Source organism: Cynocephalus volans, chromosome 8 (assembly GCF_027409185.1).
Source record: "Cynocephalus volans isolate mCynVol1 chromosome 8, mCynVol1.pri, whole genome shotgun sequence".
NCBI lineage: Eukaryota > Metazoa > Chordata > Mammalia > Dermoptera > Cynocephalidae > Cynocephalus > Cynocephalus volans.
In genome coordinates this window covers 32,116,227-32,187,690 of record NC_084467.1, presented here as the reverse complement: position 1 = coordinate 32,187,690, position 71,464 = coordinate 32,116,227, and the positions used below count along the sequence as shown (strand labels likewise).

At 42.1% G+C, this 71,464-nt stretch overlaps 2 protein-coding genes and 1 non-coding gene across 4 annotated transcripts; 2 read left to right on the top strand and 1 right to left on the bottom strand.

The window, feature by feature from the left end:
* The first annotated feature begins 13,569 nt into the window (after nucleotides 1-13,569).
* On the top strand, nucleotides 13,570-18,210 carry MYCL (MYCL proto-oncogene, bHLH transcription factor). The gene is made up of 3 exons (XM_063106944.1): nucleotides 13,570-13,650; nucleotides 13,999-14,503; nucleotides 17,484-18,210. The coding sequence occupies exons 1-3, from the start codon at nucleotides 13,570-13,572 to the stop codon at nucleotides 18,080-18,082; spliced, it is 1,185 nt and encodes a 394-aa protein (XP_062963014.1). The 3' UTR covers nucleotides 18,083-18,210.
* Nucleotides 18,211-29,270: 11,060 nt separating this feature from the next.
* On the top strand, nucleotides 29,271-68,142 carry TRIT1 (tRNA isopentenyltransferase 1). 2 transcript variants are annotated; one of them, XM_063105438.1, is made up of 12 exons: nucleotides 29,271-29,444; nucleotides 51,912-52,054; nucleotides 55,466-55,562; nucleotides 56,239-56,384; nucleotides 58,324-58,466; nucleotides 60,312-60,423; nucleotides 60,772-60,884; nucleotides 61,137-61,214; nucleotides 64,197-64,306; nucleotides 64,618-64,735; nucleotides 67,012-67,206; nucleotides 67,690-68,142. In XM_063105438.1, the coding sequence occupies exons 1-11, from the start codon at nucleotides 29,271-29,273 to the stop codon at nucleotides 67,179-67,181; spliced, it is 1,404 nt and encodes a 467-aa protein (XP_062961508.1). In that variant the 3' UTR covers nucleotides 67,182-67,206; nucleotides 67,690-68,142. The 2 variants fall into 2 exon arrangements, with proteins under 2 accessions (XP_062961508.1, XP_062961506.1); XM_063105436.1 differs by having other exon boundaries at nucleotides 67,012-68,142.
* A 65-nt stretch (nucleotides 68,143-68,207) lies between these two features.
* On the bottom strand, nucleotides 68,208-68,281 carry TRNAI-GAU (transfer RNA isoleucine (anticodon GAU)). The gene has a single exon. It is a non-coding gene; the product is annotated as a tRNA-Ile (tRNA).
* Nucleotides 68,282-71,464: the final 3,183 nt, after the last annotated feature.

Sequence of the window (71,464 nt, the reverse complement as noted above, 5' to 3'; positions counted from 1 at the left end):
AGATTGTGATAGGCAAAGTCAGTGGTGGGAACCAGGCCTGGAGGCAAGAAGGCCCAGCCCGGGGTTTGTTCAGAGGAGGGTGAGCAAGCATTGTGTTTGGCTAGAGTGCATGGCAGACCAGTGGAGCAGCGAGCATGAAGCTTCCGAGGATGGTGACAAGAACCCGTGGAATCTGGTGACCTGTTCAGGAATTTGAACTTTATCCAGAGGGCAATGGTATTAAGAAGGACAGTGACATGGTCAGACCTGTGTTTTAAAAGAGCCCTCTGGCTGCTGATGTGGAGGAGGGATGGGGGTGTGGGCGGCACAGGAGAACTGGAGGGCAGGGAGATCAAGGAGGAGTTGGATGTAATAGCCAGGGCAGGAGATCATGAAGCCCAAACTGGGAGAGTCACCCAGGAATGGAGAGATTGCTAGAGGGGTAGGATTGACAGTATTTGGTGAACATTTGGAGGTTGGGTGTAAGGGAGAGGGTGAAGGCTAGGAAGACACCCAGGATAGAGCCCAAGTGTCAGGGATGCTGAGAGGCTACTGCAGAAGTGGGGCTTCCCCAGGAAAAACCCAAGGGCCAGAGCCTGAGCTCCATGTTGTCCTCCCAACTATGCCTCTCACCAGCTGCATGTTCTTGCCATGTGACTTATGCTGTCTGAACCTCAGTTTCCTCTTTTGTAGAGTAAGGGAAATTGTATTTCCTCCATAGCATTTTCAGGAGGATTAGACAAAACATGTATGAGAATGTCTGGCATACAGTAAGAGTCAATGTGTCTTTCAAAGCTCAGCCCTGCCCCAGCCCGGATCTTGAGCTCCCAAGCAAGGTGCTGGCCTCTATCAATGATGATCTCAACACCTCCCAGCTGGAAGGAATGGAGCTCCCAAGCCTGGCCTGCAGCCAGCCTGCTATCCCACCAGGGACAGTCTGAGGAGCCGGTATGGCAGCCCTGGGCACTTTTGGCCTCCCAACTCCCCTACAGCTGAGAAGAATGTCCTAGGTGTCCTGTTTGCTTACTCTCCAGCCAGTGGGGCCCAGCAGGGCCCTTCCTCTGAACTCCCCTTCCCAACAGTGTTTCAGAGGCCCACCAAGTGGCCCTAGAAGGCAGGAAGGAGCCACCGAAGAACACTTAGGTGTCCCGAACTTGCCTGGTATCTTGCCCCACCTCACCCTTTGTCTGGCTATAGTGTGCTCCAGTCAAAATCCCTCTTCCCCATCTGTTATTCAGTCTACCTCTGCAGTGAGGTATTGGGGAAGGGAGGGTCTAGCCAGGTAGGGTATAGCCTAAGGCTCCCTGAGGAGGCAGCTAGGACTTTGCAGAGTCTTTCGGGCTCCTCTCCTGCTTTAACATCCTCCTACTCCCTTAAACATATTCCCTTAATCCTTTAAATGTAAATAAATCCTCACCCTCTGTCCTAAGCCTCTGGCTGTTTGCACACACTGCTAGGTGTGACTTTACTACTCCCCAGGCCCCATCTTACCAAAGGTGAATCTTAAGCCCAGCTCCATCTCGTGAGCACCAGAACCTGGTCCACCATTCTCTCCTCATGGCTGACCCAGACTTTCAGACCTCACATGGCTAAAAGCAAACCCATTCTCCTCCTCTGGACTTTCAGGCCAGTGAACGGGTCCACCTTCCATCCAATTGGCCAGGGCAGAAACCCAAAATTCAACCTTGTCTCCTCCCTCTCCCCCATACCCACATTCTGTCAATTCTAGCTTTTAAATACCTGACACCTGTCTGCTCCTTCTCTCCATCTCCACTCCACTTCTGTCTGAAAGCCCCACTTGCACCCAATCACTAACTTTCATCCAATCACTAACTTCTTCTAGCCTGTAGACCAGCTGTTCAAACTCAAAGGCATATGGATTTTTCCTTGGTTGGGGGCCTCCAATGGCATAAGCTGCCCCGTTCTGACATGTTTGAGAAATCTTTTATTAGAAGATGTCCCAGAAGGCAACATTTTAAAAATCAGGCAATCAAGAATCACAACTAAGTAAAATATCTGCCTTTCAAAATAAACTTGCCATTTAGACCCTTGCAACAGGGGAATTGCCCAAGAGTTTTTTCTTGTATAGCAACAATTAACACCACTTTGCAAAAGGTACACAAAAACACTTTATATAAAAAAGACTGCCTCTAGCCTAACACTCAACAGCAGCTTATAAAACACAAGCTTTCCAGATCTTCAATCTTTTCAATAGAAGTCAAAATCTGAGTTTTCGATGAAATTTCACAACTTTTAAATGTTGGCAATCGGTTTTTAAAATCTTTAAAACCACTGTTCAGACCTCCAGTTTGCAATTGTGGGCCCCTCTAAGTCCCTCGTGAAATGGTCTTTTGTAATAATAAAAATTAATTTTTAAAAAAATCCTACATTTAACAAATGCTTACTAGTTGCAGACATGATTCCAAGCGCTTCACACAGAATTCATTTAAACCAACCCTCCACCAGCTGAGGCCCAGAGTACATAGCTAGTCAGTGCAGGAGCCAGGATTCCATCCCAGCCACCTGACTGCACAGAGGTCCTTGGGATCATGGACTATGTTTTGTGCGCTAATTCCTATTACATCGCAATATTAACGGCTGGATGCATGAATGAGTGAATGCATGAATAAATGAATGAAAGCGCAGATCTAGTCCTCTCTGTTCAGTTAATACCTGCCTGAAAACCGCCGGCCCCAGCAGCGGACGCCAAGAACACGCACCGGGGGGTCGTGGCCGCTCAGCAGGGAGCGGGGCTCACACAATGCAGGTGCCGGCTGCTCCCTCCCTTCCGTCTCTTTGAGGCTCCAGGACAGCCCCGGCCGCTGCTTCCTGCGCGCAGCCCCGGGCCTGCAACGTCCGGCTGCCCCCCCTCCCGCCCCGCAAGCGCCAGGCCGAGGTGGGGGTGGGGTGGGGGAAGAGGCGCCCCTGGCCAGGCACCGAGCATTTGGTTGAGTCCTGGCCGGAGGGCTGGTGTCCTGTCTCCAGGTGTACTCCTGGCTGCGTGACTGTGGCACGTCTGCCAACTGTGCCGTCATGGGTTTGTTGTCTCCTAGTCCTTTCCCTCCCTGCCCCCCGACTCCCTACCTCTGGCCTTACCTTGAGACAATGTCAGGGTGGTCAGCCCTCAGAGCCCATTTAAATTCAGCACCTCCCCTGCCTCCACGAGTATGATGACAATAATAGCTTCTTCTCCATCATGGAACACCTTCTAGCTGATGGAAACACCTATCTGAGAGCTTTGCATGAATGATCCCATTTGACCCCCACAGCAGCCAGGCGTGATGAGTAGTATTCTCCCCACTTTACAAGGCTGGCAGACTGAAGATCAGATTGGTTAAGTGCCTTTCTTAAGTCGTACAGCTAGGGAGTGGCACAGCCCAGATCTGACTTGTGTCTTGCTTTGTTCCTACAGTGTTTTGTGTGGCTGCTGCAATAGTTAAGCCAAGAGACTTGAGACAGGCCTGGGGATAGAGGCCCACGTGGGTGCTTCCCTGGCCCTCAGGAAGCTCCCTTTCTGATGGGGGAAAACTTTCTAGTGCTGAATGATCTAGAAACTCACTTCATGGCTAGGCAGACAGAAAGGCATGCCAGAACACTTAAGCACAAACAGATTTCAGGTGGAGGGAACAGCTAGCTCAAAGCCTGAGACTGGGTGAGCCTCTTCAGGCCAAGTTCCTGCAACAGCACAATGCTGCCCCGTGGCACCCCCTCCAAAAGCCTCTGCCTGCTGAAATGGGAGGCTCCCTCCACAGAGACATCTCTAAGTGCGTCTGTGTTGGCAAGACCTCTGGAAAAGCCCATCTCCTCCCCACCACACCTGATGTGGGAAAGGCCTAGGCAATATGTCTTGGCAAATAAGTGTTTAAAAACCTGGGGGTAAGGGGATGGGCTGGAACCCTGATTTGCAACATTCGCAAGTTTCCATGGAGTAAATATTCTGCCATAGCCAATTTCAAGCTACCAAAGATGAAGTTGGACAGTAGCCCACCATTATATAGTACTTCCACCATAATAGATACAAACGGGTAGACAACAGTAAAACATAGTAAAATAATTAGGGAATGATGAGTTCGGAGGAGTCTTTTAACATAGTTGATTTAAGTGTGAGTTTATGTAACTTAATTTTTAATGACCGTGTTTAACAATTGCTCCCACAGTTCCTGAAGATGCAACAATTGGCTCTCACCCAGCTGACACAAGCCAGCGCCAGCCCAGCCCTGATCCTAGGTCACTCAGGTCCCAGGGCTGTCAGCTCCTTCCCCTTCCTCCAGCCCCAGGGTTCCCACACACAGGATTCCTATCTCTCTAGCCTGGGTTTCCCTCTAGTGGACAGAAAGAGTCATTTCCAGGTGATTCTCTTGCTCCACCTGTGGGCAGAGCTTAGTTAGCATCCAGAGGAGTGTGTGGATGAGATCTGTCATTGCTCATGGCAAGAATTTCTCAAGGAGGGGTCCATACAATTTCACAGCTGTCCTCAGGCACTAAGCATTTGATAATATGCCTCTGTGAGGGGCAGTGCCAGGAAGCCCCCCTGGACTGTGATCATTATCACAATCTCCAGAGCTTCACAGAAATCCTTTCTCATCCCCCATGTGGCAACTCAGGCCTTCAGGTTTGGGGAATAGCATCAGCCCTTCAGGTGTGGAGAACACCTCTCCCCCACCCCACAATCAGGTCTACCTCTAAGAAGGCAAACTGGGAGACCCAGTTTGTATTAGGAATTAAGCTCTCACATAATTCATAGCCCACTGAGGAAACACTGATGGAGACCATTCATGTGTTGGGCACATATGAAAAGATAGAGTCAATTAGATACAGAGCTGGGGCTTGAGACACCCCCTCCTGCATTACACCTGGACTCTTCCAGAAATGATCTTTCCAAAGCACAGTATGTCTGTGTTTCCTCTGTTCACAAACCTATGAGTCTCCATTGCTTTCAGCTTCAGTCCAAAATCATTAGCCAGGCATTCAGGGCCTTAGTTGGGACCCTGCCCAGATTGCTTACCTTAAATCTCCAAAGAAAGAAAGAAAAGAAAACTGACATTTTGGGGACTCTCCTCTGGGCCAGGCACTGTGCTAAACACTTTGCAGACAGTTTAATTTAACTCTCCAGTAATGCTGCTAGATAGGAATAACCACTTTACAGATGAGAAAACTGAAGGTCAGCACAAGCCTGCTAAGTGACACAGCTTGCAAACAGAAGTTTTCCATTCCATCCACTTCTCTTTGTTCTTGAAAACTGCTCTTGTCTCTCTAGGCCTGGGCCCTTCCCCAGGTTGGCTGCAGAGTGAGATGCAGTCTCCAGAGCTCCTTTCTCACTGTGCTAAAGGCAAGGCCACATTCCTTAGGGTTCTCAGGAATGGACTGCTTTGCAGTAAAAACCAAGCAGAAGTAACAGAGCCACAAATGTGGGATAAGAAACCAAATTTTAATCTGGTTAAATTCTTCTGGTGCTAGCCCCAGAACCCTTCCTCTCTCTTCCTTCCCCCTTCCTCCTCCCTAATTCACCTTCCTCATCATCTCCCACCGTCATTGCTTTACTGACACTGGAATGCTAGACATTTGTAAGGCTCGGGTCAAATTTCTCTTCTCCAGAAAGACCTCTCAGGCTACCTGGCTCAGGAATCTACCTAGTGAAAGTAAGAATTACTGCAATTTGAAAGGATGAACAGATTTCTGGCTAAATATAAGGATCAATCACATGTGAACCTTGGATTGAGTGTCCCCATAAAACTTAATCCCCATTGTAACTGTTAAGGGTGGAAAATCCTATTATGGTAATTGAAAAGTGGGGCCTTGAAGAGGTGATTAGATTGTGGGACTATGCCGTAGTGAATGGATTTATAATGGTGGTCAGTGGTGTGACTCTGAGGGCTTTAACAGGGGAACACAAAGAGTCTCTTGCTCTCTCTGCCTCCACCATCTTGCAATGTGAGAGGTCACTGTTGCCAGCACCAGATGCCTTGGACTTTGGACTTCCAAGCCTCCAAAACTGTAAGCAAGAAATTTCATTTTCTTTATAAATCACCCAGTTCCAGGTATTTTGTTATAAGGTATTTTGTTATAAGCAACAGAAATGGACTAATACATGTGTTTATCTCCACTCATTCCTGAAATTCTACTAAAATGACAGCAAATGGCTTAGAACAACAACAACAAATTTGAACTCACAAGGAAAGGAGAGAAGAAGTAAAGAGAGAAAGAGAAATTCGACCTTTACCTCACACCATATAAAAAAATTAACTCAAATAGATCAAAGACCTAAATGTAAGACAAAAATATAGTTGTAAATCTACACGACCTTAAATTTGGCAATGGATTCTTAGACTGACATCCAAAACCACAAGCAACAAAAGAAAAAAATAGATAAATTGGACTTCATCAAAATTAAAAACTTTTGTGCATCAAAGGATACTATCAAGAGAGTGAAAAGACAATCCACAGAATGGGATAAAATATTTGCAAATGATATATCTAATAAGGCTCTAGTATCTAGACTATATAATAAACTCTTACAACTCAACAACAAAAAGACAACCCAATGAAAAAATGGACAAAAGAATTTAATAGACATTTCTGAAAAGAGGATATATTAATGGCCAATAAGCACATCAATATTACCAGTTGTTAGAGAAATGCAAATCAAAACCACAGTGAGATACCACTCATATGCACTATAGATTGCTATAGTACTACTACTCCTACTACTACTAATAATAATAAACCTGAAAATAACAAATGTTGGTGAGGATGTGGAGAAAGTGGAATCCTAATACATTGCTTGTGGGAATGTAAAATGGTACAGCCACTGTGGAAAACACTTTGCCATATGACCAAGCAATTTCACTACTGGGTATATACCCAGGATAATTGAAGACATAATCAAACAAAAACTTACACACTAATGTTGACAGCAGCATTATTCATAATAGCCAAAAAGTGGAAACAATCCAAACGTCCATCAACCAATGAATATATAATATGTATATATCCATACAGTGGGATATTATTCAGCCATGAAGAGGAATGACATACTGATACATGCCACAACATGAATGAATCTTGAAAACATTATGCTTAGTGAAAGAAGCCAGACACAAAAAGCCATATATTGCATAATTCTATGTATGTAAAATATCTAAAATAGGTAAATTTATAGAGACAGAAAGCAGATTAGTAATTGCTAAGGGTTAGGAGGGAAAGGAAGTGACTACTTAATGAGTACCAAGTTTCTCTTTTGGGTGAGAAATGTTCTGGGTTTAGATAGTGGTGATGGTTGCACAATCTGATGAATATATTAGGAACTAATGAACTGCACACTTTTTAATTTTATTTTTTGGCGGCTGGCCAGTAAAGGGATCAGAACCTTTGGCTTGGTGCTATAACACCACACTCCAATCAACTGAGCTAACTGTGAATTGCATACTTTAAATGGTTAAAATGGTAAATGTTATGTTATGTAAATTTTACCTTAATTTAAAAAGAAAAAGAAAAAGAGGAGGTGAGACAGCAATTGAGAGAAGTCTACAAACCTGGTGAAGCTGGAAAGCAGACAGATAAGCAAAAGGCTGGAGAAAGCAGAAATTGTAACTACTTTTGGTGGGAGTCAGGAGGAGAGAGAAGTGTCAACAAAAAGCAAATCCATTAGTGCATCAGAATCCAAGAACAGCTCATAAATCGGAGGCTAGGACGTAGGATGGGACTACTAAAAAGGGGAGGATTGGGTAAAAATATAAGGAGTTAGACGCCTAAATCTCCTCCCGCAACCTCTGTAGCCAGGTGACTGCCCTCTTCCCACCTGGTGGGAGACAAGTTGAATTGAGTGGCTCTGGATTTGGGAACACCAGGCACAGCTGAGAATAGAAGTGATGACTACTGAAATCAGGAGGAATCTGCTGAAATGTAAGACCTCCTTTTCCCCTTCCCCCTCTTGGTTCCCAGAAGACTGGCAGCCAGGCTTATGAACTTGCCCTGGGAGAAGATTAGAGGACTTCTCTATGTGAAAATTGAGAGATGCACTTGTACACACAGTTGAGGAATCCCCAGTAAAACTGCTGGGTACCTGCTTAATAATCCTTTAGTGAAGCTCAATAATCAACACACTTCTCCCCACCCACCCCACGCACATATAGAGCTCTCAAACAGCTTTTAATGCCTCACTCTTTAATATAAATTAAAACTGACAACAATGATCAGCAGACATTTGATGAAAGAAAGCCTCTAATAAAAAACACAGAGAAAGTAAATGGGGGAAAATTCAGAGAAAATAGAGATAACATGGAGCAGAAAAAAACTTTTGAAATTTATAATTAATATAAAAATTATTATTAATAGCCTCAGAGGAAAAAAGAGGGAAAAAATTGTGTCTGTGGAAAAAGGACAGGAAGCTACAAAAAGGGAACATTTCAGGAACCAAAAAAAAAGGGCTCTTAAATATTAAAAACTATAATAGTCAAAAAATGTTTGTCAATAGAAGGAATGGAAGTTGAGAAACTCTCACAGAAAGTCAAACAAAGCACACAGAGGTAGAGGTGAGAGGAAAGATAAGAAAAGACTAGCAGAAGTTTCAGAAAGAGAGAAGGGAAAAATTAGAGAAGAGGAATTCTTCAAAGAAATAATTACAGAGTTAATGGATTTCCAGATTAAAAGGCTTACAGCAAAGAAAGCAAAAAGATGCTAAAATACAATTCTGCACTGACAATAACCAAACTTCACAAGTTAATGGCACATTTCTTCTCAAGACAGTACCCACTTCAGACACCAGCTGCAAGCTCAGGGTTTCCCAGGCCTCCCACAGTTTTGACAAACTGGTGACAAATTTGGGGGTTCCCACTACCCCTTCAGGTTTGATAATTCACTAGAAAACCTCAGGAAGGCACTATACTTATGGCTACAGTTTTATTACAGTAAAAATAATACAAATCAGGACCAGCCAAAAGAATAGACACATAGAGCAAGGTCTTGGAGGATCCCAAATGCAAAGCTTCCAGTGTCTTCTTCCCATAAAGTCAGGATGCATTCTCTTCCTGGTACATTAATGTGTAACAATATACACAGTATTATTAAACAAGGAAGCTCACTTGAGCATCAGTATCAGTGAACAGAGTTTTTATTGGGGGTTCATTACCTAACCAAGATTAACTGAATCATTGTCCATATGATTGAACTCAATATCCAGCCCCCTTTCCCTCCACAGAGATCAAACTAATATCACATGGCTCAGAGTCCCAACCCTCTAATCACATGGTTCGTCTTTCTGGCACAGCCAATCCCTATCACGAGTCATCTTAAGCCATCTATGGGTCCACCATGAGTCACCGTATTAGCATAAACTATCAGGGCCCACCATGAATAACAAAGACAGTCCTATTACTTGGGAAATTCCAAGGACTTAGAGGCTACCTCCCAGGAACTAGAGAAAAGGCCATTCAAATTCTTTATTACAACAGACCCACACCAAGGTGCATCATTGAAAAAATTCAGAATGCCAGGTACAAAGAGTATATTCTAAAAGCTTCCAGAAAGAGGAACAGGTCATATAAAAAGGTTTGTAGATCAAATGATACCAGTCTTTTCAATAACAACACTGGTTGCCAGGAAACAAAAAAAGCAATACCTTTAAAATTCTCAGGGGAAATGATTTCCAATCTAGCATTCTATACCCAACCAAACTATCAAACAAAGGTGGGGGTATAATAAAGACAATTTCAGAAATGCCAAGTCTCCAAATTTTTACTTCCTAAGTAGAAATTTTCCCAGGCAGCTGCTGGAGGATCTGCTCCACCAAAGGGTGGAAGTAAACCAAAAAAGAGGAAGAAATGAGCTCCAGAAAACAGGAGATTCAACACAGGAGAGAAACATAGGGAATTTCCAGGCTGATGGTAAAGGGAAGTCACAGAGTGACAATTGTGAAGCAGGCCAAGAGATCAATAATTTCAGATTGCAACAGGAAGACAAAGGGCTCCAAGAGGGATAATTCCAAGAAAAAACATAGAACTGATGGACTGATTACCTGGTGTGTTTGATCATATGAAGCAATCTTTGTCACTCTAGTAGAAATGTGTGAGGTTATATTCATAAAAGATACATAGAAATCTAAGGAAATTAAAAAAGAAGTTTGGTTTTTGGTTTTTTGTTTGTTTTTTCTTTTTCTTTTCGTTTTTTTAATAAAATGAGACAATTTAACTCTGCAAAAAATTATATAGGAAAGGAAAGATAGTTTTAGTACACCATACTCATATAGTTAAAATAATGTGAATACTGAATATTTATTTATTTTAAAATTGAGCTACAAAAAAAAATTAAACTATAATTCTATTGGGAGAATAAGGGAAGATCTAGTATGGGAAGGAGTGTTGGTAGAAGGGAAACATAAGAGCTACATCTAGTGTAGGATGTCAATAGGAATTTAAAAATCAGGGAAAAATAGATTATCTGTGTTGGTCAAAATATGGAAATAAATATTAGGAACAAAAAACAGCTACAAGAGGGCTGGCCCGTGGTTCACTTGGGAGAGCATGGTACTGACAACACTAAGTCAAGGGTAAAGATCCCCTTACTGGTCATCTTTAAAAAACAAAAAACAAAAGTTACAAGAGTAGTTGCCTTTGGGGAGTGGGAATCAGAGGTGCTGAGGACAGGGAAGAAGACTGCTTTTTTGTTGTTGTTACCTTGTTATATACCTAGTTGACATTTTTTTTTTAAAGACCAATCAAGGGCAGTAGTGAGCAGGTGAGGAAGGGTAGAACAAGGAGTTCGATCTGTAACGGTGAACTATCAACTGCGATAACCCATTACCTCTGGGCCAGCCCCTTGTTGATTCTATGTTACATGCCTTATTTTGATTAAAAATGCTTTCAAAAAAATAAAGGAAATAAAAAATTAAATGTCCCTAGGGTAGCATTTGTTACCCTGGTAAATTTTCATCACCATCCTGGGTTCAGACATTAACTCAGAAACCAGAGCTGTTAGCCCTAAAAGCAGCAACATTTCTACAGAACAGACATATTAACCGGGCTCATGAGACTGATATTTCAAATCACATGCCAATTCATTAATTTCTAAGGGAAGCAGGCCTTTGAAGCAGACTGGATCTTCCTGTTCGTTGATGAGTGCATTCTCTCCCTGTGGGCGGATCTACATGGGGAATGAAATGTTTTCAGAGGGTTGCTTGGTAATCCAGTGCATGAGCAAGGTGGGGGGTGAATTGGGTGGCTTCAAAGATTGATGCCTCTATCTCCCCTGTTCCTGAACCAGCATCTTTGTCCCCTGACAGTGCTAGAATGGACACTGCTAGTGAGTGCCTTGGCAACTCTCCTTGATTTCTGGCTTCCCTGGCTGCCCGGACCGTCCTGCCTGGCACCTTCTTTCTTCAGTTGCATTAATACCCTTAATCAGGTTACAGTTTAGACAGGTCCTGAGAATTATTGTCTCCATAAAGTAAGTTGGCACATCTCTATGTCAAAGCATTAGAGGTTTGTGTTCAGTCAAGCAGGCAATACATTTACTAAGCACCCATGACATGCCAGTTCTAAGCCCCGGAGTTCCAGCTGTGAACAAGACTGACACCTGTCCTTATTAAGCTTACAGTTTGGTAAGAAAGACACACATGAAACACTTAAAAGTATCCAAAGTAAAGGAGCAGGCTAACTCTCAGAAGGCAACTTAATTTCCTTGTTCCTACTTCTTGGGGGGGCACCTCCTGGTTGCCCCCAGATATCATCTACAACAGTGAAAACATGAGGAGGGACTGCTGAGTAGGTGCTCTAGTCTAGATAAAGAAGGCCCATTCTCTAAGTATAGATATCCAGCCTTCCCTGAATTCTATACCTCACATTCTTCAAATAAAATCATTTTCTCCTTAAATTTATCTAAGGCCAGTTTCTGTCATTTGTAGCCAAGAACCCCAACTCCTACAGCAACCAGCTCAGACATGTCTGGACCAGAGAACAAGTCACCAAAAGGCAGTCCAGTCCCTCTGCATCAGAGCTGCAACCAAACCAGGAACCTTTCTGATCTGTGTCTTCGGTTCAGCACAGAACAGGGCACACAGGCTGTCTCAATAAAATTTGGTTGGCTGAGTCACTCAGTAAATCAGTTCACAAACATCTGCCAGAATATCTCTGCTGTTCTGGGTGCTGAGATTACAAGGCAAGTAAGAGCTAGTTCTTGCCTTCAAGGACGTCCCACATGCACCTTAGACCTAACATATCCAAACCAAGGATGTCATCGGCCCTGCCTTCTCTCCCAATCCATATATCGACTCACACCTTGTGTCCCTTGCTCCACCCACACTGACCTGTGTGCCCTTCTCGCTTCCATCTGCTGGAATGCCAACAGTGAGTAGTTTGGTGTTCTTAGACCACAAGGACGGGAGAGAAAGAGAGAAACAGCAGGCAATCAAGCTAGGGTGACCAGACACCAGATCTTGATGCCAGGTGCAGGATCCTAGATGTATTGGCTGCTATTCCAAGTTACTTTCCTCGGGTCTAAATCTTGGACCGGCCGTATAGTTTAGTTTTTCCTATTTCATCTAAGGTAGTCTGCATAGATGGGGGTTATATGTCCATCATCTTGGCCAGAGTTGCAGGGCAAAGATTAAAACGACTTGGCCCCACAGCTAGCAAGTGGCAAAGCAAGGGCTTGAACGAAGTTTCATACTTCAAATCCTCATTCTCTTTCCTCTACCAGTACAGCTCTTACATGGTATTGGGGGGTGGGGGGGCCTGGTGAGGCAGGGGGGCGGGAGGGTGGCGGGGGTCGGATGCCCTGCTCACTACCAGCCCCGGGGACTGAGAAAGTTCTGCTTGCTTCTCCTGGACCAGTCCCCTTCCCTAGCTACTCTATCTTCTTAAATTCTCACAGCAACCTGGTGAGGGATGACTATCCCTTAGTTTTACAGATGAAACTGAGGCTCAGGAAGGTTAAGTTTCAGGCTCTAAAGCCCAGAATCCTCACCACTCCGCCTCGGATCTAAAGGAGAAGGTGATGAAGCGACGCCGGGACCAGCCCACTTCGGGGCTGAGGGCCGCCAGGTGGCGCGGTGGAGGTGCGGTTGCCGCCCCGCCGCGGGTCGGACGCACCTGAACAAGCGGGGCGCGGCCGGGGAAGGAGGCTCGCAGGGTGGGGCGGGGAGTAGCCCTACTCCCCAGCCTAGAGTGAGCAAGGAACGCGGCTTTAGTTCGGTCGGCTGCGGACCGCGGACGCCTAGCTAAAAAGTCACGCCTCCACCAGGCGCCCGCCGGATGCCTCAGCGCGCGCGCGCGCTGCTCCGAGCTGTCCTGCGTGCTATTTATTCCGGGGGCTGAGAGGGATAGCGAAGGGCAGGAGACCTCAGCCAGGAGGGCGGGCTGGCCCCACCTGTCGACCGCCGGGAGCGGGGCGGGTCAGGGGGCGGGGCTTGTCCCCACAGGGCCCGCCCCCCGTCCCGGGGCGCGCGACGAGATATAAGGCCGCTGGGAAACAATGCGCCTGCAGCTCGCGCTCCCGCGTCGATCCCGGGAGCGTCCGGGCCGCCGTGCGCGAGCGGGGGAGGGAGCGCGCGCGGGGGGGTCGCGCCCGTGAATGTGGAGCGCGCGCTCAGTGGCGCGCATGTGCGTGTGTGCTGGCTGCCGGGCAGCCGGGAGCCGGCGGGGAGCCGGTCCGCTCCAGGGGGCGGGCTGCGGGAGCGAGGTGAGGCTGCGGGTGGCCCGGGCGCGGGTCCCGGGGGACGGGACTGGCTGCTGGCTGCCTTCTGGGCGCAGCGCGCCCCCGCCCGGCCCGGCCGGGGCCCGGGAGCTGCGCTCCGGGCAGCGCTGGCAAAGTTTGCTTTGAACTCGCTCCCTGCAGCCTGGTCCGCGCTCCGTGAGCGACTTCCCTGGGCGCTGTGACTCACGGCCTGGCTTCCCAGGACGCGGGCTGCCAGCCGGTGGGGTTGGGGAGGGACGAGAGCCCGGCAGCCGGCTGTGCTCAGGGACGCGGGGACGCCTCCTTCTCTCGGCCCGCACCCCCAGTCAGCACATCCCCGCTTCCCTTCCGCAGGGAGCGGACATGGACTTCGACTCGTACCAGCACTATTTCTATGACTATGACTGCGGGGAGGATTTCTACCGCTCCACGGCGCCCAGCGAGGACATCTGGAAGAAATTCGAGCTGGTGCCGTCGCCCCCCACGTCGCCGCCCTGGGGCTCCGGTCCCAGCGCCGGGGACTCAGCCCCTGGAATTGGTCCCCCGGAGACGTGGCCCGGAGGGGGCGGCGGGGACGAGACGGAATCTCGGGGCCACTCGAAAGCTTGGGGTAGGAACTACGCCTCCATCATCCGCCGTGACTGCATGTGGAGCGGCTTCTCGGCCCGGGAACGGCTGGAGAGAGCCGTGAGCGACCGGCTCGCCGCTGGCGCACCCCGGGGGAACCCGCCCAAGGCGCCTGCCGCCCCGGACTGCACTCCCAGCCTAGAAGCCGGCAACCCGGCCCCCGCCGCCCCCTGTCAGCTGGGCGAGCCCAAGACCCAGGCCTGCTCGGGGTCCGAGAGCCCAAGCGACTCGGGTAAGGACCGTCCGGGCCATCCAAGCGGGGGGCACCCCATGGGTGACCAAAGCTCTACCGCTGTCTCAGGTCAGGCACTGGGCCTTTTCAAGCCTTTTGGCCACCTACCCCTTTCTCTGGCTGAAGCTGCTGGTGTAGCCCCCGGCAGTGTCTGTCTGGCACGTGGGTGTGTTGGTAAACAGTTTGGAGAAGTGGCGGGAGCCAGCGTCCCTTTGATGATGATTGGAGCCCCAGGGGACAAGAGAGACATGATTGGAGCCCCAGGGAACAAGGGAGACAGTGAGGGTTGGCGCTTAGAGAGGACAATTGTACTGTAGGGGATTTCTGTCCTCGGAAGCTGGAAGAGGTTCCTTAAGAGTCACTCCAAGCTTGAAGCTTTTTTTGTTGCTGCCTTTCCCTGGGAAACTCACACTCCCCTAGGGAGGAAAGAAGCTAAGGAGCCTTCTGTGCAAATCCAACGCCTTCATCTTTCAAAAATCTAGATCTCCAGCCTGCTTTACTTCAAAATGTCAAAAATGCTCTCCCCTTGCACCTTCCACCCCTTACCACTTGTGCATTCTCACATCACCCATGAGACAGGTAGGGGAGGAATGAATGTTCCCCATTAACAGATGGAAAAACTGAGACTTAGAAATAAGAAATCACTAGATGTGAGCCCCAGCTTCCTGCTCTCTAGCCAGCTTCTTTTCCTCAACCCTCCATCCCAACCAGGTACCTCTTCCTTGAAGTTTAGATGGTCTTCATGGTAGCGTATCTGAAAAGAGATACACCTGCCTTGTTGCTTTGGCCAAAGGTGGAAAGGTGTCCTTCTAGCTTCTTCCAATACATGTGCAGCCATCAGCTGCTTTCTTGCATTCAACAAATGTTCACTAGCCTCTACTTTGTGCCAACCTCTGGTCTAGGTGCTGGGTCAAGGCAATAGAGCTCCAGGTCCTCCTCCCCCATCCTTGATGCAATGCAAACCTTGCTGAGGGCAGACTGGAGCATCCTCTGCCAACAGACTATGTTGCTTTTAACTCCTTAGACCTGTGTACCCATGAGAAGTACTGGAGAGGGTGGTGCTTTTGTAGGACGCAGTTTGAGGCTAGCTTCACGTAAATCAGGACAGAGAAAACTCACTGTAGCTTTTAAGAATTAACTTTTACATGACCTTTTGAGAGGGAACTGGGGAAAGGGGTATGGAAGTTGTTATACACTTGATGGGAAAAATGAGGATAACAAGAAAAATTAAAAAAATTTTTTCGGTCCACTATATTAAGGTGGTTTCTAACCTGCTTGCTTTCTACACCAAGAACTTGTGTTTGTTTAATGGCTGGAATGGGAATCTTAAGGTCAAGAAACTAATAAAGATGTATCTCTACAAAGACTGGTGGAGTGGAAAGAGTATTGTTTTGGAAGTTTGGAAATCTTAGTTTGAGATCGAGAATGTTACAATTCTTGACTTGGCTGATCTGGGTCTCAGTTTCTCCCTTTGCACATGAGGAGGTTGGAGTTGATTGTCCTGCTAAGGACATTTCCTTGTCTGGGTAGAGTTAGACACTACTCTCTGAAAAGGAGAATGGTGTCTTAAATTATTTATTCCTTAGAGCTTTCCCCAGCTATGAGGTTTAACACTGAAAACTAAAGGTTTGGGGTGCAGGAAAGCCTCCTGAATCATTTCTGATGGGCAGCCTTTTAACCTGAACCTGTTCGTGGGCTCTTGGTTCACTCACAGGCCACATGGCCTAGAACAAAATGCAACAGATTGCAAACAATGAGGGGGGTGGTGGGGAGAGAGACTGACGGCAGAGCTCAGCCAATAGTGGTAGGGGCTGGGTAAAACAACATTCCAAACAGGGCTTAACCAGCCAATCACAGGCTTTGGGACCAGGAGGGCTGAATGGTCAGGTTTTATTAATGGGGAAATAATGCGATTGTCCGCACAATGGAAGCCTTCCTGACAATGGGGCCCAAGCTTCCTGATATGCAAAAGAAGCTAAGAATGGAGCTCTTCTGTTACTAGGCCGAAATGTACAAAGGTGGTCTTCTGTGTGGGGACTGCAAAATGTGTGGAGCGGGAGGGTTTTCTCCCAATCGCCCCTCTCCTGATTGGGTTAACCTGAGAGACCCTCGAGCTAGGGAATGACAGGGACATGTCCAGGTGTTTTGGCCCTTGCATCTGGGACATTGTCCTGCTGCTCAGTCTCTGCCTCTGGTGCAGGTAGCTTAGAAATGGTCACTTGCACCTTTGTGAAGTTCCTGTGGCTTTCACTGACTTGTGATTACAAATCCAACCCTTTTCTGGTCCAGATAAAGGGGTGGGGCGGGAGACCTATAGATGATGGATGACTTTAGAAACCCGTTGAACTCAGGAGCAAAATGCTCCTAAGGGAAACCCTTTCCCTCCTTTCTGTGGGTGAGGAGGGATGGGTTGTAGCCCTCCCTTTTTTAAATCTTCAGCTGAAAGGGATGGCAGAATAGAGAGGTGGGGGAATAATAGGATTTATAACTTGTGAAAAGTAACAATTCCCCAAGTGCAGGCTGTGCTGGGCAGGAACAAAGGGCAGCTCTGCCCACAGACCCCTCATTTACAATTCTGATGGGGCATGAAAGAGCCCGACTGGGGAAGATCTTTATAGCTCAACTTTGTCCCATGCCAGTAGCTCTTTCTCCCCATCCCCTCAGTGGGGGAGGGGAGAGCCTTTACAGACTGGGGGCTGTTGGCTTGGGTCTGCCTTTTGTTCTTATTTAAGCCTTGCTGTGCAAAAGGAAATCAGAGAATATTTTCCTTCTTGCTTAATTCCCCTCCTTTCCTTCACTCTGCCCTTACGCCATTACAAGTGAATCAGCTGTCTTTCTCCTCACTTCAGTTTGTTTATATCTAAACTGGGAAAATGTCACCTACCTTCCCAAGCCCCAGCACGGACAGCTAAAGCTGTAGAGTCTATATATCTGTTTCTCATGAGATGTGTTTCTTCCCTTGATCTCTTTTCTTGGACAGAGGGTGAAGAAATCGATGTTGTGACAGTAGAGAAGAGACAGTCTCTGGGTATACGGAAGCCGGTCACCATCACAGTGCGAGCAGACCCTCTGGACCCTTGCATGAAACACTTCCACATCTCCATCCATCAGCAACAGCACAACTATGCTGCCCGTTTTCCTCCAGAAAGCTGCTCACAAGAAGGGGCTTCAGAGAGGGGTCCCCAAGAAGAGGCTCTGGAGAGAGATGCTTCAGAGGAAAAGGAAGATGATGAGGATGAAGAGATAGTGAGTCCCCTGCCTATAGAAAATGAGGCTCCCCAGTCCTGCCACTCTAAACCTGTCAGTTCTGATACTGAGGATGTGACCAAGAGGAAGAACCACAACTTCCTGGAACGCAAAAGGCGGAATGACCTCCGTTCGCGATTCTTGGCACTGAGGGACCAGGTACCCACCCTAGCCAGCTGCTCTAAGGCCCCCAAAGTTGTGATCCTAAGCAAGGCCTTGGAATACTTGCAAGCCCTGGTGGGGGCCGAGAAGAGGATGGCTACGGAGAAAAGGCAGCTCCGATGCCGGCAACAGCAACTGCAGAAAAGAATTGCGTACCTCAGTGGCTACTAACTGACCAAAAAGCCTGACTGTTCTGTCTTACAAAGACACAGGTTTATTTTTTAACCTCCCTCTCTCCTTTAGTAATTTGCACAATTTACGGTGGGACAGTCTGGACAGTAGATCCCAGAATGCATTGCAGCCAGTGCACACACAGTAAGGGCTTGCATTCTTGGAAACCTTGAAACCCAGCTCTCCCTCTTCCCTGACTCATGGCGCCTTTGGCTTCCCAGCAGGCAGCTGACTGAGGAGCTTGGAGTTGCCTAGCTCACTAGCTTCGAAGAAAAGGCTGACAGATGCTATGCAACAGGTGGTGGACGTTGTCGGGGGGCTCCAGCCTGCCTGAAATCTCACACTCTGCGTGAGCTTTAGGGTAGAAAGGGATGCTCTGACTGGGTGTCCCTGGGGGTGATTCAAGGACAGCTGAGCCTGGATGCTCTCCCTGAGGCTCCTTTTTCCAGGAGACACCTGAGCTGTTTCGGGTGAAGACAAGCTCACAGACTAGATCAACATGGACCCTTACCTCACTGTCAGACACTTTACAATAGCTGAGGAGTTGGAAACCTTTAATATATATATAGTGATGTTAGAGGATGCCCCTCCTTCCACGCTCAATGCTGTGACCTTGAGAATGTTTAAAGAGCTTGGCCTCTAGATTCCTTGTCACAGAGCCCTTTGGGCCTCTTTTCTGAGGGAGGGACATTTCTGTCCTCATAAGGGACTTTTTTTTTGTTTCATTCTGCCTTTGTTATGCAATAGGCTCTACACCACCCTCTCTCGCAGACACAGGGAAATGGGTCTTAGCCTGGGGCCTAGGGAAGGCTTGGAGTCCTGGCAGTGAACTTGTTCCCTGCCCAGGTGTTTTCCAAGGGGCACTTGAGGCCATCTTGGAATCTTTTCCCAAGGCAGGTATAAGGCACCTCAGGAGGGAGAAATGTATCACTTCCTCTTTCCCACCTACCTGTCTTCTCAATCCTTGACTAATAAGTTTGAAATTCTACTGGAACGGTGCAAACCTGTCCTCCTGCAACTCAAAGGAGATTGCTGGCTCTGCAGCCACCCTTCAGCCCCCACCAACCTGCCATGAATTAGATCCCTTTTCAAGAATCTGGGCCTTACTGAAGTTCTGGGGAGAGCCATTGGGACTCATCCAGTGCTCCAGAAGGTGGACTTGCTTCCTGGTGGGTTTTAAAGGAGCCTCTAGAAGCTCTGCTTAGCCAACCATGATAAATTTTGCCCCAGCTGGACTCTGCAGCTCCAAGTGGAATCCAGGGGCAGCCTCCAATCTAAGAAAGTCACCCAACCCTGCAGGCATCATGTGGTCAACCTAAACCTGGCCTGGAAGAAGGATCAGCCCCTCCAGAACTCTGCCTGGACAGCTCTGGGTTTGGAAGTGGGGGAGGGGCAATGGTGAGCACTATATGTGGCTCTGGAAAACCAGCGGCTACTTCCAAATCTATTGTCCATAATGGTCTCTTTCTAAGGTTGCTTCCTGGCCTCAGAGAATCCCAGTGGAAGTTTGGAAATAGCTTTTCTACTTTCTGGAACATGATTTTCAGGAGCCAACTGATTCTGGAACTGTCTTTGGAGGACAGGTGGGATGTAGTTTACTGATGCCTCACCTGAAAAGCTGAAAAGCTTGTGTTTTATAAGCTGCTGTTGGGTATTATGCTGGGGGGAGTCTTTTTTTTTTTTTTTAATACTGTATTTTTGTATGCCTTTTGCAGAGTGGTGTTAACTGTTTTTGTATAAGAAAAAAACTCTTGGGCAATTCTCCTGTTGCAAGGATCTGATTTATTTTGAAAGGCAAGTTTACCTGAAATTTTGTATTTAGTTGTGATTATTGATTGTCCGATTTTAAAATGTTGCCTTCTGGGACATCTTCTAATAAAAGATATCTCAAACATGTCAAGAGTGGGGGCAACTTGTGCCATCTGAGTCCTCCTGAACCAAGGAAAACTATTTTGGGATAGCCACCAGTGATCCAGAGGGCTGCATTTCTCTAACCATGTTGCTAACCAGGTCATTCCACTCTGGGTTCCTGAAATGCCATTTCAGACATGTCTAAACAATGTAGGCTCAGTACTCAGTGAACACGAAATTCTCTTGTGAATTGTAAAGAGTTCTGAATTTGTACTTTAGAAAGCTTGAAATCCTGGCTCCACCACTTCTTTTAGCTTTACCTTTCTAAGTCCTGGTTTCCTTTTCTGTAAAATAGGGATAAATGCTACTTCACAGGGTCTTTGCAAGTATTAAATGAAGTAGTAGACTTTAACTGCTTTCTAAACTGTAAAGCCTTATATTTAGGATGATACTGTTCATATCTTAGCTGTATGATGACTTTTTGCAGGATGTCTTTTTAAAAATTTATCTGAGCATTGGTGATGTAAAGTGATTTTTTTCTTACAAAAAGGCCTTTTTTTTTTTTCCTCCCTAGATAATGAAATAGTTCTCATAAGCTTACTGTAAATGCAAGAGGGGAAAGTTTAATAGTAGCTGTTCCTGATAGAGAACTGCCTATGTCTAAGCACTCTACTTGCTCCTTCATGTTATACTACACCAACCATGTGCCTGGGCTACAGATAAGGAAACTGAGGTTGTAAGAGTAAACAAAACTACCCAAGAACATACAGCTAACCAGTAAATGAGTTGGGATTTGAAACCAGCTCTACCTGTCTCCAGAGCCAGGGGCCTTGAGCACCACATTATAATGATCAGCTTGGTTTATTAGCATGGGGTCCATGGAGGGGGTAAACATGGAATTCCATCATTTAACTGCTCTTTGGAACTGTCTCTCCTGGGAGCTAGTGCACCTGCCATTTATTGGGATGAAATAGGGCAAATGTTACTTGACCAATCAGTCACTCTGAAGCATCTGTGTGCTGGGTGAGATAGTCTTGTTCCAAAGAGCCCCCCTCTGAGACTGTGAAAAGAAAACAGTTGCTGTTCAGAAAGGCCATGGGCATCATGGTGGGAGAAGGCTGCTTTACCTCCACTAATCCTGCCTTACAGCTGGGACCTGGGTTGGTATTGCCTGCACTTCTACGGAGCCTGAATGGGGTCAAAAGGCTACACTTTTTTTCTTTTTCTTTTTTTTTTTTTTTAATGTGGCAGCTAGTCGGTATAGGGCTCAAACCCTGGACCTTGGTTTTATCAGCACCATGCTCAGGTAGCTACTGTTAATTCCTTACATTTACAAAGTGACACTCACCATAACCTGGTAAGTAAGCAATATCCGCCATATGGTACTGGAATCCAGAGAGCTTTCTTGCTCAAAGTCACATAGAAAAATCAGGATCCCAAGCCCAGTCTCTCTAGTCAGGTAAACTTTCCACTTAACCCCCACAGTCTCTAGGTCACATGTCCAGAACCAAAGTAGCTGTCTGCTAAAACAGACTTAGATTACTGGAGCTCTTTTCTTAAAACTCCCAGTGTATTCATCCTCATTTTTTTGAGGCCATTTGTCTAAAGACTCATCTGTAGGACTTCCCTCCCTTTAGTGGACCTTGAAAGAATTTGAGGGCACTCAATAAAATGGTAAGGACCCATGGGTACAGGCAAGTACAACTAGTCCTAGTTGTTTTGCATATCTTACTTTTCACAATAATCTGGAGAGCAGGGGGTATCAGTCCCATTTCACAGATAAGCAAACTGAAGCTTAGAGACATCTAAGTCATTAAGCCCCCACAGCTATACCTGCTGCCTGACTCCAAGCTTCAGCTCCTTTGAGTCAGCTCTGCTGAGAAAGGAGTGGGAATAAAGCCACTTCCTGGGGGAAGGGAGGGTGTTTCTGGAATGCAAAGTATTTTAAGCTCCTTCCTAGCTCCTTTCTACAGACACCTACCACTATCTTTGTCTGAAAATAGCCGGGAGTTTATTCCTGAATATCAGAGAACAATTTCTACAAATTAGGTTTGCCTCTGAATAGTACACCTAAGGGATTACACGCCGAACTCAGGGACGCAGACAAAGGGTGGCTGAGAACCCACACTTGGTGTAGAAAAGAGAGGTCATCCACCCCATTTGACAATAAACGGCTAAAGGGTGTGCATAACTCTTGCCCCTATTGGCAGTTATTTTGGGGAACTAAGACAGATTGAACTATCTTAGATGTGCTAAATTTGTCTAAAGTGCTCCTGAGGCAAGGATATTCCAGAATATTCTCTTTAGAAGGGGAATGGGGGATGGGGATGGCTTTGTTTATCTGTAAGGTGATAGGAGGAACTGAGAGAGAGGTTCCTTCCTAAAATAACCAGTTGGGAAGTAATTGATGACTGCGTGAGAGAAGGAAGAAAGGGGAGGTGTCTTAAATGTATCAGCTAAAGTTCCTATTGGTGTGGGGGGCATTTCTACTGTAAACCCAGTGGGCAGCTTTTGTTAATGTCTATTTATTTAGAGCTGCTCCCGCCAAAGGGATCAACTGGAAATGTAAATATGTCCTCAAAGTCTCTAATCAGGTGTGTTATTAAACGATTAGGCTAAGTGCCAGGGGTCTGGTAGGTGCCCAGTGAATACTGGATTGCCTTTAAACTTGTGAGAAGTAGTATGGATAAGTGGTCACCCACACCCAACGGATCTCAGTTCCAAATCTTGGCTCTGCATTTTCTAGCTGCCTCAACTTAGGCAAATTATTAACCTCTCCCAGACCCAGTTTCCTCATCCGTAAAACAGGTATAAATTGTAGCACCTGCTTCATTGGGTTGTTGTGAGCAATAGCAAGTGCTCAGTAAGTGATCAGTGTTATTTAAACCATGTTAACAAACCACACCTAGGGCCGGCCCCTGGCTCACGCGGGAGAGTGTGGTGCTGATAACACCTAAGGCCACAGGTTCGGATCCCTATATAGGGATGGCCGGTTAGCTAAGTGGGTGAGCGTGGTGCTGACTACACCAAGCCAAGGGTTAAGATCCCCTTACCGGTCATCTTTTAAAAACAAACAAACAAACAAACAAAAACCCACACCTAGAATACAGATTAGTCATATTTGAAAGATGATGGACAGAAGGAATTGGCAAAATAAGAAATCTTCCCAGCAGGAGTACTTAAAGTAATCTGGAATGTACATATTGATGCCTCAAGAGATGGTAAATCATCAGGGAAGGAGTAGCCAGGATTTGGGGAGGTTGGGATAAGCAGAGGAGGAAGGATGGGCAAAGATCCAAGCCTCTGACTGGTCCACATCATCCATGGGCCATGCCTGGCAGGGGCTGTGCATCTGTAAAACTGGTGCACGTACAGACCCCCATTTTTCCTCACTGGCCACTGTGGTGCCTTTAAATGGACCTGGAGTCGTTAAATACTCTAATACCTATGTCGTTAAAGCAGTGATTCTCAAACCTGAGTGTGTCTTAAGAATCTACCCACCCCCAAGACCCTGATGCAGTAGGTCTGGGCCAAGAATCTGCATTGCTAACAAGCAAACAGAGAGGTGGAATCCTGAGGCCACACTCAGAAAAACATTGATATAAGGGGTTGGAGCCCAGATTCTTTGAAGATACAATGTACTCACAGAAGATGGTATAAATGGTATAGTATATTGGTTAAGAACAAGGACTTGGGGTTACTACCTGTGTGATGTTGGGCAAATAACTCAACTTCTCTGAGTCCTAAAAGTCTCCTTCTTCTGTAAAATGGAGATAATAATGATACCTACATCATAGGACTGTTGTAAAGATCAAACAAGTTGTTACGTGCAAATATGATCACAAAATAAGGTAATATGTGTCTCAGTCAAGGGCTACAAGCCTCAGAAGGGGAAGAGAGAACTTTGGAGTCATCAAGAAACTTCTTGCTGGAGATTGTGACTTTAACTGGGACTAAAAGCACAGGTAGTATTTGGCTACGTGAAGAGAAGGAAGGTGTTTTGGGCTAAGGGAAGAGCGGTTGGAAAGGTTTTGTCAAATCTGGGGAGAGGGGAGGAATCTGATCTGATTTGCTGGCTGGGTAGTCTCATTTTAACAAAACAAGGAAGGTTGCACTAGATTTCTAAGTGGATCCTTTTAATAGCAAACATCCTCTTGTGATTCTTTGAAATACAGAAGTCAGAGGAAGAAACCAATTGTGGTTTGGGACACAATGAGATTGAGGAGATGGGGTCATCCAAAATGAAGTGCCCAACAGGAAGTTGGAAATATAACATTGAAGCTTAAGAAAAGGGTTTAAATGGAACATACAGGTTTGAGACTTACAAGGATATAAAGATTATTAAGGCCCAGAATGCCAAGCCAAGAAAAAGAGAAGGGCCAGAGAAGTAAAGGGGAGGGTCAAAATAGCCATGAGATTACAACTGGATAGGACCACTGCTGGCTCTGCATCTTTTCCTCTTTGCATCTCCCCCACCCTGAGTTTACTGCTTTCAGGGATCCCCTGTTGGTGTGCAGATTCTCTTAGAGGGCTGAGCAGGCTGGAAGTGAGCTCCTTCTGAGAACATTCTGGTATGCTCTGGAGCAAACCCTATAACTCAACTTTAGGTGTAACACAAACCCTATAACAAGGTGAGCTCTATTCTCTTCTTCCCCTCATATGTTTTGATCATATCTGATACACCCAAATTTGAATTGGCCAGCTACCAGTGAAAACAGTAATATAAACAGCAATTCATGGAATCAATATAAGGTGTTATGATTACTCATAGGCACTGTACTAGGGGGAATACTGTCCCCACCACCACTACCTCCAAAATTAAGGTTCTTTCAGAACCTGTGCATGTGACCTTATTTGGAAATAGGGTCTTTGCATCTTAATCAAGATAAGATGAGGTTATACTGGATTAGGATGAGCCCTAATCCAATGTCTGATGTTACAAAGGGAGGGAAATTTGGTCACAGACACACACAGAGGGAAAATAGCCATGTAAAGCCAGAAGCAGAGATTGAGGTTATGCTGCCACAAACCAAGGAACACAAGAATTGCCAGAAACCACCAGAAGCTAGAAGTAAAGAAGGATTCTTCCCCAGAGGGAAGTATAGGAGCATGGTCCTACCAATAACTTAAGACTTCTAGCCTCCAGAACCACAAGAGAATAAATTTCTGTTGTTTCCAGCCATCCAGTTTGTGGTAATTACTTATGGCAGTCCTAGGAATCTCATATAGGCACCGAGTTCACCATGAAATATCTCCCACAGGAAATATTTTTTGGGGGTATGTACTTAGCATGAGGATTGGGCTGCAAAGGCATCTCAGGTTGTACCAAAAAGCTAATGTTTGTCTTTGACCCAACTTTCTTCTCTTACCTTGGAGACAGATGCTTCGGGCCTCCCATGGAATATTCCTCTTTCTGTGCTCAATGTCACAGCATTCTCTAGAATTCCCTCTTGACCGCTTGGGCCTTCTGGATGATCCACTTTGAATAGCCCTTCTACTCTAATGGCTTCACTTTTTACCACCTCCCTATATGCTTCTTACTTTTTATAAAAATTTTAAAAATAAATTATTTAAAGTATAGAGAGGACGGAAAATAATACAATTAACCTTCATGGGCCATTACCCAAATTTTCCTCCCTACCATTCTTTACCTTTCCCTTTCTCATTTTCTGCGATCTTTCCATGCCTATCCTGCCCTAAGTACTGCTCTTAACTTACATTTTGTGTGTGTGTGTGTGTGTGGCTAGCTCAAACCCTGGACCTTGGTGTTATCAGCACCATGCTCTAACCAGCTGAGCTAACCAGCCAGACCTACTCTCAATTTCCTAAAGAAGGTGAGATAGGTGCAGAGATGCACAGCCTTACCATACACCTGCCCCTAGGGTACCCACACACACACTGGAGTGAGAGACTGTAGGCTTTTGGAAGGGCAGGCCTGGAATTACAACCCTCCAAGGATTTTGAGCATTCCTAGTACCTTCTTCATGCATTTTAGATATGCTCTTTCAGATGGAACCATCCTGGCATTTTTGCTTTTAAAGCTAAAATTTCTTTGCCCACAATAAGCTGTAATGTGTGGAGTATAAAGGAGATGGACCTCTGCATCCTTCACCTCTAGACTTATATTACACTTTAAATGAAAGACTCTCTTTCCTCTTGAGCCTCTTTCAGAACAGAAAGAGCTACTTCCCATCTGGCCTCATAGAAGGGGGTGAGAGTGTCAGGGCTGATACCTGGACATGAGTATAAATCATGAGCTTTCCTGATTCTTTTTTGCCTTCTTTTATCTCTTTATTGCCCTGCAAAGCTTTTCATTAGAGGGTTTTATGTTGTTTTTTAAAAAATACTTATTAACTCTTGGTCATAGACTTCAATTTCCCAATTTTCCCTTGAACTTAATGTCTCTAATTAGGATTTTAAATTACAGAATATCTTTCAGAAACTATTTTTAATATAATTTAGAGTTCAGAAGATTATTAGTGAGACAAATAGAACTACAAATAAAATAGCCTAAGGTGTTTTAGAAAATATGTTTCCATCCTTTTTTGGTAGGACTGGAAGAATTACAATGAATGAAAATGGTACTATGTTTTTCTCACATTCGTTTTGGGCCACAGGCTCCATTCTGATTTAGGAATCTTTTCCCACTCAGCATTTCAGTGATAATTCTCCCCATGGTCTACAGGATCCCTGTTCTTCTTGTTTCTATAGCAACAGTCCTGTGTTGCTTGGCTAGAAGCAATTTTCTGCTGCTGTGGTGAAGCTCCATTTTCTCATTCCTTTCTCCCCAGCTGCCTTGGTAACCAGCCTCTTCCTCTTCTGGTCTCTCGGTGGTAAATCCCGCCCCCCCCCCTTTTTTTCTCTCTCTAGTAACAATCACCTGGTCATGACTTGGACAGTGCTATTCCTTCTGTGAGTGTGCATACTCTGTCATGGTCAGATTGTTGTTATGAAATCAGCCTCCATTTCCTTTATTTGCATCATTTCTCCTCCCTGCCATCTTTCTGGTGGTTGTCATGGTAACTGTACCCTCTGAAAGTCTCCAGGCAAAGGTTCTACAGTTAACAACCATCATGTGAGAGTGTCTGCCAATATGTGGCTATGCATCTCCATTTTAAACCCAGCCCCAGGCAGGTACCACAAATTGGAGAGAACAGGGCTTTTGATCAAAGCAGGCTGGATTGAGAAAAGGAGGTACAGGGGACCCAGAACTAGGAACTGTTGTTCTCCAAACAATGTGGTTACAAGCTTTAGGCTAGGTTTTACAAGAGTGGCCTTTAAGGCTATGGTGATTCCAGACAGGCTTGTCCTATGCTCTAAACTTCCAGGGGTCACTCCTTTGGTCTAAGGGATCCTGGCGATATGACTGTCAGTTAGGCAGAGCCTAATCTCAAGGTGAAAGCAATTAGAACTCTTAAGATGGCTAACAAGAGGTTAGCAGAATAGGTACTTAGTCACTTTTACACATTACTGAAAATTTCTCTGCCTCTAGGCTGCTGCTCTTACCTCTTTACTGAGGCAGATGGGGTGTTACCACTATAATACAAAGTGTTCAACAAATGGTGGTTGTTTAGGCCGGCCCGTGGCTCACTCGGTACAGTGCGGTGCTGATAACACCAAGGCCACGGGTTCGGATCCTATATAGGGATGGCCGGTTTGCTCACTGGCTGAGCGTGGTGCTGACAACACCAAGCCAAGGGTTGAGATCCCCTTACCGGTCATCTTTAAAAAAAAAAAAAAAAAAAACAAATGGTGGTTGTTATGTGCCAGGGCATTGTAGCAGGCATTTTTCAGACATTACTTCATTTTCTCCTCATGGTGATCCTGAGAGGAATTTAAAGACAATAACACTGAGGCTAACGTGAAGTTAATGGAGGTCACGCAGCTGATAAGTGACAGAGCTAGAATTTGAACCCAGGTCCATCTGATTCCAAAGCTCCTCCTCCCCTCCCCCCTTTAAGTTTTTACTTAATTAACACAAGCTTACCTTTCTTTTTTTTTTTTTTTTTTTTTAAAGATGACCGGTAAGGGGATCTTAACCCTTGACTTGGTGTTGTGAGCACCACGCTCAGCCAGTGAGCGAACCGGCCATCCGTATATGGGATCCGAACCCGGGGCCTTGGTGTTCTCAGCACCACACTCTCCCGAGTGAGCCACGGGCCGGCCCCGAGCTTACCTTTCTTTTTTTTTTTTTTTTTTTTTTTTTTTTTGTCTTTTTCGTGACCAGCACTCAGCCAGTGAGCGCACTGGCCATTCCTATATGGGATCCGAACCCGCGGCGGGAGAGTCGCCGCGCTCCCAGCGCAGCACTCTACCAAGTGCGCCACGGGCTCGGCCCGAGCTTACCTTTCTTAAAAGGTTGTGGATCTCCTAAATTTTGGTCCTCTCTTGGTTCTACTTTTTCCCACCCCCACCTTTTTTTTTTTTTTTTTTTTTTATTTAAAGATGACCGGTAAGGGGATCTTAACCCTTGATTTGGTGTTGTCAGCACCACGCTCTCCCAAGTGAGCCAACCGGCCATCCCTATATAGGGATTCAAACCCGTGGCCTTGGTGTTATCAGCACCACACTCTCCCAAGTGAGCCATGGGCCGGCCCTTCCCACCCACACCTTAATCTGAGGGTTGCTGCTACTGTATTCTTTCTGCCCTCCTTCCTTTTCCTGTTTCTATTTTGTGGATTGTTGTTTACTTGCTTGTTTTTTTCTGTTCTCACCCCCATCTCTTGCATCCTTTGGCCAAGGAATGGAAAGTTTTGTTCTGCCTTCTGATTCTGTGGTTGCACTGTGGGATGAAAACATTAGAGCCGCCCTTGCCTGGGAACTGGGCAGATCTGATTCTGGAGAATGCCACTCCTCTGAGCTCACTGGCTCCAGCACTAGATAAGGAGGTCATGCTCTTCTCCATTTAAAAATTATTGGGTGTCTATATGGTACCAGGTACTGTGCGAGGCACTGGAGATAGAGCAATGACCTAGACAGAATTTGTCCCTTGCCTTTATGGAACTAACAACCTGCAGGAGAAGACAATGAACAAAAGGCCAATATATAATTTTATATTCTAATTAGTGCTATGAAGAAAAATAATTGGGTGTCGTGAAAGAATAATAGGGACAGATCTATTTTAGATAGGCTGCCATCCCCCATTTAAGAGAGCAGGTAGTTGCGGTTCTGACAGCAGCTAGTTGACGGCAGTCACGTCGTGAGCCTCTTAAGGTAGGGACCTTCTTCTTGCCGCTTGGTCCTCCTTTAGCCCCTTCCCTCCAGAGCCCGAGCCGCGCAGGCGCCCTGACAGTTGCCATGGGTACAGCTGTCCGGCGCAAGCGCAGACGTCTTCAAGATGGCGGCTGTGGTAGCTGCACGAGCAGTTCCTGTGGGTCCTGGACTCCGGGGCCTGCAGCGGACACTGCCTCTTGTAGTGATTCTCGGGGCCACGGGTACTGGCAAGTCCACCCTGGCATTGCAGCTAGGCCAGCGGCTAGGTGGCGAGATCGTCAGCGCTGATTCCATGCAGGTATGGCAGTGCGGCTGGCCGCGTGCTGGCCTCTGGCCGAGTGGACATACTGTCGCATGGTCGTCGTGGGTGAATTCCTTGTGGGGGCGGAGGGGGTAGGTGAAGGGAACCCATACTTGCTAGACACTTACCATGTATCAGACACGGTGCTGGTGTTTCCCTTTCGTCTCATTAGCGTCTCACGACGTTACCGCTTAGTAGGTGACTATTATTACCTTCATTTAGGGATGAGGGCACTGGGGCCTTGGGAGGTGAAACGACTTTCTCCGTGTCACATAGTGAACAACAGTGAACAAATGGAGGAGGTGGTATTTGTACCTAGAATGTTGGCATATAGGCGTCCAATAAATATCTTTTGAATGAAAATTATTCCACATCTTTTGCTGTAACTCTAATCCTAACCCAGCGAGACCAGTATAAATCGGATACCACCTGTTTGTGTTTGCTGGGGGAGTGGGATAGAGTCGACAGTAAGGAGACCTGGAATCTAGTCCCGAATCTGCCATTGGCCACGTGACTTCGGCTTAACGCTATTTGGACCTTATTTTATTTACTTATTTATTTTTAGTGGCTGGGGAACCGAACCCTTGACCTTGGTGTTACAAGGCTGTGTTCTAACCAATTGAGCTAACCCGCTAGGCGGGATGTTATTTTACTTATCTCTAAATTGGAGAAAACGTCACTTACCTTACAGGCTGTAGTGCCTAGTAAATAAGATCATGAGTGTTAGAATGAAGAGCTGGTTGGCCTGTCCTAAGAAAGCCAGGCACTTGGTGAATGCTTGTTGAAGCTGACGATTGTAATCCTACTGGCTAATTGGAGTTGAGAGGGCTTTGTCCTCTTTGAGTTGGGAGGCTCGGAAGGGATGTAGTACTCATCACGACTGGGAGCATTTGTACTTGATTGAGAGTGGGTGAGATTTTGGGTAAATCTCTGATGGAGGAATTACAACAACTGTTTGTTGAAGAGAATTCACAGTTATGAGTCTTCAATGAGACGTTGAACATGAAATGCCTAGCACTGAACCTAGCACCCAAAGGATACTCAGCAAGGAATGGTGATCAGCCCTTGCCCCCACTCCACCTCATAAGCGTCCGGGCATGGTTTCTACGCTCATTAGTTCATTTGGGGTGATGAGACCATGAGCACACATGAAACGATAGAACAATACAGCAAATATTTGTTTGCAACCTACTTTGTGCCAGCTTCAGGAGACAGGATTTAGTTCAAATCCCAGCACTTTGTTTTCCAAGATATGTAACTTCAGTGTAACCTCTTAGTGCCTTTATTTCTTCTTCTGAAAAGTAGGAAAAATAATATTAGTAACACAGTGTTATCATGATTTAATGAGATAAAGTAGGTGAAGCACTTAATACAATATATGGCACATGGTAAGAGCTAAAAATATGGTAGTTCCTATTTTCTACAAGGCCCGATTGGGGAGACAAAAACCGTAATCCCTGTCCTCAAGGAGTTTTAGTTCAGTGAGAAAAGGCAGAGCTCATAACGTTTGAACAAAGGTATTTAATGGTGCTCTGCAAGGTGGACGGGGTTGGGAGGAGGGAGACTACAAGTGCTAGATTTTATGTTAAACTATTAAAGTATTATAGAATTTCTGAGAAGGGAAAAATCAGTGAAAGCTGGCATAGTCATGGAAAGCTCTGTGAAAAGGGCTTGAAAAACAGGTCAGATTTAGATAGGTAAGAAAGAATAAAAGGCATTTCAAAGGAAGGAATGTGAATGAAAATTTAGAAGATGAAATGGACATAGTGTGAGTGTGTATGTAGGACAGTGAAAGGAGACTGTTCAATATGGAGGTATTGTAGATATTATAGAATGAGAGATGAGTAACATGAAGTCATTGTGTAAGGAGAATTCATTGTGAGCAATATGCATGATGGATTGGATTTGGGAGTGGGTAGGAGGGGCATACAAAAAAAAAAATCCAAGTATGATGTAATAACAGATCTTTGGTCCAATACTTTAGAGACTTGAGTAATGTGGGCTTCAGTAAGATGGAGTTATCTAAGGTCCATTCCAGTCTTTATGTTCTATAATTCTGTAATTCTGGGTTGGTGTGGTGTTAGTGGGGATGGAGGGGAAGAGAAATAGGTAACATTTTGAAGGTAGTCATCATGTTACAATATGAGTTGGTCACTGATTGGGGAAAGAAGAGAGTAACGCACACAGTGTGGCTTGGGGTTCAGGTTTGCATGCCTAGGGAGTATGGTGAACCTGGAAATCAGAAAGATCTTGCAGGGCACAGTGGGAGTAACAATAGGACATACAAGGAGAAGTCTAATTAGCAGGTGTGTGGAGAATGCTACAGACATGAACCCATTTCAGGACCCTCACACTTGTTCCCTCTGCCTGGTAGAACTCCTACATAATCATGTGCTTGTTCCTTCTCTTCATTCAGGACTTTATTCAGATGTCACCTTAGGCTTGTAACCTTGAGGCTTTCTCTAACTCCCCATACACCACATATAGTCCCTGTCAAGAAAATGTTCTCAATAAATCATCTTAATTTTACATTTATTTTTAAGTAAGTTATTGGGTTCTGGTGACGAGGATTGGGTATAGTTCTGTCATAGCTATTGCATTTCCAGAAATGTTTCATAGCTGTGTACCTTCAGGGTGAAGTTGCAAGAGGTCTTGCTTGATGTAAAATCGGCCATGGCAGTGGGATACTTTATGCCTCATGTAGTGCTGATGATATGGTAGATCTTTAATATTTGATGAAATATTTTATTATAATGGCACATCTTAATCCATTCAGATTTTTTCTGTGGTTTTAAGTAACAAGAAATGAGAATTAAATTTCTTTCATCCTTGGGATGCCATAAGGATTAATTAATGTATGAAAAACACTGAAAATTATTGAGCCTTCTGAACTGGCTATAGGTTGTGTTTAGTTTTGATCATACCTCGGATATTCATAACATTTCCTCTTGATCCCTATCAGAAAACTGTGACCTTTGATTTTACTTTTAAGTCCAAATAATGAAATAAAGTATCCATGTCCCATTCACTGTGGGTATATCTGCCTTTGCTCACCATCCTGCCCATGTTAGGGTAGTGCCGCTCTGCTTGTTTTTAGCCAATGGGAGGAGATGCTGCTTTTCAGTGACTTGAGGTTGACTCAGAAAATATTTAGTAAACATGTGAACAAAATGACATTCTTAATGTTGGATCACTGGCTTCTTGAAAGAACATTTTCAATTTTGAATAAATCTACAGGCAAAATAATAACAACTTATATTTGTATAGCACTGTTGATAAAATGCTTACATATGCTTTTTTTTTAAATCCTCACAATAACCTTGTTAAGTAGATATTATTATGATTTCACAGTGAAGTAAATTGGCCCAAGATCTTAAAGTAAATAGCAGACCTGGAGTTGAACATAGGTCTCTGCTTTCTATGCCCAGTGCCTTATCCACTAAACAAAGCCATTATCTTTAGATGAGGCCGTAGCTGTGGGATTCAATCATTAGGGGGTGATTTTTGTATGCTACTCATCCTTCACAGGAGTGTGCTACATTTTGATCAGGATGTAAAATGTATTTTAAGATTCATATTGTGAATCATAATGTGAGTTTATGGTGATGTCTGTCAAGTGGAGTGTTGAGTTGGCGAGTAGCCACTTGATGCATTGCTTAGGAGGATAAAACTTGCTGCAGCTAAGAGATATTATTTAATATGAAGTTGGTACCAAAGATAGAGAATGTTTATTGGAACAAAAGGGAAACAGCTTTGTGGAGAGCTTAGAACAGTAAACCTTTCTGTTGTAACAGCCACACAGATGAAAGGGTGACCAAATGAAAAGTGTGATAATTAGAAAGTTTTTCAACTTTCTAAATTGAGTTTTTAAAAACCCGTATTTGCATTTCAGTAATCCCTTTTGGTGTGCTGTCCAGAGTTTTGTATTCAGAAGTGTACCAGCAACTCAAAGAACAATTGTAAAAAACACTGCTGTAAGTCTTAAATTGTCTTGGACCTCATACTCCTTTTGTCACCCCTTTGTCCAGCCTTAACTGTAGGGCCATCCCAAGGCAACCTGTACAGGGCAGTTCCTATCTAGGGAAAGTAGTTGTTTTTGTAAACATTGAATAATTAAGTGCTTTAAGTGCTGAGATAGCTTCTTTGAGGTATAACCAACAGAGTTGTTAAGTGTAATATGTATAGAGTGATAATTTTATCATGGAGCCTGATATACAATGACTTGCTTCTATATCCACTTAGCATCTGCTTGGCCTCTTGCTTCCCATTATTCTTTTTTTTTTTTTTTTTCCCCCCGCTATATAAAGATGACCGATAAGGGGATCTCAACGCTTGGCTTGGTGTTGTCAGCACCATGCTCAGCCAGTGAGCCAACCGGCCATCCCTATATAGGATCCAAACCCGTGGCCTTGGTGTTATCAGCACTGCACTCTCCTGAGTGAGCCACGAGCCACGGGCCGGCCCCAGTAAGGGGATCTTAACCCTTGACTTGGTGTTGTCAGCACCATGCTCTCCCATGAGAGCTAACTGGCCATCCCTATATAGGGATCCGAACCTGTGGCCTTGATGTTAACAGCACAACACTCTCCCACATGAGCCATGGGCTGGCCTTCCGTTATTCTTATGTATATGATTTGTAGAGGGGGAAGTCAGAACTGCTTTCTGAGGGATTACTTGCTTAGGGACTCCTGCTGGGCTGTACTGTGGATTTCTGCACTGCAGGTCTGACAAAAGTGAAACAACATTTGTGCCTAATTTTCTGAGTTTTCCAAACTTTAGTTGTTTCACAGGTTATAGAAACATTAAATATTCTCATTCAGTAGTGAGAGTGAATTCAAGGAGGGACAGGTAATACAATCCCTGTTTTCCAGGATGGAAAAACTGAGGTACAGAAAGATTAAAGAGCTGACTAGAGATCACACTACAAGACAGTTACACACCTGGGAATTGGATCTGGGTCTTCAGACTCATTTGTAGAGTCTGATATATTTCAGGAAGATGATACCGAAGGTCTTTTCAGTCTGAGTCTTTTTCTTGGCATATAAATTCAAGGTACAATGCATCGCCTTCAGGGACTAGATGAAACATTGTACTGAGAAACTTGAAGGCACTTGCCAAACATGTACAATGACTGCCTGGAAATACAGACTACCAACTATATGCTAAGAGAAAATAAACGAAGTGTTCTGTTTGGTTTTATAGAAAGGAAGTATCTTTAATGCCTTAGTTCTTTAAGTCCTGTGGAAAAGCGGTAGTCATACTTAGGAGCACAGTTCCCTCTGTGTTTGCCTAAACATTCATGAAGGAGGAGAAGCAAATGATTTTTCGGCAGTCTGACTAGTAAGTAAGGGTATGTGTCATCTAATAGATGTGGAGCTCTGTGTTCTTTTTGTCTGCTTTGGGACATAATTTAGGAGCAGTATTTTGTACCAAAGGACTGTCTGTCTGATAGTGCTCAAGGGAAATCTGGGATGCGTGGGGGAGGGATATGAAAAGAGAGATGGGATGGTGGATCACAGTGGCTTACTAGGGCATGAATGAAAAAGCAGGAAGACCTGTTAACCAGGAGAGATGGAAACTATCCAGAGGCTATTTGCCACAACCGGCAGAGGCAATCTTTTAAAAGGACTGAGTCTGACAAGCGGCTAAGAAGGAAATCTCAAATTTTTTGACTTATCTAATATATATATATATATATATATATATATATATATATATACGTATATATGTATATATATATATACGTATATATATATATATATACGTATATATGTATATATATATATACGTATATATGTATATATATATATACGTATATATATATATATATACACATATACATATATATATATATGATAAGTTTCTAGGTCCCTTGGTTCACCTCCTTTCTGAGTGAATTTAGTTTTCCTTTGGCTACAGTATTAAGCAGGATAGGTTGTACATATATGGTCGCTTTTGCAGCTATGGGGAGAACTTTGGAGTCAAACCTTCTATGTTGTATAAGAAGGGAGAAGTGATAACTGGCAAAATGGGAAACCATAGGAGAGCACAAATGAGGCTTGCAGATTCAGATCGTGAGGAAGAGGTGTTGCCCTGATGCTTCAGTGCCTGGGACAGGGTGTTGAAGCAGCTCTACTTCAAAAAAGAAATATGTGTTTGAGGGGTAAATGTTACTTGGGGTTTATAGGAATTCACATATGTGCTCTAGTGTGATTTAGTGGAATTAGTTTTGGTTTCTTGTATAGCTTGTAGGATTCTTTAGATAAATTTGAATTAGACTAGGATCCTGTTTGCCTCTTCGCTTGCCTTTGGGGCCCTGCTTCTGAGCAGCAGACTCATTGTGGCAGCTAGAGTTCAAGATTTCACCACTGCACCATGAATGATGATGATAATAATACTGAAAATAATAACAAGAATAATATATATGCCAGGTACTGTTCTAAAAGTTTGACATATATTATCTCATTCAATATCCTTACCCTGACCTTTTGAGTTAGGCATTATTATTGTCTTATCCCTACCAAAAATTACTTATTGAACCCTTATCTCCATGCTATTCTATATTTTTCCCTCTAGCTCTTCCTACGTATGTATCCAGTCATTCTTCATCCCATTCTTTTCCTCTGTACCACTGTGTACATTTTATCAGGCAGAGAAGAGGGAAGAAAAATATTCCTGACAGAAGAACAGCAGGAGCAAAGTCAAGGAAGAATAAAAACTGCGTGGCATATTTTCAAGAAATGACTAGCAACTGTCTGGCATAGAGGATACTTAAGGGACAGTAGTAGGAGGTGAAACTAAAAATATAGACCCTGGGAACAAGTTGTTGAGGCCCTTAAAAGCCATGCCATGAGGTCTGGGGTTTTAAACAAGGAAGTGATAGTAAATCTATTTCATGAAGTAACCCTGAAGACTGGGTGGAGAGTGGGTGAGGGAAAAATAGTGGAGGATTCTGCTACATTAGCCTGGGTGAGAGGGGCTGGAGAAAAGAGGTAACCATTTTGACATTTTGGAAGCAGAACCAATAGGATTGTGGTTATTGAATAGGAAGCATTGTGACAAAAAAAAAAAATGGTGAGAATGGAGACTTCTTGTGTTTGGAAAAAATGAGACATGCTCATTGAAAAAAAATCCAAATAACACCAAAAAGTACAAAGAAAATATAGCCATAGTCTTAGCATTCAGGGGTAACCCTTCTTTTTTTTTTTTTGGCAGCTGTTCTATATGGGAATCTGAACCTTTGACCTTGGTGTTATAACACTGTACTCTCACCAGCTGAGCTAACTGGCCAGCCTTGGGGAAACCCGTTTTTAACATTTTGGTGCACATGCTTCTAGATGTTTGTCTATGTATTTGTGCACATGTGTATATGTTTTTACATAAATTGGTTCATGCATTACATGCTGTTCTGTATTCTGCTTTTTTTGTTTGTTTCAACTATGTTACTGATATATTTATGTGTTAATGTATATAACTGTATATCAGTGTTCTCAGCCTGGGGTGATTTTGTCGCCCAGGGGACATTTGTTAATCTCTGGAGACATTTTTGTTTATAATAACTGAGGTGGAGGGTTCTTGGCATGTAGTGGGTAGAGGCCCGAGACATTGCTAAACATCCTTCTAGGCATAAGACAGCCTCCTCACGACAAAGAATTATCTGGCTCAAACTATCAGCAGTACTGAGGTTGAGGAACCCTTTTCTACATTTTTTAAAAAATTTTGAAATAATTGTCGATTTACACAGGATTTTCTAAGACAGTACAGAGAGTTCCAGTATACCCTTCATCCATCTTCTCCTAATGTTAACATCTTACATTATCATGGTTTATTTATCAAAACATAAATATGCCATAAGTGCAATACTATTAACTAAACTGTAGACTTGGGTTACACCAGTTTTTCCACTAATGTCCCTTTTCTGTTTCAGGATCTAATTTAGGATACATATTGCATTTAGTCATCATATGTCCTTAGTCTCCTTCAATCTGAGACAGCTTTTCAGTCTTTTCTTGTTTTTCATGACCTTGATACTTTTTTTTTTTTTTTTTAAAGATGACCAGTAAGGGGATCTTAACCCTTGACTTGGTGTTGTCAGCACCACGCTCTCCCAAATGAGCTAACCAGCCATCCCTATATAGGGATCGGAACCCTTGGTGTTATCCGCACCATACTCTCCCAAGTGAGCCATGGGCCGGCCCTGACCTTGATACTTTTGATGGGTACTGGTCAGCTCTTTTGTAGAATGTTCCTCAATATATGTTTTGGTTTCTCATGATTAGAGCGATACTATGGATTCTGGGAAAGCATACCTCGGAAGTGAAGTAGTGCCCTTCTCACTGAATCACATGAGTAGGATATGAACATTATATCAGCATGGCTTTTTGCTGGTGATGTTAACCTCAGTAATTTGGTAAGGTTGTGTCTGCCAGGTTTCTCCACTGTAAAGTCATGAGTTTTCCCTTTCCATACTATTCTGTCTTTTCATTTCCATAATATGACAGTGTCTAATCATATTTGTTAGAAATGAGTTGCCACGTTTGGCCCACACTGAATGGAAGGAAAACTAAGTTTGACCTCCTTCAGGGAGGAACATCAAAGAATTTGTGGACATATGTTAAAAGCACCACAGAAATTAATACATATTTTAGGGGAGATGCTTTGAGGCTGTGGAAGTCTATGAAGTAGATTTGTCCTTTCTCCCCCATTTATTTATATCATTTACTTACATCATCGTGGGATATTTATTTTATTCTTTGAGTTATTATCCTGTACTACTTCATTTACTTGGTTGCTCAAATTGTTCCAACTTTGGTTACAGTATACTCTTTTAAGTAGACTCCTGTGTCCTTTGTCATGCACCCATCTTTGTGTGTGTGTGTGGTTAGTACTTCCATACTTTTTGGCACTACAAGATGCTTCTAGTCCCTCTCAGTGGAAAGAGCTAAGAAATACTCATATATATATGCACTAATCCATGTATCTATATCTCTGTACCTATCTGTATATATATTAAAATAAGCACAAGTTTTTACGGGTATTTCTGACTCTAATCCGCCACCACAGGGTTTGTTCTAGTCTCCCCCTCTTATTTGTGACTTCTTTCTCTGAGAGCAAGAAATCTGGCTCTGGTTGTCTGTAATATATTTACTTATTTGTGCACCTAGTAAAGTAGTTTCAGTAGTTACTCCTGTGAGAAACAAATTTACCAACTAGAGTACAGTGTTTGTGTAGTTTTTTTGTTTGCTTTTTAGCCTTATAGTATTCAGTAATTGTTCTACAAAGTTACTTAGGTGAGCTCCTTTTCTTTCTTTTTTTTTTTTCCTTAGCAAGATTATGTCAGATGTTTGTCATATAGTTAGATTCATTTGTTGCAGTCTGTACTCTATCCTGGGTTCCCCAGATATTCTGGTTCTTTTTAAAAATTTGCATACAGTAAAGTGCACTCTTGGTTATGTACAGTTCTATGGGTTTTGACAAATGCATAGAGCCAGGTATCCACCTCCACAGTACCACATCCAACAGTTCCATCACCCTAAAAGTTCCCTTATGTGGCCCCCTTTGTAGACAACCCTCTACTTCCCCAACCTCTGGCAACAACTTACCTGTTTCCCATCCCTGTAGTTTTGCTTTTCCAGAATGTCGTAAAAATGAAATCATGCCAACACGTAGCCTTTGGGGTTTGGCTTTTTTCACTTAGCAAAATACTTCAAAAAATTCTTTCATGTTGTTGCATGAGTCCATTACTCTTTATTGTTGAGTATTATTCCCTTGTATGGATGTACCGGAATCTGTTCATTCACCTGTTAAAGGACATCTGAGCTTTCAGTTTTTGGCAATTATATATAAAGAAAGCTGTTATAAACATTCATGTACAGGTTTTTGTGTGAACTTAAGTTTTCGTTTCACTTGAGTGACTACCTAGGTGTGGGATTGTTTGGTTGTATGGTAACTTTATGGTTTAACTTTATAGGAATGGTTTAACATCATAGGAAACAGGAAACTACCAAACTGTTTCTAAAATGGCTGTGCCATTTTGCATTCCCATCAGCAGTGAATGAGAATTTCTGTTCCTCTATATTCTGATTTTTTTTTTTTTTTTCAAAAGATGACTGGTAAGGGGATCTTAACCTTTGACTTGGTGTTGTCAGCACCACGCTCTCCCAAGTAAGCTAACCGGCCATCCCTGTATAGGGATCCGAACCCGTGGCCTTGGTGTTATCAGCACCACACTCTCCTGAGTGAGCCACGGGCAGGCCCTATTATCCTCTATATTCTTTCCAGCATTTGGTATTGTCTGTTTTTTGTTTTTTAGTTTTAGCAATTTTAGTAGGTGTGTACTGGCATCTCATTGTGGTTAATTTACATTTGCCTAGAGACTAACAAGGTTGAGCATCTTTTCATATGCTTGTCATCTGTATATCTTTGGTGAAGTGTCTTTTAGATCTTTTGCTCATGGAGGTGGAGTTGTTTGTTTTCTTATTGCTGAATTTTAAGAGTTCTTTATATATTTTGGGTACAAATCCTTTGCCAGATATGTTATTTGCAAATATTTTCTCCTAGTCTGTGGCTTATTTTATCATTCTCTTTACAGTGTTTTTCATAGAGCGAAAGTTCTAAATTTTCATGTCTAATTTATCTATTTTTTTCTTTTATGGATTGTGTCTTTGGTGTTGCATCTTAAAAACTCCTGGCCAAACACAAGGTCATGCACCTTTTATCCTTTTTTTTGTAAAGAAATTTTAAAGTTCTGCATTTTACATTTTGGTCTGTGATCTATTTGAGTTAACTTTTGTGTAAGGTGTGAAATATGTATGGACATCCATTTGTACGAGCCCCATTTTGGAAAGACTTTTCTTAATCCATTGAATTGCTTTTGTGCTTCTGTCAAAAATCAAATGGCTGTATTTGTGTGTCTGTTTCTGAGATGTCTGTTGTGTTCCATTGATCTATGTGTCTATTCTTTCACCAATATCACATTGTCTTGTTTATAGCTTTATAATAAGTCCTGAAATTGAATAGTGTAAACTCTCCAACTGTTTATGTTATTGTTTTTAATCCCTGTGTAGTATTCCATTTTATAGATGTGTCCTAATTTATTTAACCAGGTTCCTACAGAAGGACATTTACAGTGTTCTGTTTCTTGCTATTATAAGTGATGCTGAAATGAACATCTTTGCACATATTATCTTTTTGCCCTTGTGTGATTCTTTCTTCACAGTAAATTCCCAGAGTGAGATTTTGGATGAGAGGATACACATATTACTTTTATTCCCCTTTCTTCTGATTCTCCAACAGCTTTATTAGAGGGTATATTTATTTTATATTCTTTTTCTTTTCTTTTTTTTTTTTTTAAAAGATGACCAGTAAGGGGATCTTAACCCTTGACTTGGTGTTGTCAGCACCACGCTCAGCCAGTGAGCGAACCGGCCATCCGTATATGGGATCCGAACCCGGGGCCTTGGTGTTATCAGCACCGCACTCTCCCGAGTGAGCCACGGGCTGGCCCCTATATTATTTTTCTTATTAAGGTTAAATTCACATATCATTAACCATTTTAAAGTTAACAATTCAGTGGCATAGTATAATCACAATGTTGTACAACCACCACCTCTATCTAGTTGCAAAACATTTTCATCTCCCCAAAAAGAAAACCCCATACCCATTACGGAGTTACTGTCCATACCCCCTTTCCCCCACTATCTGGCAACCACCAGTCTGCTTTTTGTCTCTATAGGTTTACCTATCCTGTGTATTTCATATAAATGTCATACCATATATGACCTTTTGTATCTTGCTTCTTTCACTTGCATTAGTTGTAGCATGTACTTCATTCATGTTTATTCTTGAATGATATCCATTGTATGTATATACAACAATTTGTTCATCTGTTGATGGACATTAGCACTTTTAGGGTGTTGTAAATAGTGCTGCTATGAACATGTGTGTACATGTATTTGCTTGAGTACCTGTTTTCAATTATTTTGGGTATATACTTAGGAGTGGAATTGGTGAATCATGTAGTAATGCTGTGTGTAACTTTTTGAAGAACTGCCAAACTGTTTTACTGTTTTTTACACAGTGGCTGTACCATTTTACATTCCCACCTGCAGTGTATGAGGGCACCAATTTCTACACATCTTCTCCAACACTTGTTATTTTCTGTGTGTGTGTTTAACATAGCCATTCAAGTGGGTATGAAAGTGGTCTCTCACTATGTTTTTGATTTCTACTTCTCTGATGACTAATGATATTGGTTTCTGGTATGTTTGTTGGCCATTTGTATCTTCTTTGGAGAAATATCTATTCCAGTCCTTTGCTCATTTTAAAATTGGGTTGTCTTTTTGTTGTTGAGTTGCACACATTACATTTTGATACATATTGCCATACTGCTTTGAAGAAAGTTTGTACCAGTGATATGTCTGTTCCCCCTCACCCTTTACCCATCTTGCTCATTCTTGTCAATGTGGTAAATAAGAAATGGATTTCATTTTAATTTCATTACTTAGTGAGGTTAATTGTCTTTTCAGGGGTTTATTGGCCATTTGTGTTTTTCTTTTTTGAATTTTCTGTTCATACCTGTTGTGCCTGCTTCTATATAATGGTTTTCATTTTTTTTATTGATTTATAAGAGCTTTTTGTGTATTGTCTATTAACCTTTTGTGCACTCATGTATTGAAAGTATTTTTTCAGTTGGTCATTTGCCTTTTGACTTTTGTGAATTTTGGGGGGGCTATACATTTTAAATTTGTATAAAGAGTTCATGTTTGAAGTTTATAATCCTTTGAGCTGTTGAAACTTACAGGTCTGAATTTAAAATGTTATTGATTCTGTAATGTAAATGAACATATACCCAGGACTTTCTTGCCTTCACTGTGCCTGTTGCTCTTCCCCTACCTATATAAACTATGGGGTCCTACATTGTCCAGGCTTACTTAGGTCTGGATATCTTTGGTTAGCTACCCAGTCAATTTCCTTGTGTGCATGCATGCGCACGTGTGTACTCTCTCTTCTCTCTCTCTCTCTTTTTGTTTTCTGACCACCTAACACAATACAGTACTTGTAATGGTGGTTCTCAGCCTCGGCTGTACATTAGAGTCACCTTACCTGGAGAGCGTTAAAAAATACTGATGCCTAGGCTTATAGTAGTCAGTAAATATCTGTTGATTAGAATTAGATGATTTGCCTAACTCTTCAGATGCCAGTATTCTCTTCTAATTTATAGTCCATCTTTACACTGAGGCTTCATCTAGCCTGGTAGGCAGTTTTATTTACTGACAAAACTGGGTTTTAGTCATAGCTCTGCCTCTAATTCACTGTATATATAACCTTGGACAAGTCACTGACCCTCTCTGGGTCATAGTATCCTCTGTGGATATATTAGGGAGGGGAAATTCATTGGATTCGATCAGGGATTGGCAAACTTTTTCCGTTAAGAGCCAGATATTTTAGACTCTTATATATAAATATTTTAGGCTTTGTGGGCCATACATTGTCTATCTTGGTGTCTAAAGCCCCTTTCAGTTTTGGTATTTTGCAGTTCTTTTATTTCAAACCCTAGCCAGGGCTCTTACCTCAAAAAGCCAAGGAAAATCTTGTTTAACTGCTGCCAATTAAATATAGATAATGTCAAGCACGTATGTAGTACTTATCTATTCTATATGAAATATTTTACATATATTAACTCTAATCCTCAGAATAACCATATGAGGAGTGTAAGTGCTCTTATTTTCCCTGTTTTCCAGATGAGGGAACTTGAAGCCAAGAAAAATTAGATACTTTTAACCTACCAAATGAATGCTACAGCTGGGTAGTAGAGCCAAAATTTGAACCCAGATAGTCTGGCCCCATTACACTATACTGCTTCTCTCTAACTTAGACACACACCTCCAAATAATGAAGCACCTCAGCTCTCTATTATGGGTATCCTAAGATAAAATATCACTGAAACCATCAAAAAATGGGCCAATCTTCAGACTGTAAAGATGGCAACAGAATGAAAACTTTTTCTCCCTTAGACAACCCCTTTGTTTCTGTCTCAGCATTACAGTCACACAGCATTGTCTGTGTGTTAATTCTAGCTTTCTGTCATGCGTACTTTTGAGAACCTTGAAGGGGTTTAGTGTATGGTAGCTGTCTTCTCCTCAGTTTCTGGAATTTAATTTCACCTTAGGAATTCATTACTTAAAGCAAGCAAATAGACCAGAGTCAAATGGGGATAAAAATTCTACTTTTAAGAAGCAGCAGAAACAGCTTGGGTTATAAGCAGAGCATCCAGTCTGTCTCCACCACCAGCCAATTATATGGCCATGGGAGCTCTCTGATCCTTACCTTCTCAAGAATAAAATTTGGGGTGATTGGACTGGATGGATCATCTATGAACTTCCTTACTTGCACGCTTCTCCAGTATTTGCAGGCATACTTCCAAGCAGCTACTGCAGATTCTCTGCATTGCAAAGTTTCTCACGTTTTGAGGTAAAAGCATATGCCAATTTTGTATTCTCTACCCTAATTTATCTGTATTTATTTAGATGTAAAAATGTTTCAACTTTTTTTACCACTTAGTAAGATTGATGCTCTAGAAGAATGCATCACATATGTATTATGCACTTCTCAGTTTGAAAAGTAGGGCCTTATATGACTTAGTCTCTTTTCCCTTAAAGGGAGACAGCTATAGGAAGGATAAAAGCCATGATCTGCGCTGTAAATTCCAAACCACTCTTCTCACTGAAGACTGACTGAACAGGTCAAGCAGAGGTTCTGTTGCTTCTTGAGCATCTTAATCTGTCTAATTTATTCAGCATGTCTATAGTTGAATTTCTGCCAAACAAAGTTAAAAAGAATAATTGCCATGATATTCTTACAGCTAATTCATTCTTTCTAACCCAGTGAAGTTGTAAGTTTAAAAAAAAAATTTAAAAAATTATCCTTTGATTAAGGAAGTAAAGTTAGCCAAGAGATCGACTTTTTCTCTACTCTTGAACATCTCTTCGGTTGAATTTGATTAAAGGAAAATCCACTTTTGGTGAGTGTCAGCATTTTTTTTTTTTAAGATGACCGGTAAGGGGATCTTAACCCTTAACTTGGTGTTGTCAGCACCACACTCTCCAAAGTGAGTGAACTGGCCATTCCTATATGGGATCCGAACCCACGGCCTTGGTGTTATCAGCACAACACTCTCCTGAGTGAGCCACGAGCTGGCCTGAGTGTCAGCATTCTTTAAAAAAATAATTTTTCCTTTCACGCAGCTATGCCAAAACTGTCTTTTTTTTCCTGAAGCTTGGACTATTAGAATTAGAAGGGATGTGAGATGTGAGAAACTTGAGCTTCTGGGAGAGAAAGTGACTTCCCAAAGTCACAGAGCTGATTCGTACAGAACAGGGATTAGCAACATAGTGGGAAAAACATGACTAAGTCAGAAGATATGGATTCAAAGTTTGCCTCTGCCACTAACTAGCTGTGACTTTCAGCAGGTTACTTAATGTATCTGAGTTTCATTTTCCTCATTGGTAAAATGAGGGCAAAATAACTTCATAGGATGTGAAACCCTTAGCATACACATAGCACTCTGTGCTTCATACATAGAGTGGTCATTGACTATTTTCCATGTATTAAGTGCTGTGCTAGATGCTGGGGCTAGAAATACATACAAAGTTTCTACCCTCGAACTTGTAGTCTAATGCAGATAGAAATATTTTAAAGTCATGTACAGCAAGTTCTTTGATAGAGGTAAATACAGGGTATTGTGGGAGCACAGAGGCCAAGCACAGATGGAGGAGTTGGGGAAAGATCTCAGAGATGTCTTTCACATGGAGGTGATGCTAAAAAGTTTGACGCTGGATAAGGTCAGATTTTCGTTTTAGAAAGATGACTGGCTACAATGCGGACATAAATTGGATAGGTTTTACCCTAAAGGTAGGAAGATCAGTGAGGAAGCTGATGAAATAGTCTCGTTGAGATACATGAAGACTTCAGTTGATGTAGTGTGGCAGTGAGAAATATGGTAATAGTGGTGAGCTTTGAGATAATTTTAGGAACTGGCATAGACAGAAGTTAAGACAGACAGATAGGAAGTGTGCAGAGAGAGACTGACTAGATCACTTCAAAGTTTTTGGTTTGATTATCTAGGTGGTTCATCCAGGTATGTCTGAGAAGATAATAAGTTCAGTTTTGGACATGGCAGGTTTCAGTTGCCTTTTTGGGTGATGGTGGTGGTGGTGATGATGGTGATAGTGATGATGATGATGATAGGTAGCTAGGTAATACTAATTGACTGCTTTCTAGGGGAATGCCCTATTCCATATGCTTTGTTTGTGTTAATCATTTAATCATAACAATAACCCTTTGAGGTTAGATTTAGAATTATCCTTACTTTATAAGTGAGGAATCTGAGGCAGAGAGAGGTTAAATAACTTGCCCAAGGTTACATAGTTATTAAGTGATGGACCCAGGACTTAAAGCCAGGCAGGCAGTCTGGCTCCAGAGACATCACCGATGATGGAAATGTCCACTAAGCAGTTGAACATACAGGTCCTGCACCACAAAAGAGAACAAGATTGCAGATATGGATTTTGGAAGTATCAGCACAAAGATGATCATAGAAACCATGGGTGTCACCCACAGAAAGTTTATAGTAAGGAAACGGCAGGTAGCTGCCATAAAGATTGCCAGTTCTCAATTTTGTTCCCATGACAGACATTGCTAATAGATCAGTGCTGGCCTCAGTAAAGGAGATTAAGGGAAGGCTAATAAGATTGAAAGATTGAAAGAAAACATGGAGAGAATGATGCCATTGAATCCCCAAATGAGTGATTTAGGAAGGAGAGAGAGTGCAATAGTATCAGATTGTAGCTTTTTCCATTACTTGTTTTGAGAGTTTAGTAGAAAAGCATTAAATTTGACAGGGTTTGTTAGTGATCTCAGTGAGTGAAAGATCTTTGGAGCAGTGGAGGGCTGCAAGCAGAGAAGATGAATGATTGTATGGATCCATAATCCAAGGTTGTGGGTTGTTTTTTTTTTTCTTGCAGCTGGCCTGTTAGGGGAACAGAACCCTTGACGTTGGTATTATAAGGCTGAGCTCTAACCAACTGTGCTAACTGGCCAGCTCCTCAAGGTTGTGGTTTTCAAGGCAGGTGTAATCCACAGAGGCAGGAAAGTGATTGAAGGACTTCGGGATCTAATTTGGAATGGGAAGGAAATGAAGTCAAAAAGGGGATAATAACTTTGAACCAAACTAAGGGGCAGCTTTTCCTCTTGCTTGTAGACACCTATATTGAGGCATCATAGCCAGCCAGCACTCAGACAGAGCTCTGAGATCTGCCCAGTGCCCAGGACACTGCTGCATGTCAGCCCCAAAGAGTTGGAGCCTTAAATGGATGGGATTTTTGGCTGTACACTTAAAGATTTGGGGGATTTTCTCCAATGTGAAATTTCTTTAGATGAAGGTTTCTCAACTTCAGGACTATTGACATTTGGGGGCAGAATAATTCTTTGTTGTAGGGGCGGGGGGATTTCCCCATGCATCCTAGGATGTTCAGCAGCATCCTTGGCCTCTATCCTCTAGATGCCAGTAGCAACCCCAGCCCTGCAGTTGTGACAACCAAAAATGTTTCCAGACATTGTCAAATGTTCCCTGGTGGACAGAATCACTTGTAATTGAGAACCACTGCTCTAGATTCTGCTGGTTTTTCTCCAGGTGTATGTTGTAGATTTCTCCCACATTCATTAGTTCCTCTGGGCCCTTCAGTTCTGTTGATTTGGAGAGTTCATGTTATTTCAGCCTTGGGGCCTTTTCCCAAAATTTTTTGTTTGGAAATAAACCCTTAACAGAGGTGAGACAAAGAGGTATATTTCTCTCTAGTACCCAGTTCAGTGTGTAGAACATTACATGTTTAATAGTTATGATATTTAAAAGAAGACTGCACAGTTAAACTTTAATATCTCCCTTATAAACTTTTATATCATGTTTCTCTGTTTATTACAGTTATTTGTATCGGTATCTCTTGCTAGCTTGGACTCCTTGAGAACAGGGACTCTTTCTTAGTCTTTGTATGCCTACCATCTTGCAGAGTACCTTGCACATAGTAGGCTCTTAGCAAACGTTTGCTGAGATAAATCAATTATGTTAAATAATTGGCTAAGTGGGCCAAAACTCTTATTTTTCAGGATATTTCAGTCATCAGGGCTTACAGAGAAACCAGAGGTTCCTTAGTATTGTCAAAATATGATTTATGCAGAGAGAAGCATTTCATTCAAAGTCATTTCTGTGTACACAGATCACAGGTGTCCTCTGAGAGAAGGAGAAGTGAACAGAGTGGATGCTGCTTTTAAAAGATAACACAGGCCTGGCTGGTTAGCTCAGTTGGTTAGAGTGTAGTGCAGATAATACCAAGGTCCAGGGTTCAATCCCTTGAACCAGCCAGTTGCCAAAAGAAAAAAAATAAATATAACACAGATCCTTCTATCTCTTCTCAGCATTCAGGTTGACTGTTCTATAGGTAGAGTCACACTGAAACTATAATTGAAGCTGGAAAATATGGGAAATGTAAGGCAGTCAGCTAGAAATCTAACGTGTCCTGATGAAACAATGTTTTCTAGGTGGGTAATAAAATAAGCCTGATTGTGGCATTTACAATAGGAATGTCACCTAAGCCTGGACCAAATGTGACATTTAAAAAATTATTGATTTCTGGATTTATTGAGATATTTATCCTTGGTGCAAATGTGCAAAATGTTGCTGTGTTTTTGCTTTTTAACCTACAGTATGATTTTAATTCATAAACAGTGGATAACTATAAAAACTCATAACTGTACAGCTTAATAAATTTCAGAAAGTGAAAATACCTGTGTAACCATAACTCATTTCAAGAAGTAGAACATTACTAGCTCTCTCAATAATTTTGAAAGTTTTATTTCATTGCTAATATTCACTGGTTTCTCACTGGACCTAAAGGCTATCTTCCAAGTTTCTTTCTTTTTTTTTTTTTTGTGGTAAAATATACATAACAAAAGACTTTCTATTTTTACCATTTCAGTGGCCATATTAATCATTTCAGTGGCATCAAGTACATTCATATTCTGCAGCTATTGTCACCCTCTATCTCCAATGCTTCTTCATCTTCCCAAACTGAAACTCTGTACCTGTTAAACAATAAATCCTCATTCCACTTTATGTCCCTGTGAATTTGACTACTCTGGGTACTTCATAAAAGTAGATTCACACAGTGTTTGGTTTTTTGTGACTGGCTTATTTTACTTAACATAATGTCTGCAAGGTTCATCCATGTTGTAGAATGTGTCATAATTTCCTGCCCATTTTAGGGGTAAATAATATTCCCTTGTATGTAGATATCACATTTTGTTTATCCATTCATCTGTTGATCGAAACTTGGATTACTTCCACTTTTTGGCTATTGCGAATAATGCTGCTGTATAAATATCTGTTCAACACCCTGCTTTCAATTATTTTGGGTATATACCAGAAGTGGAATTGCTGGGTTGTATGGTAATTCTATTTTTTGTCTTTTGAGGAAGTGCCATATTGTTTTCCATACTGGCTGCACCATTTTACATTCCCATCAGCAATGCACAAGGGTTCCAGTTTCTCTACATCCTAGCCAACATTTGTTATTTTCTGTTTTCATTTTGTTTTTCCTAATAGCCATCATAATGACTATGAAGTGCATCCAAGTCTTTTTAAAGAAACTTTTTGTTATGGAAATTTCCCAGCATACAAAGAAAATAGAGCAAATAGCAGGTTCAACTCCCATGTATTCGTTACCTAGCTTCAATAGTTATGAACACTTGGCCAGTCTTTTTTCAGTTATAGTCTGCCTCCCCTTCCCCCGTGATTGGAATTCAGTTTCCAGTCATATACTTTCATTTATACGAACAGTTATGCACTACATAATGATGTTTCGGTCAGTGATGGACCATAAATATGACAGTGTTTGGAGCAATGGGCTATACCTATACCATATAGCCTAGAAGTGTAGTAGGCTATAACATCCAGCTTTGTGTAACTACACTCTGATATTCACACAATGATGAAATTGCCTAGGGACGCATTTCTCAGAATATTTCCCCATTGTTAAGTAACACATGCCTGTTACTTTAATGTACTGTGTACCTCTAAATGTTAGACTCTTTAAAACATAACCATAAAACCGTATTATACCTAAAAATTAACAATAATTCTTTTATCATCGGATAGCTAGTCAATATCACCCATATTTTTATGTCCCATTTCTTTTAATCTGATGATATAGTAGGCAAAAGGTTAAGAAATCAGCCAAAGATGACAATTTGCATTGGTAACTAAGATTTGGTACTTTTATATGAGTTACAGTTTTTAATTTGTTAAATTATGAGTAAGCGCTGCTTTCTTTAAATTGTTAATACTCTTTTTTCTGGTATTTGCTGCCATTTGTATGAACCATAAACAGTGCAACAGGCTACTTAGTAAATAAGGTGAGCCTGGTTCTGGGGGTTACCTTCTGTTTGAATTATATTTGTGTGTGTGTGTGTGTGTGTGTGTAAGGGCCTCTAGAAGATACACCTAAAAACAGATCATAGGGTAAAAGTTAATCTAGCCCTCTTGGGTCTCTGATAGAACATTCTGGTAGGATGTTTACATTTTGGCTTTTTTGGAGAGTAGAGTAAAAGTACACTTGCAGCTATGCATTTCCTTAACATTGATGTCACTGTGAAAAATGAGAATCCTTTTTGCTGTAACATACCAGCATTTGAAAATCCTCTACTAGCAAAATTGAGTTGTTGCTGTGTAAGCTTTTTAACACTGGATCATCTGGATTTCTAAGCTACAGCAGTCAAGTAAGGACTGTGGGAAAAGAGAGGGGAGTAACATACAATTACTAACTCCCCCCCCCACTTTTGTTTTCTTAATTTGCACAGTAGTATTAGACACCAGTGTATAATATACCCTATGACACTTTATAACAGCAGAAGGAAGTCTTGTTTAAGATACACAGAAAAGATATCATTAAAGATTCCATCAGTATTCAGGTGTAAGAATGCAAGTTTCTTGTCAAGCACAGATTAAATGAGTTAAAAAGACAGAACTGGTACTTTTCCCTATGGCTGTATTTATATTATGTTTTCTGTGTGCTGTTTTACTATTTAACAATTTTATTTTCTTGAAGACAGCTTATATCCTTGCTGGGTAAGTAACCTCAGTAGATAAGAGCACAGAAGCTTCAGAGTGTTGAACAGTGACACTAAAGTTATTTTCCTTTTTCCTTGTGGTATTGTGATAGCAGTAGTTGTAGTGATATTATAGGTAGTAGTGTAATGACCCTCATGTAGCTCTTACAGTATGCCAGGCGAAAACAAGTGCTTTTTACATGTGTTAACTCATTTAATCCTCACAACAACCCTGTGAGATAGATACTATTATTACCCCATTTTGCTGATATGGAATTGAGGCACAGGGAGGTTAGTAACTGACTACTGCAAGTACAAATAACTAGTGAGTGGCAGAGCTAGGAATTGATCTGAGGCAGTCTGGCGCCAGGGTCCTTCCTCCTAGCCATTACACTGTACTGTACTTATTGGACACCCATGTGAGTAAAGGGAAATGTGAGATAAAAAATGCTTTTAACATCTTTGTGGGCTCTCCGGAACTTATTATTTGTTCATTCAGTGCTCCCTGTAGAATCAGTGATTACAGAGAAAACATTTAATCTCAAAGCATTCATCCCTATTTTCAAACTAGTGTTTTCAGATCTGCTCTCCATCTGAGACCTTACATTTAAAGAAAGTACACTTGAACTTTTTACTTGAATTGGCAGATCAAGAGCTTACAGACAGGATATTGCCTTTGAGTATTTAGACTGTATGTGCTGACCTCCTGAAGCAGTAATTAGGATAGATCACAATGTTTCCCCCAGAGTACAGCAGTATTAGGGGTTCTGACTTCAAAGTGTGTATGTGTGTGTTTTACATATATCTTTGTAGATAGGCTACCTCTCCACAAGTAGAACCAATCTTATACAAATTCTAGAAACCTTTTAGAGCCATTTCAATCCAAGAAATATCTAAGCATTTTGAAGTAGAACTATGAGCAATGCAAAATATTACCTTTCTGTAGACTTGTGATAAGTTGAATAAATAAAACAACCTGCCCTCTTCTATATGTTTACAGTTCAGGCCTAAAGAACCTTTTAGTCTTGCAGAATTAGTTCTCACTTGGGTGCGGATTTACATGCCCTTTTTATCTTTATGTCTAAGCTAAAATCTGCTATTTGGTAAGAAAGCCAGTGTTCTATTTTCTTCTTTTTTTGTCCTGGGTGTTGTGGATCTGGCTGTGCTTTCAGAACACATCTATGCTGGTGCTTTGGGTCAGTCAAGTGTTTGGCTGGAAGGGAGGAATAGATCACCATCTCCACTCATCAAGTATGCGTTTAATGGAGACAGATGACATTTTCATGTTAATTTTCTTTCCCATAGGTCTATGAAGGCCTGGACATCATCACCAACAAGGTTTCTGCCCAAGAGCAGAGAATCTGCCAGCACCACATGATCAGCTTTGTGGATCCTCTTGTGACGAATTACACAGTGGTGGACTTCAGGAACAAAGCAACTGCTCTGATATCCTTAGGAAAGACAGCAACTACGCTTGGTGGGTGCAGAGCAGCCCAAGCCAAGAAAGAAGGGTTTTTTTGTTTTTGTTTTTGTTTTGTTTTGTTTTGGCAGCTGTTTGATACAGGGATCAAACACTTGACCTTGTTGTTACCAACACCAGTTCTAACCCACTGAGCTAACAGGCCAGCCCCAAGAAAGAAGTTTTCTTTCTAGTGGCAATTTCTTCGAAGCAGGGGCACCCAAGACATAACTACCAATAGGTAGCATCCTTTTCAGAATTATATGGATTGAAATATATGGATTGAGACCTTGCACTCAAAGTCTTGTTCTCAGACTGCAACATCAGCATCCCCTTAGAACTTGTTAGAAATGCTGAATCTTGGGCTCCACTCCAGACCTACTGAATTAGTATCTGCTTTATAACAAGTGTCCCAGGTGATTTATATGCACATTAAAATTTGAGAAGCACTGTTTTAGTGACAAGTGATTCTACAGAGAACACTGATATAGGAATCAGAAAATCTGTGTTCTAGTCCTAGAACTACCTCTTTTGACCATGTGAATTTTACTGGGTAAAGCATTTACTTAATCCCACTGAGCTTCAATTTCCTACCCTGTAAATGTGGATATAAAATTGATTTATAAATGCAATGGAGTTACAGTTAGAATTTCAAAGGGATTGTTGAGTGAGTGGGTGGGTGGGGGGGACTGGAAAAAATAGTTCTGGGTAAGACCAAGAATTTATTTTTGGCTGCTGGCCAATATGGGGATCCAAACCCTTGACCTTGGTGTTATAACACCATGCTCTAACCAACTGGCCTAACTGTCCAGCCCTAATTACAGTGAAGTTTTTTTTATTTTGTTTTGTTTTGAGGCTGACTGGTACGGGGATCTGATTGAAAAAATAATGTAAGGGGAACTTCCCTTATGTTTTAATGTACAGATTGCCTTAAATGTCTGGACTGCCAGATATTAAAACATATTGAAAAGTCATAATAATTATAACAACTTGGAACTTATATAATACTAGATAAATTTATAGCATTGAATAGAAAATCCAGATACAGACTCAAATGGACATGTGTATTTAGCTTATGCTCAAGGTGGAACTTCAAAACAGTGGAGAAATAATGAAATAGTTAATAATTGTTCCTGGGACAGTTAATTGTTTTGGAAAAAAATAAAGTCAGGTCCTCATTATATATGAAATATAAATTCCAGATGGGTTTTGGAATTAAGTATATCTTTTTTAATGAAATTTTTTTTTTTTTTTTTTTTTTTTTTTAAAGATGACCGGTAAGGGGATCTCAACCCTTGGCTTGGTGTTGTCAGCACCACGCTCAGCCAGTGAGCAAACCGGCCATCCCTATATAGGATCCGAACCCGTGGCCTTGGTGTTATCAGCACCGCACTCTCCCGAGTGAGCCACGGGCCGGCCCGCATTTTATAAGTTAATAAAAAGAAGGAAAACAGCCCACTATAAACAAAATTTAAAAATGGTCTACAAACCTGGGGGAAAATATTTGTAACATAGGAAAGGCAAATGGCTAATAGTCTTAACATATGAAGAACTCTTATGAATCAATACTGAACGTACTTGAAGGGCATGAGCAGTAATTCACAAAGGAAGATATACAAATGATTATAAACATAAAAAAGGTTTACCTTTGTTGTTAATCAGGGGCATGCAAATTAAAATAATGAGATAATATTTTTTGCCTATCAAATGGGCAGAGATTAAAATGCAGATAATAATTCCTGCCCTACCTACTTTACAAGACCATTGTATCAGATGAAATAATGTAGTGCATGAAAGCCAGTTGCAAATTAAAAATATGTCACCAAATGTAAGTTGTTGCTATAAGATAGTTCAGTTGTACAGAAAGGACTGATACAAAATGGAGAGCTAAGTAAGATTTTCAAAGGACAGGAACAACAGACTATAACTTAATCAGATCACTTATAGGCCAGGAGGTTTGTGAATTTTGGTGAGTCTGAAATCAGAATGTCAGACTGAAAGTACCTTAAGAAGTATTCATCATCAGCCTCTTTTTTTTTTTCCCCCTTGGCAGCAGTCTGGCGTGGGGATCCAAACCCTTGACCTTGGTATTACAACACCATGCTCTAACCAATCAGCCCTTTTGATTTGACACATGAAGTTACTGGTTACTGAGACTCAGAGTGAAGAGTTTTGCTCAAAATTACAGTCATTGCATGGCTTGGGCAAACAAGTTAAACCTTTTTCCATCAAATACCTCCTATCCCGTCTGCCTCCCTCTTTTCCTCTCTTCTGGTATCTCACCATTTTCCCCTTTCCCTTGTCTTTTCCTTGCTCACTTTCCCCTTGTTAATCATATTATATAATTGAATTTTTGTTTTATTGGTGTAATTGTATGCTCCCTATAGTTAATTTAAAGGCAGAATAGAGAATTTCTGTTTTTCTTTATGATCCTTGATTGGTAACATTTTTCTTCTTACCCCACCCCAGTCTCTTAAGGGTTAGTTGGCTTCTGATAGAAAAAAAGGTCATCTTTCTCTGTGCCCACAGATTGACTGGCAAGGGGAAGAAGTGTGTAAATCATTTTTTATTTGGGTATTGAAAGTCTTTTTTTAAAAAGCAATTATCCTCAGAAACAAAGCCCTTGTTAAAGCAGATAATTAATTATCTGTTCAACAGAGATTCTAAAAAGAAGATTTCAAAGCAGTAGGGATACAAAAACAATAGTGGCTAAAGTAAATTGAGTGCTTATTACTTTTCAGGCATTATGGTAGGAGATTTATATGCATTGTCAAATTTAATGCTCATAAGAAGAATTCATGGGGATTTTACAGGTGAGAAAACTGAAGCTCAGACAGGTTTAATAACTTTCCTAAGAGCTGGACCTGGTAATTGAAGTCTATTTGTCTTCAGAACCTGTGCTGCTCAGTTTATTTGGTGAGGTCTCACATGGCAAAAATGTGTACTACTGCCACATAATGGTAGAGACTGAGTCTAAGAACCTTAGAGAAACCAGCTTGTGTTTAGCCTTAGAAGGCATAGTCACACATTGGATGTCACCTCAGTTGCTTCCTGAGCAGCTGACACTTGGTTCTGTGAGAGTCCTTGGGCTTATGCTTGTTAAACTGATTTGGAATACCAGTAAAACTTTGAATTTTGGCAGTAAGACCTAGAAAGTTCTAGAACTAGAAAGAATTACTATCATGTATTTATTTTTAAGTCCCTCCAGAACTGATTGAAAATGATTCTGAAAACTTATGGGAAACATTGAAAGCTGGTGTCAATTCATTTTGGTTTCTACCCTTTCTCCTCTGCTCTGCAGACAAATGATTGTGGTTTCTTGCTAATACTCTTCTTCCCAAGTGAGTCAGGATTCTCTTCTTGATGTTAAATATCATGATGTCTTTCTTAATGTTCACATTGAAGATATCTTTGCCCGAGACAAAATTCCTATTGTCGTGGGAGGAACCAATTATTACATTGAATCTCTGCTCTGGAAAGTTCTTGTCAATACTAAGGTATGTTTAGTTCACTTCTAACTTACTGTGGAAATGGGTGTCTCTTTCTTGCTGGATAATTTTAGTGGGAGGAAGTTGACTCTTGCCTATTTCTTATATTCAGCAACTGTAATTTTCCTGCTTAATATTCTGAAGCAAATGCCACCTCCATATGTGAAGTGTGCTCCTCCAGACTGGCCTAAGGGCAGGGGCTATGTATGGGAAAAATGTTCCTGTGTGGATTAATTAGCATCTCCATGTAAGTTCACAGTATATTAGTCTGATTCAGCATCTCCTGGCTGGCAACATAATATATGTCAGGGAGACATTCAACGCTGACCTTTCTTACAGAATTGCTATTACATAGGGTGAGAGACTCTGCAAACTATATTGTGCTAGCAATGTTAAAATACATATGGTAGCCCTGTACCTGTTTGTGTTTCTGACAAGGAGGCAGGTAGCTGAGTTTTTCCCTAGGCAATCAGTCTTCCATCCTCTTGGTTTCCTTTGGCCTCACAGCACTTACCACAGTGTATTAGAATGTTCTGTTTACGATCTGTCTCTCACCATATGGCAGGGTCTTCTGATTCATCCTTACTCTGTATTTCTGACACTTAGCAAAGTGCCTGACACATACACTGTCTCAATGTTTGCTGAATTGTTCAATTAAGTTTACTTCTAAACCTTCATTTAATAGTCCCAGGAGATGGGCACTGAGAAAGCGGTTGACCGGAAAGTAGAGCTGGAGAAGGAGGATGGCCGTGTGCTCCACAGACGCCTGAGCCAGGTGGACCCAGAAATGGCCGCCAGGCTGCACCCACATGACAAGCGCAAAGTGGCCAGGTAAGTTGGGGTCAGTCAGTCCTTCAGTTTGCTTGGGTGACGAGAGAGGTTTGGTAATAGCAGTTAGTGCAGACTGATGTGTTGTTCTAGCTCAGCAGGTTGGGAGGCTCTGAGTTATTGCCCGAGTCCAGCTGCCTCAGTAAATAGTCGCACCCTGCTTGTTGTTACATTTTAAACGCATAGTACAATATCATTTTCCCCTAGGGCCTATGTAATCTTTCTTCATTTTCTATTTGATCTTTGCTTGTATAACAGTTTTCATATAAATTTTTTCTGGCATGCAATCTGTTTACATTGTGATTTGAGTTTCATAATTGATTGTGCAATGCTGAGTTCTGCCCCAGCAGCTTTCCCAGTGGGAGATGGATTTTATGAACTGTCTCATAGATCAGCTCACCTTTGCACATGGAGACTTTCTTGTGAGGAAGAGAAGCGGTGAATAAACTCATAAGGTCAAGTGTCCTAGGTTGTTTTGAATTTGCAGTCTCATGTGTGTTAGGTCTGTTTTTTTGCAGTATTAAGAGTGATTCTGATGTAGTAGAACATCTAGTGAAAGACCTACTGTTTGGATGATAATACAGATTAAATATTATAGTAACACCTGGCATTGATAGGGGTTATGAAGTATCTAGAAAATGAACTTTCTAGATCAGTGTTTCTTAACCCTTTTCATTATTGCCCCAGGAGCCTTTGTAGATTTTTTTTTCCTAATTGTTACCATTACCCCCCCCCAGTACAATTTAATACTAAAGAATACAATTTTTTTCAGATAGGGTTGTCTTTCAGAGAGCCACACACTGTAGTAAAAAAAAGTTTTTTCCACCACCTTAAAGAAAATATCACCCCATTGTAAATACATGTTCTAGATTAATGAAGTTTATACTTTCCAGTATCCAAACATTTTATTTTAAACATTTTGATAGAAATCTTTCAAAAAAATTTTTTTGAATTTGGGGATATGATGATGAAATTCATCTTTATATTGTTTTATGACATGATTCTAGAACTTGGTTTTTATTATTCTCTCCTTTTATTAATCAGATCTTTCTTATCACCTCTCCTCATTTTGCTGCTTCTAAACTAGTAATGAGTTTAAGAATTGTCTTAGTAAGAGTCAATAGATTCCAAGCAAGAGCTCTGGAGTCTCTCCTTTAGAGAGGATTGGAGGACTTTTTTCATCTTTCTTTTGGTTTGAGGCTGTATCCTAATCTCCAGATAAGTGAGATATCTGTTACTACATTTTTTTCTCATAGATCCTCTTTGAGTGAATAGTGATACTGAAAGACAAGGGGTCTCTACTCTTGTGTTAGAGTTTTAGGAAGTGGAATTGGGTCAGGAAGGGAAAGATCACTTTCAAGCTGATAAGTTGCAATTATTCAGAGTGGTAGAATATAGATTTGGGAGTTAAATTACCGAGTGCTGCATAACATAATACATAGGGATAGAAGTGAATGATGGCTTAAGAATAAATATGTGAGTTTTTTCTTCAGCGATCTTTGTGCCAATAGAGTACTGGATTAGCCAGGAGCATTCTTCATTAATTTTAGACATATTTAAAAAGAAAGTTGATGAGCTGGATATACGACATACTTTTGTACTGTGGGAAAGGCACTCCAGCTAGACCAGACTTGTTGGCTTATAACAAAGTGTCCCAAACAAGCTCTTATTGCTTACCTGAAAGTGAGTGAGTCCCATTCTGTTTGTGTAGAAGAAACCTGTTGTTTCTGACCCTGTTTAACTGATTTCAGAAAATTGTGTATATGTTTAGAAAAATAATTACCAGTTTTTACGTTACCTAAGGTTTTCTTTAGGACCCTTTTCTGAGTAGCTGTAGGATTGAAGTAACCCTTGACCTTCATGTCTTTGGGCACTTATGCAGTGAAAATGAGAAAGAGGTTTTTATGGGTGTGCCCCTTCTCTCCTCTTTTAAAAAACTTAGGAGCTTGCAAGTGTTTGAAGAAACGGGAATTTCTCATAGTGAATTTCTTCATCGTCAGCATGCAGAGGACGGTGGTGGTCCCCTTGGAGGCCCTCTGAAGTTTCCTAACCCTTGCATCCTCTGGCTTCATGCTGACCAGACAGGTAAAAGCCCTTCAGTGCCTTGGAGTCTCTCTGAGATAGAACTTAGAATAATAAGTTACTGTATATAAAATGCTTAGAACCATGGGTGACTCATAATAAGCGTTAAACAAGTGTTAGCTGTTAATTTTCATACCATTATCATTATTTGTTGACTTAGGTATAGTGCCATTTCCCTACGTATCTGTCTGGAAAGGGAGGAAGGGTAGCCTGGGTAGGAAGATACCAGGGGTAGGATAGGATGGGATGGGTAGATGGGAAAGAGACTGCTAACCAGGGAAGGTCCAAAGGACAAAGAGAAGGAAGGCCTCCTGTGGAAGGAGGTCTGACCTCTGGGCTGTCTAGATGCTGGATCACTGATTATTCTTAAAGCAGTAGGTCTGAGAAATGGGTATGATGATTAGCTAGTTAGCCTGATGATGTTTTTGTTGCTAAGGTATATTAATGCCCTGTGATAGTAATAATTTATTCATCCAACAAACATTCAGTAAGCATTCAGTGAAGTCTCTAGTATTCTGTGCAGTACTCGGGTTTCAGAGATGATTTGAGACAGTGTCTGCTCTTAAGGAGCTCCCAGTCTAGTAGGGTGACAGACAACAAAATAGATATTGTAGTGCAATAAATGTAGGGCTAGAGATATATTCAGAGTGCTGTGGGGTGGCAGAGAAGGGATGATGAGTGTTTTCTGGGGGGAGTCAGGGACCAATTTGTAAAGGTAACCTATGAGTTTGTTCTGGGGAGATGAGATTATACTGCCTGTGGACAGGCAGTATAGAGTAGCGATTAAGAGCACAGGCTCTGAGACCGATTCTCTGATTTCAAATTTTTGCTCCACCTGACTATGCTCTCTCCTTAACTGTGTGAGTTTTAAGACAATTTGGTTTACCTTTCCATACTCCAATTCTTTTGTAAGATGGAGATAATAATAACAGTACATGTCTCTTAGCTTCATTGAGGATTAGGTGAATTAATACATAGAAAGTGCTCAGAATGTCCTCTATAAATGCAAACTTTTTAGGAAGATGGGAAAAAAGATTGCTATCATTGCAGGCTAAGAAATAGCAATGATAGAGATATAGAAGAGCATAATTGAAATGGTGAAAATTTGTTAAATTAATCTGCAGTGAATTTATAGAAAAATAATTTTTCAATAATGAAATTTTTGTAAATAAAAATGTACTATATTTCAGCATGAAATAATGGTATCTGATTCATAATAAAGCTGTGTTTGGCCACCACATCTGAACAACTATGACTTCTCACTCTTTACTCCTTTGTCTGGCTCAGTAGTTCAGGATATACCTAGGATGGCTTTGTTTTGTTTTTTGTTTTTTGATTGTTTTTTGGGCAGCTGGCTGGTACAGAGATCTAAACAGTTGACCTTGGTGTGCTAGGGTGGCTTTGGATTCAGGTTTCTTATTCCTACCCAAGGTGTCATATGGGGATTCTTAAATGTAAAATAACACAAAGTTAGAGTGTAATGACAAATATAATGACAAAAGTTAAGAAAGGTAAATTGGGGGTCCTCAGCCACCTCTACAAACAATGGATGTATATTTCATACAAGTATTAAATATTTGTTTTTCATAATACTGTAATTGTATACAAAAAAAGCTGTTCTTTATATAATGAGAAGGCATGTGCTTCATCCTGACTCTTTTTTTTTGGAGTTGCAGAATCTTAAGTGTGAGTAAATATAATATGAATTATTATATAATCTTTGGAACCTAAATCCTTTCTTCCATTTGAACAAATTCTCTTCTTTGTGGCAGCCTGTTCATTCACTATGTAAGTGTATAGTGGGCACCTGTAACATGCTTGCTGGTTGATGGGATAATTTGATTCAAGTTCTAGATGAGCGCTTGGATAAGAGGGTGGATGACATGCTTGCTGCTGGGCTCTTGGAGGAACTAAGAGATTTTCACAAACGCTATAATCAGAAGATTGTTTCAGAAAATAGGTGAGGATTTTGCTGTTATTCTGACCTACTCCATTCCTTGCCTGTAGACCATAGACACAGTACTGGCTTTGAGTCTACTTGTTTATTAGCCTTTGTCCTTGGCATTAGAAGGAGGTTTGGTATATTTGGTACAGTTGCAGTTTCCTAATCTTTTCAGACATTTCCCAGAGTTGTTTTTCAAGGAAGTAACATGGGAGTTGGTGGGTAGAGGAGGGGAGAATTTCAGAGTAACTGTTCAGGACCTCAGTGTACTTCTCAGTGAAATGAATGGCTCAACTAGATCATCTCCAAGGCCCTTGCTAGCTTTCAGAAGCGATGGCTCACCTGCTGATGCTCTCCTGTTCCCAGCCAGGACTATCAACATGGTATCTTCCAATCAATTGGCTTCAAGGAATTTCACGAGTACCTGATCACTGAGGGAAAATGCACACCAGAGACTAGTAACCAGCTTCTAAAGAAAGGTGTGAATTCCTCCGTCTAACCTAGTTTTGGACATCCTTGGGTGACAGAGTACCCTGCTGGTATGGTTTTAGAAATTAATGACGCTAGAAGAGTCCCAAATGACCCTCAGCTCAGAATTGAGATTTTTGTCCACCACGTCTAACATTGTGCTGCTGTGGCTGATTTTCTCTTCTGCTGGGCTGGGAGGGCCTGCCTCTCAGCAGGGTAAGAAGTACTTACCTAGATGTTCTTATATCTACTGTATTTTTCAGGTATCGAGGCTTTGAAACAAGTAACTAAGAGATATGCCCGGAAGCAAAACCGGTGGGTTAAAAACCGATTTTTGAACAGTAAGTCTCATGTTCTTTGTGTTTTTTGTTTGTTTGTTTTATCCCCAGGCCTATTTTTAATAGAATATAGATAATCCTCTGCTCACCCAGAAAATGAACTTTAGTTTCTGGACCTGTTCTAAGATTTTGGCCCTGACCTAGGGGAGGTTCTGTAGCAGAAATGATCACCCAGGAGGCCGGCCCATGGCTCACTCGGTAGAGTGCGGTGCTGATAACACCAAGGCCACGGGTTCGGATCCTATATAGGGATGGCCGGTTTGCTCACTGGCTGAGCGTGGTGCTGACAACACCAAGCCAAGGGTTGAGATCCCCTTACCGGTCATCTTTTAAAAAAAAAAAAAAAAGAAGAAAAAAGAAATGATCACCCAGGGATTTTTTTGGTGATATCTCAGGAAAAATATTGTTTCCATTGTGGAGTCTGCCTTATGCCTTGAACAGATAGGTACTGGCTGCAAACAGGTAAATACAAAACAGCAACATTTTCCTAGCAGAGTTAGTATTCAGGGCTGATTTTAGCTTCAGTTTTGTACCTGAAGAGCAGTCAGATTTCTGTAGAGAGGCTTTCCTAATTAAGATGGTTTTTGAGCCAGATGAGTAGTATAAAAAGGCAAAACCATCACCATTTCTCCCATCATCTCTTTCATGATCAGGTACATGGTGCTTCAGTTTGCTTCAACTGAAACTTTAGTTGGACAGCACATTATGGGAAAGGAAAGGAAATTCTCATTCATTTGACTTTGTAATGTGTCTTTGGCACTAAATTTGGTGCTACGCATGTATTATTGAGCCTTCGATGTAGATATTATTCTTTTCTTTTTGCAGATAAGAAAATAAAGCCCTCAAGAAGTTAAATAACTTGCCAGAAATTCTCCAACTAGTAGGCAGTACAGTACTGAATGCCTGACTCCAGAGCCCACACTCTTTGCTTTATACTACTTCTCTTGTTTCCCTTAGCTATAAATTTAGCTAGACAGCATTTGTATTGGGCCTCAGGTAAGAAATTGTGTGATTATGAGCTAAAGAGAGATTAATTTAAGTATAAGTGAAACTCCAGTTTTATCTTGTGGACACTTTTTATTTTTATTTTTTATTTTTTTAAAAGATGACCGGTAAGGGGATCTTAACCCTTGGCTTGGTGTTGTCAGCACCACGCTCAGCCAGTGAGCAAAGTTGCCATCCCTATATAGGATCCGAACCCATGGCCTTGGTGTTATCAGCACCACACTCTCCCGAGTGAGCCACAGGCCCGCCCTTGTGGACAGTTTTTAAATATGCTTATGAATCATTCCATATTTACCTTTTGCCAGTAGACTTCTGTTTTCAGTTATAGATAAGGCCAGCTGCAGCCTCCACTCCTGCTCCCCGGTGGTCCTGAACACATACACCTTGATCCATGCTATTGACCACTGGATTGCTGATGTTATCTCTTCCGCTCTGTCTGAGCTCTCTAGTGGAACTCTGGTGCCAGGAGGCTCTTTATACTTTCTTCTACTTGTCCTGCTTTCTCTGCATGTCTTGTTAGATAGGAGAAGTGTTAGTGTAAGCTGAAGTTGAAGTTCAATACTACAAATTTCTAATGCAGCTTCTCTTGTCTCCAAATCTGACAATAAGTCTGTAACAAAAGACTTTTTTGTGATAATTTGGAACTTACTTCTGTGGTAAAGCCACAATAACTCCTCCATCACTGAGGCAAGAGGGCTTGATGACATGGTGTGTCATATGCCTGTTCCTCATTCGTTTGTATGACAGTACAGTCCTGGTGCTAGAATGAAAGGCACAGCTGCCCTGTAAATCAGGAGCCATGTGTGATTGGCCAGGACTGGTCTGCTGGGATATGGTTCTGGCAAGAAGCCAGAGGGACTTCCCCACCCCGGCTTGGCCTTGGATCCAAGCCAGAAATAGCAGCTGGGAGCCGAGAACTTGTTGAAAGGTGCTTAGACAGGGCACAGAAGCCCAACAAAGGACTTAGAGGAGAAAGGAAAATGTAGAGTGGCCTGGAAACAGGTGCAGAGCTTAGCCAAGGCCAGGTGTGCTGTGGATGCTGCTTGCACCCTCCCCGTCTCACCTTTCCATGTGGTGGCAGGTGCAGCCCAGTCCAGTTTATGAAGAATTTTATTTGTGGTTGGTATAATCAAAAGGCCAGCACCTGTCAGCTGTTGGCATCCTGAGGCCTTTGATGTTTTTGTCCATGGGGCTGTGCTCTTTGCCTTTAGGCAACTGATTTAACCTAGCTGTGGAAGGCAATTTAGTGTGTCTATAGGTTGGGGAAGCTACCCGCAGAGACTAAACTCTTGCAACATGATTGGCTCAGATGGGTGCTGTACTCTTTGCTACCTCCAGTCTCATCTCCATTTAGAAGTGTTTACCAGAGGGTATTTCTTGAATACTTCTCTTGATCTCTTTATAAAAGAAGGGGCTCAACTAGATCAATTCCCAGGCTTCTTTCTAGATCTCAGATTCAGTGGCTCATAGGCTGATACTATTCTGTTCTTAGCCCATGATTATCGGCAAGCTATCAGCAAGTTTCGTGAATGCCAGGCTGCTGAAGAGATTTATGCAAACCTGAGACTAGTGTCTGCTCCTAAAGAAAGCTGTGAACTCTTGCCACAGAGTGCCATCACTGTAAGATGATATGGAACTTAGACCAGGCACCTACTTAAAGCTGTTAGTTTATTTCCTCCTATGATGTGCTATCTTTATATGGTAGCCCACGCACTGGTCACTAGAACTGTTACTCTATTCTGGTTTCCTGACTGATCTGGAAGATCCCACACCCAATCTCCAGATTATTGGCTGCAGACCAGTCAACGCTCTAGGTCTTTCTTGGATTGTGGTTCATATTTCTGGTTAGAATGAATAGCATTGTCAGAATATTTGTTCCCTCGGCCCTGTGTGTTTCCCTTGAGGATTTTGAAGTCCTGGGAGCAGAATAGATTGGGTCTTGGAGGCTGACCTCTCACAACTTTTCTTTGTCATCATTAGGACCTGGTCCCAGTGTACCCCCTGTATATGGCTTAGAGGTATCTGATGTCTCAAAGTGGGAGGAATCCGTTCTTGAACCTGCTCTTGAAATTGTGCAAAGTTTCATCCAGGTGATTATTAATCATGGTGCAGTCTCTTATCTGGTTTTCAGAGCACTTTCTTTAGCTGACACCTTTGTTGCTATGTTGGGGAGCCAAGCCTTCTTTTTCATAGAATAAAGCAAAAAGGCTGGCTGCTTTTAGATCCCTGGAGGCTGCATTTCTACTTTCACATTTAGGAATATTGTTGCTAAAATCTGTTCACAGCCCACCTGTTCTCTGGGGGTGAGAAAAAGGAATCTTGGGAAAATCCCACTCCCCCTAATATCAGAGAATTATATTCAAATCTCTGAATCAAATGCTCCCAACTTTTGTTCTTTTAGGGCCACAAGCCTGCAGCCACTCCACTAAAGATGCCATACAGTGAAACTGAAAACAAGAGAAGTTATCACGTGTGTGACCTCTGTGATCGAATCATCATCGGGGACCGTGAATGGGCAGGTAGATGTGGGGAGGAGCGTGAAGAAATCTGTAAGGGTGGGGTCATATTGACTTCATGAAATTTAAGATTGTTTGTAGATTAAATACTGGAGTCTGCTGATAGGTACAGTGACAGCCAGATTCCTCTAAGAGCCTGTGCTCAAATTCCTTGGAGGCTTTCCCAAATTGTGGAGTTTGTCACTGTATTGTGAAATTCAAAGGAAGATCGTATGCCCTCCAGCTTCAATTGGAATAGATATTTTATACAGAGAGGTTTGCAGTTAACTTTCTAGAGCTCCTTTGACTTCATGATCCTGACTTAGAGGAGTTTCTTGGCCTTTCGTGTTTAGGACTCAGTAGGGATGAGATGGGATTGTAAGGGAAGCCAGGCAACTCATCCTAGATGCTGGAGGGAGCAGAAACTAAGCTGGGAGGGAGCAGGAAGTGCAGATACTCCTCCTGAGTACCTTCTTCAAAAGTGTCTCTTAAGCAGTTTTTAAGGTAGTATGTTGAATTGAAGATAGTTGCTGAAACTGCAATGAAAAGATGTTAAGGGAAACTATGTGAAGCAAGCCTGTCAGACATGTATAAAGAAGGTAGCCCCCCACTACCCCAGGGCCAGCCTCACTCTAAGGATTTATATCCCTGCTTTAGAGCCTGAATCTGCCTCTGCCACAAAGTTACATTGCACTCCCCTGTCAGATTTCTGTAAGTCACCAGTCAAAGGCCAGAGGGCTTTGTCCCCAAACCTGGAATTTATATAGTATTTAGAAACCTGGGTAAAGCTCTTCTGTTTAGGCACGGTGGGGCTTGTTTACCCAGCAGTTGGAATCCTTCTGTTCAGAGTATTTCTTTGCATGGAATTCTCAGAGAAGTAGATTTTTCTCTGCATACAAACCAATAGAATGATTAGGTCTATTAACTGGTAACTGGCAAAATGAACTCCATTGTCAGAGACTGGGGACGGCTGTGATTGCCCAGCCAGCAGAAGAAGCCTCGATTGTCGTTGGTTTATAATGATGAAAGGGGAAGAGAAAGAGAGTGTCTGATTGTTTTTTTTAAAGGAAACTTAGTGGTTCGATTTGTCGAATGTCCTTCAGGGATAGCCTCAGAGAAGCAACATTTGTAAGCCTTTGTGAGCTTAGCTTGTGTAAGCCCTTCTATAGTGCCATCTGTCAAATCCTTGCTCCCATCTCCTGCTGCCATGGAGAGCCAGTCCAGTAGCCCAGTTTTTGCCTTAGGCTCTAGCTGGAGAACAAAGCTGACTTTTTTTCCCAAATAAACTTTTCTTTGACTTCTAACCTCTTCCTTACTTATTCTTGCTTCTAAACCCTTAAAAATGATGTTTTTGATATGATAAAAGAAAATTTAATCTAGTCATCTGACTCTTTAGGTGAGATGATATTTCCTTAAAAAAGAACAGGATAGTAAAAATAAGCCTGTATGAGTTAGTCAGAAGGTGGAAACTGTCTTAATGAGAGGTCAGCGATTGAGATCAGGCAACAGTGGCCTTTCAGCTTTACTGCTTCTGTGGAACCTCAGAAGAGATCGTCAGAGACAAATACACCTTATTGTCTCTCAAGCATTGTGTGCTTGGAGAATGGTAGCCTTGTGCGTTAGTCATTCAGATAGCTTATCTGACCCAAGTATTGGAATGTCAGACCAGGAAGGGCAACCAGGGAGAGCTGGGAAGAAGTGGGAAAGGCAGCTCTGTTCCTCTTTTTAGCCTTGTAGTTGAAATGCATCTGTAAGGGGCTAGCCAATTAGCTCAGCTGGTTAGAGCACAGCCTTATAACTCCAAGGTCAAGGGTTCAGTTCCCATATCGGCCAGCCACCAAAAAAAAAAAAAAAATGTATTTGTAACAGGAAGCCCCATACCATAGAGTCCTGATTCTAGAAAGTGGGGTCTCTTTTGGGAACTGTAGGTCTAAGCATAAGAGTTACCTGCTGTGCGACATGGAACAAAATGTACGACCTCTTTGAACTTCAGTTTCCCTTCAAATAAAATGAGCAGAATAGTACCATCTGCAAGATTGTTGTGAGGATTAGCAATGTAAAGCACCTACCACGGAACACTTGACATATGGTAGCTTACTCTAGTTTGCTAGTTAGTTGGACATATAACTTATTCTTCCCTTAAAAATGCTAAGCAGCTATACCAATACATGTGTTGATCTGTTATTTATTGTTAAAGAAAAGGATTGCATATTTAGTTTTATTTGCTTGTAGGATTAATTCTAGAAAATCCTAATGAGTTTGTTTTTGTTTGTGTGTTTGGTTTGGTTTTGTCTTATCAGCACATATAAAGTCCAAATCCCACTTGCACCAACTAAAGAAAAGAAGAAGATTGGACTCGGATGCTGTCAACACCGTAGAAAATCAGAGTATTTCCCCAGACTGTGTCAAAGAACCTAAAGAGAAGGGATCCCCAGGGAAGAATGATCAAGAGCTGAAATCTAGCATTTAAGAGACACGTTCAGGCCTTTGGAAAGGTAGTGGGGATCTAGTTAAGGAGGGGCATGTCTGTCTCCCAGTCTGGGCTAAGGAGTGCTATGTGAAAAGCTTCCACCATTTTCTTTCATTCAGTGGTGTAGTTTTAAAGTTTCACATGCTGGGCTAGCCAGTTAGCTCAGTTGGTTAGAGTGCAGCCTTGTAACACCAAGGTCACAGGTTCGGATCCCTGCATTGGCCAGCCATCAGTAAACACACACATATATATAAAAAATAACGTTTCATGTTCTCTGTAAAGGGAACAGCAGGCCTTGTCAGCTCCTGTGTGGCTAATGTATCTAGTAATGATGTAGTTCAGGAAAGGACTTTTTTTCTTTGAACCTTTAAGGTTCTATTCTAAAAAGAGGCACAGACTGCACATTTTTATGTTTGAGGACCTTTTTAGTGGTAAATACCAAGATTCACTACATCCTTTAAAAGAAGTTTATGTCCCTGACTCTGGATAAAAATAATCTAATTTCCAGATGCTTTTGTGGATGACTGAAGTTTGTGAGCCATAAATCAGGAGTTCTGGATTTGAGTGAATGGCAGGAAAGGACCAGCCCAGAGAGATGAGTGAGTGAACCAAACCAGTTCTTGGAATTCCACAGAGAAGGAGGGAATCGGACTGAAGTGGTTGTGACACGGGACTTGAAGACTAAAGACTGAAATTTTTTCAACTGCTCCTATGTGATAATTACTATCACTGCTGTCTTTCTATTGTGTGAAGAAGCTATACCCCACCCCGCAAGAATCTGTATTTTTATTGAAAGTTAAATAAAGAAAAAGTTTGCAAGAGCCTCTTTGATCCCTAAAATGGTATATAATATCTACATCTAGTTTATACACAATATGCTCTGTTATCAACACGATAGCTTTTTCTCAAAAAGAAATTTTTTTTAAAGATCTCAGTTGCTTTATTGTGATTCTAGGGTCGGGCAGCGCTTCATTCCATAAAACAGAATAATTGTCCCTCCCCCCACCCACCCTTTTTTCTTATGGTTGGCTGGTACAGGGATTGAACCCTTGACCTTGGTGTTATCAGCACCATGCTCTAACCAACTGAGCTAACCGGCCAGCCCCCCTTTCTCTCAAATTTGACATTCTTGGTAGATCATGCCATCTATTATTTTATATAGATGTTTACTGAGCACTTATTATATTCCTGGAAGACATCCGGATAGGGTCTTTTATTGGAGATTTGTTATTTCTAGTTGAAGCTCTTTTTCTGGAGTGACCTGAGGTGCCAGCAATGTTAAATAAATATTTATTTATATATAACATAAAATCAAGCATTTTTAAATGTACAATTTAGTAGTCTTAATTACATTCACAGTGTTGTGCGATCATCACCACTATTTTCAACTTTCTCATCGCTCCAAACTCTATACCCGTTAAGCAATGATTCCCCACTCAAATATATTCTATTTGTTGAGAATCTACTATATGTGAGGCCCTGGACTAGCCTAGAGGAATACAGAGATGAAATGCAATTCTTGTTTTCAGGGAGCTTGTAAATAATCAATGTATGTGTACACAGTCAATCAGTCTAGGTAAGAGAGCACCAAAGGCCATAAAAGCTGAGTACAATTTCAGTTTCGAGGGGAGGGGAAGGGACTGTGGAAGAAGGAGCATGTCTGCTGGACCTTAAAAAGCAATTCTTGGTAAATGTGTTGTTACCTCTGCGTACAAGGCTACACAGAGGAAAAGGCTGAGTAAAAGAACTATCCAACTTGATTGACCTTTTTAACCAGTGCTGAATTCCAGAACCTCACACACCTTTAACCTGATTTGAATCTCAAGAATAAGTTTATTCTCTGGTCAAAGAAGAAATTATCCCTGTATCTGCTTCACCTTGTTCTTTATGTGGCACAACTTTCCCAATCAGTTTATTAGCAGCTTTAAGAGCTAATGGGATGGGAAGTCACATCTTCCCACTGGGAGTGGAGATGACTGCTCTCTGTGCACCAAACGGACTTAAGCACTTCATGTACATTATCTTCTCATGCAGCCATGGGAGGGAGGTGCTGTTACCATTACTGTTAGCCAGTGGGGAAACCAAGGCTCAGCAAAGAAATACAGCCAGTGGTGGCAGAGCTGGAATTGAGATGGGGCCAGTAGACTTGAGCTGTTAAGCACCGTGTTAAGCTGGCTGTTTTTGGAGAGGAAGCTTAGTCTCTCTGAAATGCTTTTCACTCAAGTTACTAACTATGTTTTACAGCTTAAAAAGGTTTCGATGGATAGGCAGAAAAAACTAGTTGGTTTTTTTTTTTTTTTTTTTCTTCTTGGCAGCTGGCTGGTACAGGGATCTAACCCATGACCTTGGTGTTATAAAGCTGTGCTCTAACCAACTAAGCTAACTGGCCAGCCGCATAATCCTACCTCAAAAAAGCCTTTAATCCTTCCGTCTGAAATACCCAGAGCAGTTACTCCTCATTGAATTCATTGCTATCTCTATGGCAATTGGAAATCAGGAGTTTTTTACAAAAAAAATAAAAATAAAAAAATGCCTAGTATTTATGAAGCACCTGCTAAGTTCAAGGCACTGTGGCTGAACCCATTGCCCCTAGTCTTAGAAACTAGATTTAGTGAGATGGAACTCTTCACCAGCAGCAAAGAGCCTGGGGAAGGCAGAACACTCACTAGAAATCTGCTTGGCGCCCTGGTCTGAGGCATTGCCCTGAGTGGATTTCCCCTTCTCTGCCTGCTACCCTCTTAGTGACTTTGCTGTTGAGTGTAGAGAAGGAAAGTAGTTCTGCCTTGTGATTGTCATAAATGTAGAGAAGAAAGAATCCTTAGCCCCTTCTTGTACAGATGGGGAAGCTGAGGCCTAAAACATAGATGTTCCACAGTCACAGAGCAAGTTTTGGCAAAGCCAGGACAAGTCTCAGGTCACCTCTCTCAGTTGACTACTAAATCTCGTATCAAATCTTATTTGAGAGCTGGGAAGGGCCATAGAGACTGGCTATTTGCTAAACCTGGCATGAGGGTGAGGAATGCCATTTTGCACCATCTGGCCTCAGCTAATCCCCAGATGAGCAGAGCCCTTCAGTCCAGGTACCTGAGTCTCCAGTCTGTCATGCCATCAATGCTATCTAAATGGTTTTGGTAATTAATTCCAACACTCAAAGAGCTATTAGGTCATCTGTGTTTGTCAGTGAAAATTTTGATTAGGCTTTAGACACTTCTTGCAGTTCAGATGATGATGATTTTTTTTGTTTGTTTTGTTTTTTTTCTGAAAGATGACTGGTAAGGAGATCTTAACCCTTGACTTGGCGTTGTCAGCACCACGCTCCCAAGTGAGCCACGGGCCGGCCCTTAGATGATGCTTTAAGTGCGTAGGAAGTACTTTGACTCTGAAGAGAGAGGTAGATTCTTAGTCTTTTAAATATTTTACTTGATTTTTAAGGCTGAGCAAGAGAACAGCTTATCTGTAGTCCAGGTACATGGTTTGATCCTTTGTAACTCTCAGTAATTATTTGTACTCTTAGCCTCAGTTGCCCATTCTACAAAGAGGGTTTTTCTGCTTAAACAGAACACACAGTACAAGACTGAAAACAACACACAAAAAAAGCAAGCTTTTATGAATGCAGTGACTGACTTGTCTATATCCCCAGCACCTAGAAACAGTCAAATATTTGATGAATTAATTTCATGAAAGCATAAAAGCTAAGTGGGTCTCTTTAGAAGTGATCCGCATTCGTTATTAAATACCCTGTAACCACAATGAAGAAATCTTGGGGTGGTAGCCACAGGCAGGGATTTTATTATTTGATTATCACCTATTTGGGCAGTTAGGGCTGTTTTCTAAAATGATGGCTAACTGGTCATTTGTAAAGCTATTCTGAATACATACAAAAGAAGCTGCGTGGTCATATTAGTTAGGGTAAAAGGCTAAGCTGCTGTGACAAAGAGATTCAACAGTACCATGGCCTAAGAACAAAGAAGTTTCTTCTTTCTCACATAACAGCTCTGAGGGGAGTTAACCTTTCTGAAGTGAGCAGTACAGGTCCGTGGGGCAGCTCTGCGCCAAATGGTCATTTAAGGACACAGGTTTCTTTTGTCATATTGCTTCTCCATTCTCTGGAGCATTGTTCTCATCTGCAAGTTTGAAGCTGAGTCATCACTGGTGCCAGCCAGTGGGAAAGGGAAAAGGAGCAGGGAGAAGGCACACCCAGTGCTGAAGGCCTAGACCCTGCAGTGGCCTGCTTGCTGCTCACTTTCACTGGCAAGAACTTAGTCATTTGGCCACACCTACCT

Bases quoted from the DNA above. Each gene is read 5' to 3' on its own strand.
- MYCL (XM_063106944.1), top strand. From the start codon at position 13,570: ATGTGCGTGTGTGCTGGCTGCCGGGCAGCCGGGAGCCGGCGGGGAGCC. The intron at 13,651-13,998 runs GTGAGGCTGCGG...TCCCTTCCGCAG, and splicing joins GGGCGGGCTGCGGGAGCGAG to GGAGCGGACATGGACTTCGA. The intron at 14,504-17,483 runs GTAAGGACCGTC...TTTCTTGGACAG, and splicing joins CGAGAGCCCAAGCGACTCGG to AGGGTGAAGAAATCGATGTT.
- TRIT1 (XM_063105438.1), top strand. From the start codon at position 29,271: ATGGCGGCTGTGGTAGCTGCACGAGCAGTTCCTGTGGGTCCTGGACTC. The intron at 29,445-51,911 runs GTATGGCAGTGC...TCTTTCCCATAG, and splicing joins TCAGCGCTGATTCCATGCAG to GTCTATGAAGGCCTGGACAT. The intron at 64,736-67,011 runs GTAGATGTGGGG...TTGTCTTATCAG, and splicing joins CGGGGACCGTGAATGGGCAG to CACATATAAAGTCCAAATCC.